Source organism: Rhinoraja longicauda, unplaced genomic scaffold (assembly GCF_053455715.1).
Source record: "Rhinoraja longicauda isolate Sanriku21f unplaced genomic scaffold, sRhiLon1.1 Scf000770, whole genome shotgun sequence".
NCBI lineage: Eukaryota > Metazoa > Chordata > Chondrichthyes > Rajiformes > Arhynchobatidae > Rhinoraja > Rhinoraja longicauda.
Window position 1 is genome coordinate 1 of NW_027601986.1, and position 56,625 is coordinate 56,625.

The following is a 56,625-nucleotide window of genomic DNA, read 5'->3' on the forward strand; positions in this document are numbered from 1 at the left end:
CCCTGACAGATGATCCTTGTTTCAGTTCAGTTTAGAGATACAGCGCGGAAAAAGACCCTTCGGCCCACTGAGTCCAGGCCGACCAGTGATCCCCGCACATTTACACTGTCTTAAACTAGGGATAATTTACACTTGTACCAAGCCAATTAACTTGCAAACCTGTACGTCTTTGGAGTGTGGGAGGAAACCGAAGCTCTCGGAGAAAACCCATGCAGGTCACAGGGAAAACGTACAAACTCCGTACAGACAGCACCCGTAGTCGGGATGGAACCCGGGTCTCCGGCACTGCGAGCGCTGTGAGGCAACAACTCTACCGCTGCGCCACCACTTCAGTTTTAGTTTATTGTCAGGTGTGCCAAGGTACAGTGAAAAGCTTTAGTTGCGCGCTATCCAGTCAGTGACTGGTGACTGGTCCCGCCCCACCCCCCCCCCCCATTGACGATTGGTTCTGACCCCCAACCCCCCCCCCCAGGTGATGATGGCTCTCTCGGCTCACCTGAACGCAGTGGAATCGGAGAAGCAGAAGCTGCGGGCGCAGGTGCGGCGGCTGTGCCAGGAGAACCAGTGGCTGCGGGACGAGCTGGCAGGGACGCAGCAGAAGCTGCAGCGCAGCGAGCAGGCAGTGGCGCAGCTGGACGAGGAGAAGAAGCACCTGGAGTTCATGAACCAGCTGAAGAAATATGACGACGACACCTCTCCCTCGGTGAGTCCGGGACCACTGGCCCCAGACACGGCCCCCCACACCCACCTCCCCCTCCCCTCGCCGCACTAACCCCCTCCCTCACCTCCCCCAGCCAACAACACCCTCACCAATCCCCCAACCCCTTTCCCTCGCCCCCTTCCCCTCACCGATCCCTCTCCTCTCCACCTGACCCTCCCACAACCTGCCATTTCTCCCGGCCAGCCCCCTTATCTCCTGCCCACCTCCCCCAACAATCACAGCCCTCCCCTTTCCTCGCCCCCAGCCCGTCCCTTGCTACCCAGCCCTCCCCAGGTCAATGCCCACCCCCGGTCGGTCGCCTCAGCCCCTGAACCAGCTCAGCCCACGTGAGCCCGCCCCACCCCTCGAGAGCCCACCTCCTGCCGTCATAATCCGAGCAAAAGGCATGTCTGCCCCAAACCCCTCCCAGCGCACGTCTGTGGACATTAAAGCTGACTCTTCCTCTGGCCCCTTGGCCCATATCCCTGCCCTAGCCCAGTAGCCATGACCCCACCACCCATGTCTCAGCTGGGCCCTGTCCAACGTCTGTCTCTGCTCTCACCCCCAGGACGAGAAGGAGGGAGAATCTGCCAGAGATTCACTGGATGACCTGTTCCCCGAGGAGGAGGAACACGGGGCTGGAGGTAAGTGAGGGGAGGGGGTAGTAAGTGGGTGAGGGGGAATGGAGGGGGGGGGAGAAGTGAGGTGAGGGGGTAGAGAGTGGGTGAGGTAGAGTGTGAGGGGGATGGCTTTAGGTGGGGTGGGATTGGGGGACAGATGGGGATTGTGGGGGGCGGGGGTCATTGCACTGGGAGTGGGGTTGTGGGATTTAGTGGGTGGGGTCGGTGGTCCCAGGAGCAGGGTCAGTGGGTGTGGAGTAGTGTGTCGGGTCAGTACCGGTGGGCAGGGGGTGGGGTGAATGTGTGGGGCAGGAGGTGGGGTGAATGTGTGGGGCAGGGGGTGGGGTGAATGTGTGGGGCAGGGGGTGGGGTGAATGTGTGGGGCAGGGGGTGGGTCAGTGGGAGGGGCATGGGTTGGGTCGGTGGGAGGGGCAGGGGGTCGGTCGGTGGGAGGGGCATGGGTTGGGTCGATGGGTGAGAGGGGATCCAGGCACTCACCGTCTCTCCCTCCCCTGCAGCAGTGTCGCACGCTCACGGCAGCAGTGCAGTGGCAGCGGCGCAGCAGTGCGGCTACGAGATCCCTGCGCGTCTGCGGACGCTGCACAACCTGGTGATCCAGTACGCCTCGCAGGGCCGCTACGAGGTGGCCGTGCCACTGTGCAAGCAGGCGCTGGAGGACCTGGAGAAAACCTCCGGCCATGACCACCCCGACGTGGCCACCATGCTCAATATCCTGGCACTGGTGTACAGGTGGGACGCGGGGGAGGCCGGCCCCTCCACAACCCCACCCCCCCTTAAACCTCCGCTTCCCCCCTCCACAACCCCCCCACCCTTAAACCTCCGCTTCCCCCCTCTGCAACCTTGCCCCGCAATCCACCCTCCCCTCCACAACCCGCTCTGCTCCACACCTACCCCACTAATCCCCAACCCTTCCCTCCACACTCCCCTCATGCACAGCCCCATCCTCCCCTCAAATCTCCCCTCCACCCTCTCACTCCCCTCCCTTCTCCACAACCCGCACTGCCCCACACCCACCCCTCCAAAATGCAACTTTCCCCTCCTCAACCCTCCCCTCCGACACCTTCCCCACATCTAACCCACTGCATCCCACTTTTCCGTGACTCTCCCTGTTCCGACCCCTCTCCTCCAATCCGCAAGCCCCACTCTGCAACCTTCCCCGCCCCAGTTGATGACTGTTCACTCCCTGCCCGCCCTGCATCCTTCCCCGGTCCGCTCTCCTCCCATCCCCGCCTGCTCCCCCGTCTCCCAGACCATGGTTTCACACTCTCTCTCCCCCTCTCTCTCTCTCTCTCCCCCACAGGGACCAGAATAAGTACAAGGAGGCTGCACACCTCCTCAACGATGCACTGAATATCCGGGAGAAGACCCTGGGCAAGGATCACCCAGCCGTGAGTGAGGGGCAGGAGAGGGGGAGGGGGACACCTGGAGCACTGGGAGGGGGTGGATGGGGTAAGCTGTGAGACCACCATGTTGTGGAGCAGGTCGAGCTCCACTGAGACCAGGTCAGTGTCTCCCAGGGCCAGCCCTGGCTCTGGCTGGGGCTTTGGGGTATCAGGGGTCTGACAGTGGCTGCCTGTGTTTGGTGTCCTTGTCCTGAGCAGAGGGAGGTGCTGCAGAGACATTGGAGAGGATATTATTGTCCCTGAGGGAATATGATTGCAATACAACCGCAGAAAGGTGAATGAAGGAAGGTCGGGTCTGGCTGCTCAATGTCCAAGATTGCGGATGTTTCAAGTGTGATTGGGGGTGGGGGGAGGGGGGGGGGAGAGGTTAAAGAGGAGGGAGCATTGCTATAATTGATATACATTTCTATACACTCACGAGCTGCCAGTGGAAGGGTAGAGGCAAATACAGTTGCAACATTTAAAAGGTATTTGGACAGGTTCATGAACTGGGGACATATCGTGCACCGGGGGACCTGGCACGGTGAGTGATGGGGAACTGACCCCGGCTCCTGTCCTGTCCACAGGTAGCAGCCACCCTGAACAACCTGGCCGTCCTGCACGGCAAGAGGGGCAAGTACAAGGAGGCTGAGCCCCTGTGTAAGAGGGCGTTGGAGATCCGTGAGAAGGTGGGTGTGTATGTGGTGGGGTGTGTTTGTACAAGTGAGCCTGTGTGTTTAGGTGCGTGTACGTGCGTGTAGGTGCGTGTATGCGGGAGGTGCGTGTATGTGGGAGGTGCATGAACGCGGGGGTTGTGTGAACGCGGGGGGTGCATGTACATGCGTGTACACACGGGTTGCGTGTACACGCGTTTAGGTACGTGTGCGTGTATAGGTGCGTGTACGTCCGGGGTGCGTGTGCTCGTGTATGTGCGGGGTGCACGTGTGGGTGTGTACGTGTGAGGATGTGTGTACGTATGTTGTGGGAGTGTGTGTGTGTGTGTACGTGTGGTGTGGGTGTGTGTGTACGTGTGGTGTGGGTGTGTACGTGTGGTGTGTGTACGTGTGGTGGAGTGTGTACGCGTGTGTGTACGTGTGGTGTGGGTGTGTGTACGTGTGGTGTGGGTGTGTGTACGTGTGGTGTGGGTGTGTGTATGTGTGGGTGTACGTGTGGTGTGTGTACGTGTGGGTGTGTGTGTACGTGTGGTGTGGGTGTGTGTGTACGTGTGGTGTGGGTGTGTGTGTGTACGTGTGGTGTGGGTGTGTGTGTGGTCGTTTCTGATCCTCTGACGGCCGGTGCTGCAGGTCCTGGGCCGAGACCACCCAGATGTGGCGAAGCAGCTGAACAACCTGGCGCTGCTTTGCCAGAACCAGGGCAAGTACGAGGAGGTGGAGTACTACTACCGGCGCGCCCTCGACATCTACCAGAGCCGCCTCGGCAATGACGACCCCAACGTGGCCAAGACCAAGAATAACCTGGTGAGGGGGGGAGAGGGGGGCAATGGAAGGTGGGGAGTGGAGAACAGGATAGGGGGAGGGAAAGGATGGGGGAAAGGTGGGGAAGCAAGGCATGAGGGGAGGGATGATCGGGGGGGGGGGAGAGGTTACCAAGGGGGTGAGGTGTTGGTGGGGAGAGAGCAGACAGTCTGTGCTGTGAGGGTGAGCTGAACAGTCATTGGTACTGATGTTGGTTATTAATGTCTTGTGTATCGAGATACAGGGAAAAGCTTTTGTTTTTGTGCCATCCAGTCAAATCAACTCCGACTATACACGAGTACAAGCAGCCCATACTCAAGTAGGACAGGCAGTGAAGTGTTGATGGTGGGGAGTCTGGTCTGTGTGATGGACTGGGTTACATCCACAAATCTCTGCAATGCCTTGCAGACTTGGGCTGAGCTGTTCCCAAAGCTGAAGTTGGTAAGAGTCGTTGGAGACTGAACCTCCTGACTTCTGAAGGTGTTAGTGTGGTTTCTTGCCCATAGCTTCCATGTGGTTGGTCCAGGACAAACTGTTGGTGATATTTATGTCGGGGAATGAGAACCTCATAACCATCTCCACTTCAGCACCATTGATGCTGACTGGGGCATGTCCTCCGCCAGGCTCCCTGAAATCAGTAACTAGCTCCTTCCTCTTGCAGACATTGAGGGAGAGGTTGTTGTCTTGACACCATGTTACCGTCTCCTTCCCCCACTCTGTTTCATAATTGTTTGGCATCCAGCCCACAAGAAGGGCCTGGACCCGAATCGTCACCCATTCCTTCTCTCTGGAGATGCTGCCTGTCCTGCTGAGTTACTCCAGCTTGTTGTGATGATCTTCAGTTTACACCAGCATCTGCAGTTCCTTCCACCACAATAGTGGCATCCTTTATGAACTTGTAAATGGAGCTGGAGCAGACGCCAGGCACACAGTCATGAGTGTGCAGGGAGGATAGCAAGGGGCTGAGAAGACATCCTTGAGGGACACTGGTGTTGAGAATGATCGTGGAGGGTGGACAAGGTCTGTGGGCCAGGAAGTCAAGGGTCCAGTGGCAGGGTGGGGTGCTGACCCCTAGGTCCAGGAGTTTGGGATTTTAGGGGTGGATGCAGGGGAGGGGAGAAGGGGTCAGTTTGGCGGGCAGCTGGGGTGGGGTCAGGGGTGGTGGAACAGTGGAGGTCAGTTTGGGGATTAGGGGAATGGAGTCTGTGGAGGATGGGGGCCAGTCTGGGGAGGGGTTAACCTTGGCCTCTCTCTCACAGGCCTCTTGCTACCTGAAGCAAGGCAAGTACAAGGAGGCAGAGACCTTGTACAAGGACATCCTGACCCGGGCCCACGAGAAGGAGTTTGGATCAGTCAACGGTAGGTCCAATACCGGGTGTGGTGGCATGTCAGCAGTTGGAGTATCCCTCTCACCGCCCCTCCCCCTGCAGTGTTTACACTGCCCATTGATGTCCTCCCAGCCCCATCACAAAGTCTCCAGATTCCCTGTCGCAGAAGCCGGTCTCCAGCCAAATCTATGGACTCCACACAGTCAACAAACAGCCTTGGTTATGAGACCAGCCGGTACGCTAGCACTCACTGGAGACCTGTGCTCCAGAGAGAGTTGCACTTCGAGCCAGGTTGTTCCAGTCACAACACAAGCATCTACAGGTGGCACAGTGGTGCAACGGTAGAGTTGCTGCCTCACAGCGCCGGAGATCCAGGTTCAATCCTGACTACGAGTACAGTCTGTACGGAGTTTGTACGTTCTCCCCACGACCCCGTAGGTTTTCTCCAGGTGCTCCGGTTTCCCCTCACACCAAAGACGTACAGATTTGTAAGTTAATTAGCTTGGTATAATTATAAATTGTCCCTAGTTTGTATGGGATAGTTAGAATGCAAGGATAGTTGGTCGGTGTGGACTCGGTGGGCCAAAGCGCCTGTTTCGGCGCTGTATCTCTAAACTAAACTAAGCTACTCCATGACAGAGAACATTGCATATGCGTGTTCTGTCCACAAAAAGCAGCACAAATCCAATCGGAGAATTTCCACCCTGTCTCATTTCACTCATCGACGAAGTGACAGATGGTGTTATTGACCCTGACCAACTATCTAGTCGGCGGCAGGTTGACCAGGGCCGCTCTTAAAATAGCTGGAGTGATACCTTGCACAAATGAATATGGTTCTTGGGGGTTGATCCTCCCAGCCCTAGGTGAATGACTGCAGGAGGTCATTAGTCCCCTTGGCCCAAGCCTCTGCAGCTGCCTCCTCATTGGCCTTGGTGCCAGGGTGAGGTGAGGGCTGGTGATGTTCACTGATGATCACAGTGCGTGTCCCGTTCGCTCAGTAAGTGACGCAGCCCCTGCTGAATGCAGCAGGACCGGGACACCCTTCAGGCACGAGCTGATAATGGGGCAAGTAGCGTTCACAGCACCAGGGGGGCGGGGATCGACCGTCTGCAGGTCTAACCATCTGCTGCTGACATTCAGTGACATCACCATCACCGAGTCCCCACCATTAACATCCTGGAGCAACCATTCACCAGACACTCACCAGGACCAACGACACAAACTCCACGGCTGCAAGAGCTGGGATCCTGTGGTGAGAGAAGCAACTCCTGACCCCCTCCCACCTCCACACGGCCTTTCCCCATCTCCACACGGCAGCACTGTGATGGAGCCCTCCCCACTTGCCTGGGTTAGTCCAATCCAACAACCAGCGAAATGCTCAACACCATCCAGGATGAAGCAGCCGCTCGATCTGCCTTCACTCACCCCCCAAAACCTCCCTTCTCTCCATCACCGTCCCTTAGGGTGCACCATCTACAAATGCACTGCAGTTACTGGCCCAGGCTACTTCGGCAGCACCTCCCAACCCCAAGCAAGGGCAGGGAACACCACCACCACAGGTTCCCCTCCCAGTCACTGGGTCGAGGTCCTGGAACATCCTCCGGGGCACCTTCACCAGACGGAGGGCAGCGGCTGAAGGGGGCAGTGATGTCTAAGGCCCTAGGCCTGTGAGTAAATCTCATCCCCGACCCAATCCTCCCACAGACAGCCCCAGCAGTATTGTGTTACTGTGTGGCCTTACAACCCAGTGATATGAATATTGATTTCTCTAACTTCAAGTAATCCTTGCATTCCCTCTCTCTGTCCCTCCCCCACCCTAGTCCTCTTGCTAATTTCACCATTATATTCCTTCGTTATCACCCTGTCCCCAGCCAATATTGAACAATTGTGGGCTCCACCTTTCCCGAGTCACCGATGCAGACTGCTTTGTTCTGAACTTTCTCTAGTTGCTCCATCCCTGACTCAGTCTGAAGAAGGGTCTCGACCATGAAACCTCACCCATTCCTTCTCTCCAGAGATGCTGGCCGACCCACTGAGTTACTCCAGCATGTTTTGTCTATCTTTGATGTAAAGTAGCATCTGCAGTTCCTTCCTGCACTGTGTTGTGTTACTGCTCATCTCCATGGCCAAGGCAGGGGTGATGAAAGGGGGAGGGGATGTATCGAGGAGTGGGCCGGTCCATCAGAGCTGGAGACATAGCTGCAATAGGGAGACTCAAAGTGCTGGAGTAACTCAGCAGGTCAGGCAGCATGGATAGGCCTCCAGTGCTGCTGCCTGACCCGCTGAGTTACTCCAGCACACTATGTCTGTCTTTGGTATAAACCAACATCTGCAGTTCCTCGTTTCTATGAAGTAGCTGGAATGTTGCTCTTGTTGTCCCAGGAGAGAATAAACCCATCTGGATGCACGCAGAGGAGCGGGAGGAGCTGAGCAAGGTGAGCCTGTCCCTGCCCACCCCCCAGCTGTGCTGGCTCAGTACACTGTACTCAGTACTCGGTGCACACGACCCTCCCCACACCACCACACGAACCAACCCCAACCCCACACCACCACACCAACCCCGAGCACTGTTGCTAGCCCAGTCTAGTCACCTAGATCCCCTCCCCAGCCATGCCGCCCCCCACCACAGGCCAGGCACGAGAGGCCGGCCTCTCGCCCATCCCATGTCCCATGCATGCGAGCCCCCCTCGCTCCATCCCCAGCAGCCAGACATGCAACTTTCCCCATCCCCGCAACCTCAACCACATCTGCCTCCCCTGTTCACCCCCCTTGAGATCCCCAACAGCACCCAGCACACAACAACCGTCTGCACCCTTCCAACCCCACCCACTGTTTGCAGCCAAGCCGAGGCCCCACCTCCAGTCCCACACACGAGGCCGCCCTCTCTCCACCCATCCCAAATGAGGCCGCCCTCTCTCAGCTCCACCCACACACGGCAATCCTCTCTCTCCCCTCCATCCCCACATCCCCCTACCTGTTCCGTGCAAGGCTGCCCTCTCTCATCCCCCCCCCCCCCCTCTCCTCCCACTCCATGCGCGTGAGGCGGTCTCTACCCAGCCCTGCGGATGGTGTAGTGTGGCCTGTGCTCACACCGTTGCTGTGTTTCAGGGCCGGCACAAGGACAGCGCGCCCTACGCCGAGTATGGAGGCTGGTACAAGGCCTGCAAGGTCAACAGGTGAGGCTGACCCATTGGGGGGAGCGCCCCTCCCATCCCCCTCCTCTTGTGCTGCCGGCCCCTCCCCACAGTGACCCTGCAGTCCGTCCCGATCCAGACAACGTCACTTGTCAGACCAGCCTGCGTCCGACCACGGGGGCCCAGGATATCCCTCCTGGGGGGGACGACTGGGTAAAGGACAACAGTGATGCCCCGGGGTGAACGCTAGGGTTTGGTGGGTTGAGCTGAACGTTTTGTGTTGGGGAGGGGGGGTCATGGCCATTTGTGGGGGGGGGGGGGGTCATGGCCATTTAGGGGGGGGGGGGTCATGGCCATTTGGGGGGCAGGTGCCCTGGGATTTGGGGTGTGAGCAGCGTCCATGGTGCATTAACCACACGGTGAATGGTCAGCATCAGACCGGGTCCTGATCCCTACCCCACAGTCGCGACCCCTCTGCCCCTTCCAGCAGCCGCTCGTCCCTGTCCCCGGTCCACACGGGACCAGAGACCCCGGAGCACCACTAACCCAGTCTCCCTCATAGCCCCACAGTGAACACCACGCTGAGGAACCTGGGGGCTCTGTACCGTCGCCAGGGCAAGCTGGAGGCTGCGGAGACCCTGGAGGAGTGTGCCACACGCTCTCGCAAACAGGTGGGTACTCACAGGCTGCTCCCCACCTCTGCACAGAGTTAGAGAGTGATTAGTGTCCCCACCAGGACTGCACCCTCGTGTTATACAGCTGCCATTTATTTCAAGGGGGTTTGTATACAAAAACAAGGATGTAATGCTGAGGCTCTATAAGGCGCTGGTAAGGCCACATTTGGAATATTGTGGGCAGCATATCTGAGGAAGGATGTGCTGGCTCTGGAGAGAGGGTCCACAGGAGGTTTACCAGAATGATCCCAGCAATGAGTAGGCTAACCTATGATGAGCGTTTGTCAGCACTGAGCCTGTACTCGCTGGAGTTTAGAAAAATGTGGGGGAACCTCATTGAAATGTACAGAATAGTGAAAGGCTTGGATAGATTGGATGTGGAGAGGATGCTTCCACTAGTGGGAGAGTCGAGGACTAGAGGTCATAGCGTCAGAATTAAAGGGCGTTCTTTTAGGAAGTAGATGAGGAGAAATTTCATTAGTCAGAGGGTGGTGAATCTGTGGAATTCTTTGCCACAGAAGGGTGTGGAGGCCATCAATGGATATTTTTAAGGCAGTGATAGGTAGATTCTTGATTAGTATGGGTGACAGGTTATGGGGAGAAGGCAGGAGAATGGGGTTAGGAGGGAGAGATAGAGCAGCCATGATTGAATGGCGGAGTAGACTTGATGGGCTGAATGGCCTAATTCTACTCCTGACCCATATGAACACGAGTCCCGTCCCCACCAGTACTGTACCCCAGTGTTATGCAGTGAGTCCTGTCCCCACCGGTACTGTACCTCGGTGTTATACAGTGACAGACCCGTCCCCAGGTGTGACTGGGGACAAGTGTGTTGGGCGTTTCCCTGTGGGTGCTGAGGGGTCCTCTGCTTGCTGTGTTGCTGTACTCTGTGTGATGCTGTGTTGCTGTACTCTGTGTGATGCTGTGTTGCTGTACTCTGTGTGATGCTGTGTTGCTGTACTCTCTGTGATGCTGTGTTGCAGTACTCTGTGTGATGCTGTACTCTGTGATGCTGTACTCTGTGTGATGCTGACCCTGTCTCTCTCTCTCTCTCTCTCTCTCTCTCCCTGTGCTTCCATGCCGCATTGCAGTCCACCACTGTAAGTCTCCAGCCTTCAGTTGTTTGATTGCAGACTTCACTGCTGCCTTAGTGAAGCGGGCTGCAGCCACTCACTCTCCCTCTCTCTCACTCTGTGTCGCAGGGTCTGGATCCCATCCACCAGACCCGTGTGGTGGAGATCCTGAAGGACGGTGAGGCGGTGGAGCGGCGACGCAGCCTGGCCGGCAACCCGGTGAAGTACGAGGGCGGCTCAGTGGGCAGTGAGGAGGTCAGCGTGGGAGTGGAGTGGACCGGGGTGAGTCTGTGTGGGGACCATTAGCCCTGGGGCTGCCTGCAGTGTCCCAGTGTGGGAGTGGAGTGGACTGGGGTGAGTCTGTGTGGGGACCATTAGCCCTGGGGCTGGGGCTGCCTGCAGTGTCCCAGTGTGAGGCTGGGGGGGAGAGAGGGGGCAGGGACTGACCCAGTACGCCCTCGGAGCCGAGCCGCGCACGCGGGTGGTTGTGGAGAGGGGACTGAGGGGTGGCGAGGGGAGGGGTGTTGTCAGATGTCGGGTGAGGGGGTTACTGATCTGGGTGTCAGGAGGTCAGAGCTCTGTCCGTCTGTGTGCTGCTGACCCACCTCCAACACCCCTCCCTCCCCTGCCTCTCCCCTCCCTGTGTCCTCACCCACTTTCTCCCCTTCCTCTGCTCCACGACCCACCCCTCCTCAGCCCATCCTTCTGCCACCCCCCTCTTCTGCTTCTCCCCTCCCCGTGGCCACACCCCGCACTCAACCCCGCCTCTGCTGCCCTCTCCACTATCCACCCTCTCTTCTACCCCTTCCATCCCAGAGCCACTCGCTCCTCTGCTCCCTTGCCTGGCCCGATCCACCTGACCCAACTCCTCCCTGCCCCCCTCCCTTCCACCTGAAACAGTATAGCACTGGGCTAACCCATTGGCGACCTTGCCTGCCCCCTCCCACGACCCCTCCGCCTGTCCATCCCATCCACAGTTCCCCCCCCTCCCCCTTCAATCAGTCTCCTTGTCCTCCCCGTACAGGGCTCCCTCCTATTTGCCCCTCCTCTGTTCCCCAAAGTGTCTGACATTCTGTCCTCGCTCCCCTGCCCTCCCCCTACGTGTCTGCCTCCCCCTCCTCTGCATGTCTGTCACTCTCCTCCTCTCCCCGCCACATATCTCCCCCTCCCTCCCTATATATCTGTTCCCCCCCCCGCCCCTCTTCCCCACATATCTGTTCCCCCCCGCCCGTCCTCCCCAGGCTCCTGTTTGATTTATTCACGTGCCTGTGTTTTCTCCCTCTCTTGCTATCTCTGTTTGTGTGCCAGGCCTAGTGAGCAGCCCCTGGCCCAGGGAGGATGTTGTGGTGCCCAGCGACCCGCTCCCCCATCGCCCCGCCTCTCTGCTGCTCCTCTCTCGCCGCCCGGACTCTGCGTCTCCCTGCAACCCAGCGAGGGCCACGGACAGGCCCGCTCTCCACATCCCCCCCTGCCTGGACCTCCGCTCATGCTCTGTGCTGCTCGGATCCCGGGGGCTCCTCCTGGCTGCTGCGTGTCAGGGGAGGGTGCCTGGGTCCGATGGGGGTAGGGGGCAGGTGGGTGGTGAGTGTTATGAGGGAGTGTGGGCTACCTCCCTGTGTTGGCAGTGTGATCACATGTGTCCCTCAGTGTATCAGATCCCTGATCAGCATTTAGTCCCATCCGAGTCCCCACCGCAGACCTGGAGCTATGGCTGTGTTCCTGACCGGAGTAACGGGGAGACCACTGCACTCCCACCCTCAGCCTCCTCCACCCCGGGGCCAGTGAGCAGTGACCACCAGCTCCCAATGTCATCCCCACCCCACACTGCCTACTCCATGTTGAACCCTGTTCTGGGAGTGTACGACAGGACGAAGTAGAGGGAACTTCACTCAGAGCTTAACCCCAGGAGAGTGTGATGAGACAGTGTAGAGGGAATGTTGCTCTGTATAATCCCGGGAGAGTGTGATGGGACAGTGTAGAGGGAATGTTGCTCTGTATAATCCCGGGAGAGTGCAGAGGGAGCTTTGCTGCTCCAGATTCCAGTATCTGCAGTCTCTTGTGTCTCCCAATATATAGAAAGAGTCAGTCCCCACAGTGGTGACCTCCCACAACCCCCCCCCCCCCCCCCCCCCCCCCCAAGCGCCTCGTTTTCTGTGGGTCGCTCTATACAGAGTTTGTACATTCTCCGTGTGACCGTGTGGGTTTTCTCCGCTGCTCTGGTTTCCTCCCACACTCCAAAGATGCGCGGGTTTGTAGGTTAATTGATTTCTGTAAATTGTCCCCAGTGTGTAGGATAGAACTAGTGTATGTGGCAATCGCTGGTCGGTGTGGACTCAGTGGGTCGAAGGGTCTGTTTCCACGCTGTATCTTTAAACTAAACTAAACTAAACCAGTCCCACAGCATGGAGCTCCCCAGCAGGTTTGTGCTCTGCCCCCAGGGCTGGCCTGGCCTGGCCACCGCCCCTGCTCGTGGTAGCGTTGGCTCCAGGTCCTGCCAGTTTGCTGGCCAGGCTTCCTTGTTGGGGCTGGGTGAGTGAACGACTGGAGAACTAAACCTTTAGACTTTACAGCGTGGAAACAGACCCTTCAGCCCACCAAGTCCACGCCGACCAGCGATTTAATTTAATTTTTTCTCTCACCCATACACTAGGGAACTGTCATTAGATAATAGACAATAGGTGCAGGAGGAGGCCATTCGGCCCTTCGAGCCAGAACCACCATTAAATGTGATCATGGCTGATCATTCTCAATCAGTACCCCGTTCCTGCCTTCTCCCCATACCCCCTGACTCCGCTATCCTTAAGAGCTCTATCAAGCTCTCTCTTCAATGCATTCAGAGAATTGGCCTCCACTGCCTTCTGAGGCAGAGAATTCCACAGATTTACAACTCTCTGACTGAAAATGTTTTTCCTCATCTCCGTTCTAAATGGTCTACCCCTTATTCTTAAACTGTGGCCCCTGGTTCTGGACTCCCCCAACATTGGGAACATGTTTCCTGCCTCGAACGTGTCCAACCCCTTAATAATCTTATATGTTTCGATAAGATCTCCTCTCATCCTTCTAAATTCCAGTGTATGCAAGCCTAGTCGCTCCAGTCTTTCAACATACGGCAGTCCCGCCCATTACAGGAATTAACCTAGTAAACCTATGCTGCACGTCCTCAATAGCAAGAATATCCTTCCTCAAATTTGGAGACCTAAACTGCACACAGTACTCCAGGTGCGGTCTCACTAGGGCCCTGTACAACTGCAGAAGGACCTCTTTGCTCCTATACTCAACTCTTGTTATGAAGGCCAACATTCCATTGGCTTTCTTCACTGCCTGCTGTACCTGCATGCTTCCTTTCAGTGACTGATGCACTAAGACACCCAGATCTCGTCGTACATCCCCTTTTCCTAACTTGACACCATTCAGATAATAATCTGCCTTCCTTTTCTTACCACCAAAGTGGATAACCTCACACTTGTCCACATTAAACTGCATCTGCCATGCATCCGCCCACTCACACAACCTGTCCAAGTCACCCTGCAGCCTCATAGCATCTTCCTCACTGTTCACACTACCACCCAGCTTTGTATCATCTGCAAATATGCTAATGGCACTTTTAATCCCTTCATCCAAGTCATTAATGTATATTGTAAATAGCTGCGGTCCCAGCACCGAGCCTTGCGATACCCCACTAGTCACTGCCTGCCATTCTGAAAGGGACCCATTTATCCCCACTCTTTGCTTTCTGTCTGCCAACCAATTTTCTATCCGTCAGTACCCTACCCCCAATACCATGTGCTCTAATTTTGCCCATTAATCTCCTATGTGGGACCTTGTCGAAGGCTTTCTGAAAGTCGAGGTACACCACATCCACCGGCTCTCCCCTGTCAATTTTCCTAGTTACATCCTCAAAAAATTCCCGAAGATTAGTCAAGCATGATTTCCCCTTCGTAAATCCACGCTGACTCGGAACGATCTTGTTACTGATATCCAAATGCTCCGCAATTTCGTCTTTTGTAATTGACTCCAGCATCTTCCCCACCACTGATGTCAGACGAACTGGTCTATAATTACCCGTTTTCTCTCTCCCTCCTTTCTTGTGTCCTACACACAAGGGAACATTTACAATTTGCAGAAGCCAATTAACTTACAAACCTGCACGTCTCTGAAATGGGGGAGGAAACCAGAGCAGTTGGAGAAAGCCCATGCGGTCACGGGGAGAACGTACAAACTCTATACCGACAGCACCTGCAGTCAGGATTGTACCCGGGTCTCTGGCATTGTAAGGCAGCAACTCCACTGCTGTGCCACCGCCCCACCTGGGTGAGAGTCCAAGTGGAGCATGTTAAGGACACCTCCTGCCCCTCTCCCCAGCACCCCTGCTGCTCTCAGCGATGACAGAACACTGGGCCCTGCACGGACAGGACCTTCCCCAGAGCCACAGCAAGGTGCTGCAGCTCCAGCCCCTCACCTCAGGATCTCCAGCAAGGAGAGACCACAGGGTTGGGTTGGTGTCCTGCAGTGAAGGCAGCTGAGGGGCGACCTTAAAAAGGTTTATAAAATTGTGAGGGGCATAGATAAAGTGTATGGTCACGGGTTTTTTTTCCCAGTGTAGGGGAGTCTAAAACTAGAGGCCATAAGTTTACGGTGAGAGTGGAGGATTTAAAGAGAACCCTTTGTGCCAATTCTTTCACATGGAGGGTGGTGCGTATATGGAACAAGCTGCCAGAGGAAATGTAGAGGCAGGTTTAAAAGACAGTTGGTCGGGTACATGGATAGGAAAGGATTGGAGGCATATGGGTGAGGTACAGGCAAATGAAACTAGCTCGGGTAGGCAGCTTGGTCAGCATGCATGAGTTGGGCCGACGGGCCAGTTTACGTGCTGTCTGACACTGGAGAGATGGCCACCCCACCAGAAGTGGGTCGGTTACCTGAGGAGAAACACTCTCCTCCCTCCCCAGGCGACTTAATTGGCTGTGGGTTCCCACAGGAATCTTGTCTCCCTTCCCTGAGACCCGAAGGGTTGGGAAACCTACGGAGAGTTCACAGTCACTGCTCCCCACCCCACTCCACCCAGTGATGCTGTCCGGGAGGGAGCGGGACTCCACTCCAAGGGACAGGGACAGCTTGAGGAAGGCCTGGAGCATGTGTGAGGAGGAAGGATGCTGGAGAGGCCGGAGACTCCGGCCCTTGCCCAGCCCGAGGGGTAATGGCTGTCACCCGGAGGCCGAGACCACCCCTACTGAAACCCAGCGAGGGGGGCAGGAGTGGGGTGGGCACGTTGCTGTGGAGCTCAGCCCAGCATGGTCCCAGGTATGGTCCCAGGTATGGGACAGGGCCACAGCCCAGAGTCCACACCAGTCAGTGCCAACCTGGAACCAGGACCCCAGCTCCTTCGAGCAGCTCCATTGTACGTGGGACATGCTCGTGCATGGAGGTCCAGCCCAGCAACACAGGCCCCACGACACTGCCCACCACTCCCATGGCGGTTCTCACTGCAACACTGACAAAACGGATGATGCCTTCTCCCTCTGCCACTATCACACTCTATCCGACTCTCACTCTCACTGCCTCCCTTTCCCTTCACCCTCTCCCGCTCTCTCTGACTCTCACTTTTTCTCTCTCTCTGCTTCCTCCCCCCTCCCTGTTTCTCCCCACCCTCAGACTCTCCTGCCCCTGTCATTCTCACCCTCTCCCTCAGTTTCTTGCACCACTCTCCCTCCCTCCACAATCTGTCTCCACTTTCTCCTCATCTGTCCTCTTGCCCTTCTCATCTGTCTCCCACGCTGTGTCCCTGCACTCTGCCCATGCCCATCTCCCAGCACTCTCCCCAGCGTACTCTCCCTGTCTCCTCGCACTCTCTCTCCCGCTCACACTACCAGAACTACATCGCGGTCTCGCCCCATCTCACCAGGCTCTCCGCAGCGCGCTCCCCTTGTCTCGTGATGCACTCTCCGAGTCCCTGTGCTCCCCCCACAATGCGCTCTCGTTGACTCCCCACCCGCTCTCCACATCTCACAGTGCACTCCCCACATCTCACAGTGCGCTCTCCACATCACAGTGCACTCTCCACATCTCACAGTGCGCTCTCCACATCTCAGTGCACTCCCCACATCTCACAGTGCACTCCCCACATCTCCCGGCACTTTCCCTGTCTCCTCTTGCACGCACTCCCTCCATCTCACCACGCTCTCCACAGCCTGCACCCAGTTTCCCTACACGCAATCCCCGTCTCACCACGCTCTCCCCCACACACTCTACCCATTGGCCCTGCGTTTTCTCCCTCTCTCCTCTACGGCCTCCACCTCTGTCTCTGGGGAAGGTTTGTGCCTATATGTGATTCTCTTCGGACTGCTCTGTTTTTGTGTGTTATTTTCACTGGCTGTAATGACCTGAATTGGAAATAAAGTGGCCTGCTGTCTGTGCTCCGCCTGCTCTCCTCTTTATTGCTGTCCTCCCAGCTTCCTGCTCATTCTGCAAACCCCCCCCCATCCTGTGAAGAACGAGTGTCTGGGACCGGAGCGGGGCCAAGAGGGTGGGACGGTTGGGGGGGGGGGGGGTTTACACTAGGACGCCTGGCCCCGGTGATACACCCCTCCCTGTGCCTCTCGCTGTCGCTGTCCCCCCTGGCCAGGGGCCGGGTGGAGGGGAGAGGATGAGGCTGCCAGTGCAGTTCCTTGGTTAGTACCACTCCTCGCTCGTGGCTGACACAGCCGCACCACTGGTCGGTGCAGTGATAAACACGGCGGGGGGCGCTGGAGGGGCAGTGAGTCAGGATCAGGAGTAGGGCAGCACAGTGGCGCAGCGGTAGAGTTGCTACCTTACATTTCCAGAGACCCGTGATCGATCCTGACTACAGGAGCAGTCTGTACAGTTTGTACATACTCCCCATGACCTTCGTGGGTTTTCTCTGGGTGCTCCGGTTTCCTCCCACACTCCAAAGACATTCAGATTTGTAGGTTAGTTGACTTTGGTAAAATCGTAGATTGTCCCCAGCGTTTAGGATAATGATAGCATGTGGGGTAATCGCTGCTCAGCATGGACTCGGTGGGCCAAAGGGTCTGTTTCCATGCTGTATCTCTAAAATCTAAAGTAAAGTCTAAAGCAGCAGCAGGAGGAGGCCTCCATTCAATGGGTCCTGGCTGCTGCCCCTGGCCTCCGCTCCTCCTCTGGGTCATTCCCCACAGCCCTCACACTGCCATCTTTCTCTTAAAATGAATCTCCCCTTTAATTTTCACCCACCCCCACCACGCCCCCTCTCGTGATCTGTCTATCACAACCCTCTGGGACTGGGAATGTCTGATTTGCCCCTCTCTGCGAGGTCATCTTGGTCGGCGTGGACAGGGTCTGTTTCCATGCTGCGCGACCGACTGTGTGACCGACATTCTGAGGCCGGTCTCGGACCCCGCGGTCAGCGTTTGTGTCACAAGGATCACTCCTCCAGAGAGAACAGATCCAACCACTTCAGCCGCTGCTGGCAGGGTGGGGAATGAGTGCTGCATCAGTAATGGGTGGTCAGCACAGACTCTCTGGCCGAAGGGCCTGCTTCTCTGCTGTATCTCTGCATGTCTCTGACACTATCTTCCCCTCACCACGGATCATCCCGGGATCAGCCTCTCTCGGAACGCTTCCATTACCAGTACATCATTTGTTACATAAAGGCACCAAAACTACCCAGATCCCCAGGTGTGGCGCAGCCAACATCCTGTGCATCTGGGACAATACTTGCCTATTTCCAACCTTCAATCCTCCTACGGTCATCGTGCGGTTTTGTTTCTGCAGCTGCCCGCTAACCTGTGATTTGTGCAGTCTCTGTATCACATGGCCACCTGCCCTCCCATCTACGTTCGGGTCACCCGCAAGGTTGGGATCCATGTACTCCAGGTTGTTCATGTGAACAGCCGAGAGTCGAGGACCCGTCCCGGACGCTCCGTTGCTTGCCCCTAGTCTCCCATGCAGGGTCCCAACCCAAAATGGTGACTGCCAGTATTCTTTCACAGAGGCTGCTTGAGCCGCTGAGTTCCTCCGGCAGATTGTTCGTGGCTCCAGATTCTGCATCTGCAGCCTCCTGTGTCTGTATTCCCACTCTTTTGTTAGTGTGACAGCCCAAGCAACACATTTCCTCCAAGGCTGTGAGCTCTTGTGCTCAAACCTGCTCTGTGGCATTTTGGTAAACGCCACCTGAAAACCCAAAAGCATCACCTCTCTAGCTCTCCCTCGATAGCCTCTGTGGGTCACTCAGTACTGCGTACAGTTCTGGTCTGCCGGCTACAGGAAGGATGGCATGAAGCTAGAAAGGTGGCAGAAAAGATTCACGGGGATAGTCATACAGTGTGGAAACAGGCCCTTCGGCCCAACTTGCCCACACTGACCAACATGTCCCATCTACACTAGTCCCACCTGCCTACATTTGGCCCATATCCCTGGAAATCTGTCCTATCCATGTACCTGTCTGATTGTTTCTTAAGCATTGCAATAGTCCCTGCCTCAACTACCTCCTCTGGCAGCTCATTTCATACACCCACTATCTTCTGTGGGGAAAAAATTACCCCTCAGATTCCTACCAAATCTTTTCCCTTCACCTTAAACCTATGTCCACTGGTTCACAATTCCCCTACTTTGGGCAAGAGACTGTGTGTCTACCCAATCTATTTGTCTCATGATTTTATACGCCGCTATAACATCGTATATATTGTCGGGACTGGAGGGTTTGAATTATAAGGAGAGGTAGGATAGGCTGAGGTTGTTTTCACTGGAGCATAGGAGACTGAGGGGTGATCTAATAAAATCATGAGGGAAGTGGATGAGACGATGGTTACAATATTTTTCCCATTCTAGGCTTAGGGACCCTAAGAAGGAGGGCACAGGTTTACAGTGAGAGGGGAAAGATTTTAAAGGGACATAAGGGGCAACTTTTTCACATAGGGTGGACGTTTCATAAAATGATCTGCCAGACGAAGCTGTAGAGACGGGAACAATCGCAATGTTTAAAAGATATTTAAACAGGTGCTTGAAAAGTATCTTGTAAGGGTATGGGATAACGGGGGCAAAGGGGTCTCGCATCCTGGTCGGCATGGATGATTTGGGCTGAAGGGCCTGTGATCATGTTTTTTGATCTATGACAGACAATAGACACAAAATGCTGGAATAACTCAGCGGGACAGGCAGTATCAGACTGAAGAAGGGTCTCCACTCAAAAAGTCACCCATTCCTTCTCTCCGGAGATGCTGCCTGTCCCGCTGAGTTAATCCAGCATTTTGTGTCTATCTTCGATGGAAACCAGCATCTGTAGTTCCTGACTACATATCTATGACGGACACTCTGGATGAATGGACTTACCGTTCAAAAAACCATTCTGACCTGAATTGATCATCTACATGTGCTGGATTGTAGATTCCAGCATCTTGCCAGTGGCACATGTTGGTCTGTGGGATACAAGGTTGTGGGAAAGATGGCGGCCCCTCTCCGTGTGACCCTTTGTGTGGGGCAGGGTAATGGTAGCGGAGGTTTAACTACACCGCATTTGACAGCAGCGCCTGCCTGTCTCTCTGCTCCCCACCAGGACGGCAACGGGTCCTTGCGGAGGAGTGGCTCCTTTGGGAAGATCCGGGATGTTCTGAAGCGCAGCAGTGAGATGCTGGTGAAGAAGCTGCAGGGAAACGGGCCACCTGAGCCCAAGAACCCCAGGTACAGGGAGCGGGGGCTGGGTTCCAAACATGGGGGGTGGGGGGGGGGGGCTGGGAACCGGGGTAACTGGAGGGGCTTCCCTCCTGAGGGGGTGCGGTGGTTTAACTAAAGCAGTCGAGTTACTGTAAATGAAGAACATCACTTCCCACACTGCAATGGGGTCACTGAGCTCTCTGTCTGTCTCTCTCTCTCCCTCATGCTCGCTCTCTCTCTCTCTCAATAGACAATAGACAATAGACAATAGGTGCAGGAGTAGGCCATTCAGCCCTTCGAGCCAGCACCGCCATTCAATGCGATCATGGCTGATCACTATCAATCAGTACCCCGTTCCTGCCTTCTCCCCATACCCCCTCACTCCGCTATCCTTAAGAGCTCTATCCAGCTCTCTCTTGAAAGCATCCAACGAACTGGCCTCCACTGCCTTCTGAGGCAGAGAATTCCACACCTTCACCACCCTCTGACTGAAAAAGTTCTTCCTCATCTCCGTTCTAAATGGCCTACCCCTTATTCTCAAACTGTGGCCCCTTGTTCTGGACTCCCCCAACATTGGGAACATGTTATCTGCCTCTAATGTGTCCAATCCCCTAATTATCTTATATGTTTCAATAAGATCCCCCCTCATCCTTCTAAATTCCAGTGTATACAAGCCCAATCGCTCCAGCCTTTCAACATACGACAGTCCCGCCATTCCGGGAATTAATCTAGTGAACCTACGCTGCACGCCCTCCATAGCAAGAATATCCTTCCTCAAATTTGGAGACCAAAACTGCACACAGTACTCCAGGTGCGGTCTCACCAGGGCCCGGTACAACTGTAGAAGGACCTCTTTGCTCCTATACTCAACTCCTCTTGTTACGAAGGCCAACATTCCATTGGCTTTCTTCACTGCCTGCTGAACCTGCATGCTTCCTTTCATTGACTGATGCACTAGGACACCCAGATCTCGTTGAACTCCCCCTCCTCCTAACTTGACACCATTCAGATAATAATCTGCCTTTCTATTCTTACTTCCAAAGTGAATAACCTCACACTTATCTACATTAAACTGCATCTGCCATGTATCCGCCCACTCACACAACCTGTCCAGGTCACCCTGCAGCCTTATTGCATCTTCCTCACAATTCACACTACCCCCCAACTTAGTATCATCTGCAAATTTGCTAATGGTACTTTTAATCCCTCCGTCTAAGTCATTAATGTATATCGTAAATAGCTGGGGTCCCAGCACCGAACCTTGCGGTACCCCACTGGTCACTGCCTGCCATTCCGAAAGGGACCCATTTATCCCCACTCTTTGCTTTCTGTCTGTTAACCAATTTTCTATCCATGTCAGTACCCTACCCCCAATACCATGTGCCCTAATTTTGCCCACTAATCTCCTATGTGGGACCTTGTCGAAGGCTTTCTGAAAGTCGAGGTACACCACATCCACTGACTCTCCCTTGTCAATTTTCCTAGTTACATCCTCAAAAAATTCCAGTAGATTTGTCAAGCATGATTTCCCCTTCGTAAATCCATGCTGACTCGGAACGATCCCGTTACTGCTATCCAAATGCTCAGCAATTTCGTCTTTTATAATTGACTCCAGCATTTTCCCCACCACTGATGTCAGACTAACTGGTCTATAATTACCCGTTTTCTCTCTCCCTCCTTTCTTAAAAAGTGGGATAACATTTGCTATCCTCCAATCCACAGGAACTGATCCTGAATCTATAGAACATTGAAAAATGATCTCCAATGCTTCCACTATTTCTAGAGCCACCTCCTTAAGTACTCTGGGATGCAGACCATCAGGCCCTGGGGATTTATCAGCCTTCAGTCCCATCAGTCTACCCAAAACCATTTCCTGCCTAATGTGGATTTCCTTCAGTTCCTCCATCACCCTAGGTTCTCCAGCCCCTAGAACATTTGGGAGATTGTGTGTATCTTCCTCAGTGAAGACAGATCCAAAGTAACGGTTTAACTCGTCTGCCATTTCTTTGTTCCCCATAATAAATTCCCCTGCTTCTGTCTTCAAGGGACCCACATTTGCCTTGACTATTTTTTTCCTCTTCACGTACCTAAAAAAACTTTTGCTATCCTCCTTTATATTATTGGCTAGTTTACCCTCGTACCTCATCTTTTCTCCTCGTATTGCCTTTTTAGTTAACTTTTGTTGCTCTTTAAAAGAGTCCCAATCCTCTGTCTTCCCACTCTTCTTTGCTATGTTATACTTCCTCTCCTTAATTTTTATGCTGTCCCTGACTTCCCTCGTCAGCCACAGGTGTCTCTTACTCCCCTTAGAGTCTTTCCACCTCTTTGGAATAAATTGATCCTGCAACCTCTGCATTATTCCCAGGAATACCTGCCATTGCTGTTCTACCGTCTTCCCTGCTAGGGCCTCCTTCCAATCAATTTTGGCCAGCTCCCGCCTCATGCCTCTGTAATCCCCTTTGCTATACTGTAATACCGACACTTCCGATTTTCCCTTCTGCCTTTCCATTTGCAGAGTAAAACTTATCATGTTGTGATCACTGCCTCCTAATGGCTCTTTTACCTCTAGTCCCCTTATCAGATCAGGATCATTACACAACACTAAATCCAGAATTGCCTTCTCCCTGGTAGGCTCCAGTACAAGCTGTTCTAAGAATCCATCTCGAAGGCACTCTACAAACTCTCTTTCCTGGGGTCCATTTCCAACCTGATTTTCCCAGTCTACCTGCATGTTGAAATCTCCCATAACCACCGTAGCATTACATTTTTGACACGCCAATTTTATCTCCTGATTTAACTTGCACCCTAAGTCGAGGCTACTGTTTGGGGGCCTATAGATAACTCCCATTAGGGTCTTTTTACCCTTACAATTTCTCATTTCTATCCATACTGATTCAACATCTCCTGATTCTATGTCACCCCTTGCAAGGGAATGAATATCATTCCTTACCATCAGAGCAACCCCACCCCCTCTGCCCACCTGTCTGTCTTTTCTATACGTTGTGTACCCCTGAATATTCAGTTCCCAGCCCTGGTCCTCTTGTAGCCATGTCTCAGTGATCCCTACAACATCATACTTGCCCATGACTAACTGAGCCTCAAGCTCATCCACTTTATTTTTTATACTACGCGCATTTAAGTACAACACTTTAACTTCTGTATTTACCTCCCCTCTCACATCGTTCACAATTGGCCCTGCCCTTAATTTCTTTTCCGCTCTAGAACTTCTGTTCCCATTCTTCCGAGAGTCTTTTGCAATATCTCCTGTATTCCCTTTTACCTCATCTTCATATTCACAATTTGTTAACCCCTCCCCCCCACTACTTAGTTTAAAGCCACAGGTGTCACACTAGCAAACCTGCCTGCCAGAATGTTTGTCCCCCTGCTGTTAAGATGCAACCCGTCCCTTTTGTACAAGTCACCCCTAGCCCAGAAGAGATCCCAGTGGTCCAGAAATCTAAATCCCTGCTCTCTGCACCAGTCCCTCAGCCATAAATTCATACCCTCTATCTCTCTGTTCCTGGCCTCACCAGCACGAGGTACCGGTAGCAGTCCAGAGATAACCACCTTCGACGTCCTACTTCTCAGCGTTTTTCCCAACTCTCTAAACTCCCGCTGTAGCACCTCCTTCCTCTTCCGCCCGACGTCATTCGTGCCCACGTGCACAACGACTTCAGGTTGATCGCCTTCCCTCGCTAGGATTTTCTGAAGCCGGTCTGTGATGTGTTGAACCCTGGCACCAGGGAGGCAACAGACCATCCTCAAGTCCCTCCTGCTGCCACAGAATCTTCTATCCGTCCCTCGGACTATGGAGTCACCGACCACTACGGCTCTTCCAGACTTCGGTCTCCCCTGTCGTGTATCCTTGCCAACAGGTCCGCCACTCGGACTGGAAACGTCTTCTGCCCCGACAGTTCCCAAGAGGGTATACCTATTTGCAATAGGCACAGCCACTGGGGTCTCCTGTAGTCCACGTCCACTCCCCCCGGAAACAGTCTCCCACCTTCGCTCGACCTGGACCCTTGGCGTGACACCGTTCTCTCTCTCTCTCTCTCTCTCTCTCTCTCTCTCTCCTCTGTCTTTTCTCCCTTCCCTTCTCTCTCCCTCAATCTTTCTTTCCCTATTCATTTTTCTCTCTCTCATTCTCTCCAACTTCCTCTTGCTCCTTGCTCGCTCTCTCCTCACCCCTCACCCTCACTGGGAATGCTACAGGGGATGTTATGACTGGGGTGGGGAGGGGTTTCTCACAGTCTGACCCTCCCTCCCTCCATGCCCACAGCATGAAGCGAGCATCCTCGCTGAACTACTTGAACCGGAGCGGAGACGACCTCTTTCAGGTACAGCTGGCGGTGGGTGAGCTGGGGTGGGGAGAGGAGCAGGGAGAACCACACGGGGAAGGGAGCAGCATGAGTGGACAGTGTGGGCAGGGACATGACTGTGTGAGAAGGGGATGGGGGACATGGTGGAAGTGAGAGGGCCAAGTGGGGAGGGTGGATGGGGTGGGGAGGGTGGATGGGATGGGGAGGGTGGATGGGATGGGGAGGGTGGATGGGGTGGGGAGGGTGGATGGGGTGGGGAGGGTGGATGGGGTGGGGAGGAGAGATGGACCTTGTGGCAGGGGAGCAGCATTCGGGACGGGGAGGGGATGATGGGGCATGTGGATTGGGGAGAGTGGTTTGGAGGATGGAACGGTGTGTAGGTGGTGTGGTTTGGGTTGGATGGGGTGGGGAGGGTGGTTTGGGGTGGGAGAGATGGTTTGGGGTGGGTTGGATTGGAAAAGAGGGGGACAGCGGACCCTATGGAGCGACTGTGTTCCCCGGTTCCTGCTATCTCCCAATGCCCCTTCCACCCCTTGGACAAGCCGGGCCCCTGGGTGCCGCCACTAACGGAGTCTCTCTGCTCCACAGGCTTCCCGGAGTAACCTGTCCGAGACGCGGGGTCTGAGTTCCAGCAACGTCGACCTGTCCCATCGGCACTCCCTCCTGGGACAGAACTAGGGACTATCCCCACACTGCAGGAATCCTCCCCCTCCCGACCCCCCCCCCCCCTCCCGACCCCCCCCCCCCCCCCCCTCCCCTGCCCTCCCCATTCACCTTTAGCCCCTCGAGTTCGTGCTGGCCACAATCCCCTCCCTCCCCAGGGCAAGTCCCCTGGTGCAGAACAGAGCCCTGAAGAGGGGGATAGTGGACAGGATAGGATGGGGAGGGAGGGCCAGAGAGGAGAGGGGGAAAAGGCATGGGGAGGTGCTGCTGTCTCACTCTCCAGAGACCCAGGTTCGCTCCTGACATCGACCGCTGTCTCTGTGGAGATTGCTTGTTCTCCCCGTGACAGATTGGGTTTCTCCCAGGAGCTCTGACTTCCTTACACATCCCAGAGGTTGTGTGGCTTGGGGTGGGTGGCTGTATATTACCCCTGGTTAACTGGCTGCTGTATATTACCCCTATTATGGTGAGAAGTAGAATATGTGGGAGAAAGGGTTAGAATGAGTGGGGACTGAGGGTGCTTATGAACCGGTATGTACTCAATGGGCTGAATGGCCTTTTCCTGTGCGGTAAGGCAATAATGACAGCCTGTAGCGGGGGGATGGTGGAAGAGTTGAGGGTGTCACAGAACATGTTAGACAGCAATGTGGGGACTGGGAGAGGGGGATTGCTCTGCGGGTTGGCAGAGAGTCGATGGGCTGAAGGGTGGATGAGCAGAGGGAGCAACTCCTTCACCCTCGGGAAGTTCCCTTGCTCCCGGGGTGGAGTTCCCTTGCTCCCGGGGGGACGCTCCCTCACCCGGGGTGAAGCTCCGTCACCCCAAGGGAAGAAAAGCTCCTTCACACCAGGGCTTCTTCACACCTCATCAACCAGTTCCTCGGTCTCCCCCGGAATGCCAGTATCGGGGTTAGTACCCTCTCCACCCCCATCTCCCTGCAGCCCATTCATCCCACTCCTTTCCGCTCTGTGCCTGCAGGATCCCTTCCCCTCCCTCCCCGTTCCTGCCACCAGCCCACTGAGCTCGGCCCTGGGTCTCTGTGGCTGGTGATGGGACAGGGCCCTGGGCCATGCCTTGCACCTCGCTGCCTGCTTCCTGCAGGAAGCAGTGAGTGGGGACAGGGTCTGCCCCGGCCTGGCCCCGCAATCACCAAACTGCTCCCGTCTGACTGCAGACACGTTTGACACTACAGGAAACTGCTCTTGTCCAAAACCTCGTAACAAAAGGCCAGCCCTTACAGCCGGCACTGGGTGCAGTCTTCCCTCAAACACTATGTACAGGAGAGTGGTTCTCTCGCCCAGCAAACCAAACCTTACCTGCGATTCTCCGTAGTTGTAGACATCTGAATGGACCTGATTTAAATATTCTGGACACAACCCACACTTGAAGCAGACTTGACCAAGTGGGTTCAAGTCATGGTGACGTGAACAGAGTGAGCTGAAAATATTCAGCCAGCAACCTGCCGTGAAGATGAAGTGAACATCTCTGGTTGATTGACTGGTCCACAGGGCTCACTGACCTGAACCATGAACCTGATTCCTCTCTTCACAGGCGCTGCTTGACCTGTTGAGTGTTTGCAGTGCTCTCCATTTTTATTTTGGACTTCCAGCCTCTGCAGAATTTTGCTCAGGGTCCCAGTGCTTCTTTGCTGCAATCTTCAATCGCTTTCCTTCAATAAAGTTTGATTTTAAAAGGAGAGCTGTGTGATATAACCAAGGCCTCCATCTGTCTGGGAAGGTCAGCGACTCAGACAGACATCTAGGTTCTCTCACTAACGTGCTTGAGTCAAGTCGACTGTGACTCAAGTCAGAAGAAGAAACGAGGAACTGCAGGTACTGGTTTACATAAGAAGACACAAAGTGCATCAATCTGAAGAAGAGTCCCAACCTGAAACGTCACCTATCTGTATTCTCCAGAGTGTCTGAAGAAGGGCCCCAACTCTAAACCGCGTTCTCCGCCAATGCTGTCTGAGCTGCTGAGCTACTCCAGCACTTTGTATCTTCACATGACTCAAGTTCGATTGTGTTGATCGTCATATGACCAGCAAGGTATCCTATGTTACAGTTAAGGCGTTGGTGAGGCTGCATTTGGAATATTGTATTCAGTTTTGGTCGCCCTATTATAGGAAACATGATGTTAAGATGGAAAGATTGTAGAGATTTACAAGGATATTACCAGGATTTGAGGGCCTGATTTATCATGAGGCTGGGCAGGCCAAGGCTTAATTCTGGGAGTGCAGGAGGCTGAGGAGTGACCTTATAGAGGTGTATTGGATCACAAGGGGAATAGATAGGAAGAATTTGCAGTCTTTTACCCAGAGTAAGGAAATCAAGAGCCAGAAGACATAGATTTCAAGTGAGAGGGTAAAGATTTAATAGCAACCCGAGGGGCAACGTTTTCCACACGGTGTGGCGACTATATAACAGAGCTTTATTTGTCGTTCGGTACCGAAGTACCGAACGAAACTACATAGCAGTCATAGAAAAAAAAAAGAACACAAGACACATAACCCCAACACAAACGTCCATCACAGTGACTCCAAACACCCCCTCACTGTGATGGAGGCAACAAAACTTCCACTCTCTTCCCCACGCCCACGGACAGACAGCTCGTCCCCGACCGACCCGCACAGTCCCCGCACCGGGCGCTGAAACGTCTCGCGGCCGAACCGGGCGATGAAAGGCCCGCGACCAAGCCTTGCGCAGCTAAGTCCCGTGGTCGAGCTGCACCGGGCGATGTCAAGTCCGCAGCCGAGCCGCACCAGCGATGAAAAGCCCCGCAGCCGAGCTGCACCGGGCGATGTTAAGCCCCGCGGCCGAGCCGCACCGGGCGATGTTAAGTCCCGCAGCCGAGCCGCACCAGCGGTGAAAAGTCCCGCAGCCGAGCTGCACCGGGCGATGTTAAGCCCCGCAGCCGAGCTGCACCGGGCGATGTTAAGTCCAGCGGCCAAGCCGCACCGGGATGTAAAGTCCAGCGGCCAAGCCGCACCGGGATGTAAAGTCCAGCGGCCAAGCTGCACCGGGATGTAAAGTCCAGCGGCCAAGCCGCACCGGGATGTAAAGTCCAGCGCCCAAGCCGCACCGGGTGATGTAAAGTCCAGCGGCCGAGCCGCAGCGGGCGATGTTAGGCCCCGCAGCCGAGCCGCACCCCGCGCCGTGAGGAAGAGAAAAGAGCCCAACCTCTTTCTTTCACTCAAGTCCTGGCAACATCCACAAAAATCTTTTTGCACTCTCTCCAGCTTTATGGCATCTTTCCTGTATCAAAATTGCAACTCTCAATCTCGCAAGAAGCATCAGTCCTCTGAGACATTGGCCTGCCAGCTCTGCCCCTCTCTACCCTCTTGGTATCACGTGGGGACGGGGAGATGCACATTCCCAGGTACTGCAGACCCAACACCCCTGCCTCAATGGGTAAAGGTGTCCCGAGCTATGCTTCATTTGTTCAAGGAATGGAGGGTTTGCCTCTCGCCTGCTTTCATGTCTCCCAATGGGATCTGACTGTTGGAGAATGCCCCTGTGAAGCAGTACATTGCCCTTGAAATGAAGTTATTATTAAAAAAATTAAAAATGTTGGAGGAACTCAGCTGGGGGAGAGGGCTGGAAGAGAGTTGGGGGCAGGACAAAGCCAGGCAAGTGATAGTCAGAGAGCGATACAGTGTGGAAACAGGCCCTTCGACCCAACTTACCCACACCGGCCAACATGACCGAGCTAGTCGTCCCACCTGCTTGCACTTGGTCCATATCCCTCCAAACCTGTCCTATCCATGTACCTGTCTAACTGTTTCTTAAATGTTGGCATAGTCCCAGCCTCAACTACCTCCTCTGGCAGCTTATTCCACACACCCACCATCCTTTGTGTGAAAAAGTTACCTCTCAGTTTCCTATTAAATCTTTTCCCCTTCACCTTGAACCCATGTCCTCTGGTCCTCAATTTTCTAACTCTGGGCAAGAGACTCTGTGGGTGCAGGTGAAGGGGTTAATTGTTCGGTGGGTGCAGTAAGTGATAAAGGCTAGGGGTGGAAAGGAAACAAAGGGTGTCAGATAAAGAGGGAAGAGGAGTGAAATGTAAAGCGGGACGGAGGAGTGTGGGTGGGAGGGATCGGAGGGAGATGGGACTCGGAGATGCGTGTACGGAGGGGGGAGAGGTACAGGGTGACTGGGGGTGAAGGGGAATAGTGGGGTTGGGGCACTTAAACATTCACACAGTGCTGGAGTAATTCAGCGGGTCTGGCAGCATCTGTAGTTTCGGTCTCCATGTCCCCAGGGTGACTCCTACAGCCGCAGTGACCCTACTGGACGCATGCGCGTGTGGGTGGGCAGGGAGGGTGACTGCGTCGGGTTCCGCGCATGCGCAGTGACGTATGTTTTGTCCGGGTCCACGCAGGCGCAGTGACGTGTGTTTTGTCCGGGTCCGCGCAGGCGCAGTGACATGCGTTTTGTCGCGGTCCGCGCAGGCGTAGTGACGTGTGTTTTGTCCGAGGGGAGGGGGGTCCACGCAGGCGCAGTGATGTGTGTTTTGGTGGGGTTGACGGCGGCGGCTGCGCAGGCGCAATGCTCGGCCGTTGGGCGACGGTTGGTGTTTGAGAGGCAGCGCGGGGCCTGTTGCCATGGAGCCGCGGATGAACGAGCTGTTTGGGGGTGTCGCGGGCCCCCGAGCAGGGGCAGGAAGCCCTACCCCCCCCACCCCGGGCCGCGGCTCAGCCTCAGTGCGGCCACCCTCGGCCACGGCCCGGCCACCGGCCGGACGCAGCCGCGGCGCCGGCCTGGCGAGAGTGTCCTCCGGCCGCAGCCTGACATCCGCCCCGACTCCTGGCTCCGGTTCCGCCGGCGCATCTCCGGCGCCCTGTCCATCTCAGAGGGGAAAAGGCAGCGCGGCGATCAAGGCCGGGCACAAGAAGGCAAAGAGTCGACCGCGGGGCCGCAACAACCCGCCCTTCCTCCCGCCCGAGGTGAGAGGGACCGAGGAGAGAGAGAGAGAGAGAGAGAGAGATGGGGGAAGAGGAACCCGGGGGGGAGGAATGGGAGAGAGAGAGGGAGGGAGGGGGGTGAAGAGGGACATGAGGGTTGTGGCGGTGGCCTGAGGGATAGATGGTGAGCAACAGTGCAGGTTACTGGTGCCTGCCTGTAGGATGTGTGTCTGGGTGGTGAAGGATGATGAAACCCCCATCCTATGATGGGCTGGGTTCATGTTCATAAGTTGGAGGAGCATTATTCGGCCCGTCGTTTACTCTGCCATTCAATCATTGGCCGATCTCTGTTTTCCACTCAACCCCATTCTCCTGCCTTCTCCCTATAACCTTTACCAATCAAGAATCTGCCAATCTCCGCCTTAAAAATATCCATTGACTTGGCCTCCACTGCCGTCCGTGGCAATGGATCCCACAGATTCACCCCCCTGGTGGCCGTGTCCACAGGTTGGGTGAGGGTCGTGGCTTTGCGTTGTGGTCTGGGGTGCAGCGATGGGTGGAGAACCCTTCAACAACTACAACAGTGAGGGAGGGCCTCGGGACTAGTTAAAGCAGCTCAGCTGAGGGATGGGAACCAGATAGTGGGTCAGTATGCCGAGAAACAAAACTAAGTAAGTGAAATTTAGAAATGTAATAAGCAAAATATTTATGCTGTGAAAATAAAGCAATCAACAGCCGGGATCAAGACAGGCTTAAGGGACAAATTCAAATGCATTGTGTCCAATGGATGTTGAATGAGCAACTCCGTTGAGGAATTAGTGATAAATGTGTATAATTTGATTTTTTTTATTGCTGCCGCGTTACCTGAGGGGGATCCAAATATTCGAGGGCATTTAGTATTTAGCAAAGACTGGTAAAAGGAAAAGGAAGTAGGGGTAATGCTGTTAACAAGGGAGTTGTGCAGATCTTGGCTCAACAGTGGGAGTTATGTGACTGAACGATAGAGGTGATGTGGCACACTCTGTAAGTAAGGGAATAAGAGATTCAAGTAATGTAGTAATGAAGGGGGATTTTAATGTTCCAGTGTACTGGACAATGCCAATTACTCCTGGAAATGTAGAGGTTAAACCCCTGGAATGTATGAGAGATTTCCAGATCAGTATGTTGAGGAGCTGACTAGGAAAAAGCTATTTCAGATCTAGCATTGTGTAACGTGAAAGGTTCCCTTTGAATGAGTGACTATTATATGACTTTTTTATGTTTGTGAAGTACAGCAGTTCAATCCCAAGTCTGGGTTTTCAATACTTGAAGGTGTGAGGGAGATGGCTGGGTTGCTTGGGAGGCATTTAAAAAAAATACAGTGAAATTCCCAAAATCCTGGACATTTGGGACTGCCGGATTAGCAGTTTTGCACACCCTTTAATTTTTTTTTCTTCCGATGATAAACTTTCCAGCAAACCTGTTTACAGGGAGAGCAGGAAGTGGAGCCCCATTCAAGTTAAGTGAGCAGTAAAGTTGAAGGGAGTTTGGAAAGGGGGGCCCACTGAGATTAATGGGAGTGCAAGGAGAGGGAGCCAGGGAGCTAAAGGGGCATGGGCTCAATACCGAATCATAAGGATTTCCAAATAATCATATAGTGGATTATCAAAGTTTTGCTTTACATGATTTGTAACAAAAAAAGCTCAAACTTGCAACGTTGGGAGTGGTTGAACTGTAGATTACAGTACAAATAAAGCTGATGCAACATCAAAAAGAAAGGGCAATATGTGCTGTCAATTTGTTTTCTAATATTTTCCCTGCCACTGACTGGATTCACCAGTTAGTAATCACTGAATATAGCAACCACATTTACTGTACTCTAGTTGTCTGTGACCAGAGATGAGTTGAAAATGTTTCTCAGAGCTTTGGCAAACTCCTATAGCACCCTGGAAAGCAATTTTTGGGGTCATGGGGTCATGGGGACTAAAGCCAACTAAGACATGTAGTACCCCTATTTTTATGATAATTTGTTCAAGAATGTCACCATTCCCACCTTGCATTCTCGAACGAGAAACTGCAGATGCTGCAATCTTGAGCAAAAAACAGTGCTGGAGGAACTCAACAGGTCAGGCAACATCCGTGGAGGGAATGGACAGACCAGGTAAAGTGTCAAGACTGACTGTCTGCAGACTGACAGTCTGATAATCAGTTGGAAGAAGGGTTTCGACTCAATATGTCATCTGTCCATTCCCTCCACATACGCTGCCTGACCTGCTGAGAAGTATTCATGTAAGACATCGCCCCATGTTCGCTGGCACCACATATAGATTGTCTCTTTGGTCAACAATCTCAGATGGCGGACACAAAATGCTGGAGTAACTCAGCGGGTCAGGCAGCATCTCTGGAGAGAGGGAATGGGTGACGTTTCAGGTCGAGACCCTTCTTCAGACTGCTGTCATGGGAGTTGGTGGGACAGAGATAGAATGTAGTCTGAGACAGTAAGACTGGTGGGATTTGAAGTTAGAGAAGCCAATGTTCATACCACTGGGATGTAAGCTACCCAAGCGAAATATGAGGTACTGTTCCTCCAATTTGCTCTGGGCCTCACTCTGACAATGGAGGAGACCCAGGACAGAAAGGTCAGATTGGGAATGGGAGGGGGGGTTAAAGTGTTGAGCAACCGGGAGATCAGGTCGGTTAAAGCAGACTGAGTGGAGGTTTTCAGCGAAATGATCGCCGAGCCTGCGATTGGTCTCGCCGATATACAGGAGTTGACAAACTGGAACAGCGGATACAGTAGATGAGGTTGGAGGAAGGTGCAAGTGAACCTCTGCCTCACCTGAAAAGACTGTTGGGGTCCTTGGATGGAGTCGAGGGGGGACGTAAAGGAACAGGTGTTGCATCTCCTGCAGTTGCAGGGGAAAGTACCTGAGGAGGGGGTGGTTTGGGAGGGAAGGGACGAGTGGACCAGGGAGTTGCGGAGGGAACGGTCTCTGCAGTAAGCAGAAAGGGGTGGAGATGGGAAGATGTGGCTAGTAGTGGGATCCCATTGGAGGTGGCGAAAATGATGGAGGAGTATATGTTGTATGCGAAGGCTGAAGCGGTGGAAGGTGAGGACAAGGGGGGCTCTGTCCTTGTTACGAATGGGGGAAGGGGGAGCAAGAGCGGAGCTGCAGAATATCACGGAGACCTGAGTGAGAGCTCATCTATAATGGAAGAGGGGAACCCCCGTCCCCCAAAGAATGAGGACATCTCCGATGCCCTGGTATGAAAAACCTCATCCTGGGCACAGATGCGTTGTAGACAGAGGAATTGGGAGTAGGGGATAGAGTCTTTACAGAAAGCAGGATGGGAAGAAGTGTAATTTAAGTAGCTATGGGAGTCAGTGGGTTTATAATAGAAGTCGGTCAATAGTCTGTCTCCTGTGATGGAGCCGGTGAGATCTAGAAACGGTAGGGAAATGTTGGAGAAGGTCCAAGTGAATTTGAGTGCACGGTGGAAATTAGTCAGATGCCATCCCTTTCTGTTTCACTTCTGTTGCTAACTGTTGGGATTTGAAGTATTTGTAACCTGGACACCCTATCACTGGTTTTTCTCCCTACACCAACGCTTATTCTCAAGTTTCCAGGGTCCTAAATGAAGGATCCTGAACTCAAGGCATTGTTTCTATCTCTCTCCACGGGTGCAACCTGGCATGTTTAATGCTTACAGCACTCGCAGTTTATTTTGGGTTTCTATCACCTGTAGTTTATTTGCTTGAGGTGACCTTTGTTCCGCTGCCTTGCTGTACAGCTGCTTCCGTCGTTTCTGAGTGTTTAGAACCTGTCGGCAAGGTGTCCCTGTGGAGGGGAGGGGGCAATGGACATGTGTGCACCCATGAGCAGTGTTTGTCATGGCCCTGTCCCCTGCCCTGCTCTGATCAGGCTCGATGATCTCATTCCGAAGTTGGCCATGGTATCCCGGCCTGTTGGTCACCACCTGAATCTCCGGGTGGAGGGAGACTAGGAAGAACATGCAGTCCAGCACTGTAAATCATCAACGTTTTGATCCCTGGCATCTTTGGAGTTAGTTGTTCACAGTCTGCTTCATGTGGGCACTGAAAGATGGCCCTCCCGGTAGGAACAAATCATCATCTTTGTTACAAAATTGGGAATAAATGTGTGCCGTTGAGTAATCAGCTTAGGTATAAAACTGGGAACTAATGTGTAACTTAAACTTCTAGCAACCACTCGTATTCCTTCACAACAGATGATAAGTAAGGTTTACCTTTGCTCATCCAGAAAGAAGTTGATTGTCCTCCAGCAATGACCGCTTCTCGAGCCATTGTGACTGTATTTGTCAGTCACTCCTTTCCTGTTGCCCTGGTGCCCACTCTCTTTCTCTTTGGCATTTGCTGCACAGGGAAAAGCCGTGCATCAATAACCCAGCTCCGTATACCGAGTTAGCTAAACCTGCCTAATGACCATCATCTTCTGCACAGCTCAATATCTGTGTCGTTGTTGCCTCTGTGGGCTGACCTCAGCCCTTTGAACATTCTACATTGAGCCTTTTAATTTACACACCCAGGTCAAATGAAGTCCCATTGCTGGCTGTGTAACAAATTCACCAGGGGCCTCTGATTGTTGCTCTGTGGAAGTGATTATTGTGGGAATGTCTACACATGGGGATTTTAGTTTTGGCGGAGATGTTCAGTGCTCACTGCTGGTGACCAATGAGAATCATGCTTTCCTTTTCTTTACAGGCAGAAGAAGGAAACATCGAGTATAAGGTAAGGTTATGTTCATCAGTTCTAGGAGCAGAATTAGGCCATACAGCCCATTGAGTCTACTCCGCCATTCAATCATGGCTGATCTATCTATCCTCTAAACCCATTCTCCTGCCTTTGTCCCATAATCCCTGACACCCTGACATGTGTCTCGCCATTTTAGCAGCTGAGATTAGGCACTGTGTTTGATGACCATGCAATGATCCTATTGAAATGCACATAATACTTGACAGGGTAGATGCAGAGTTGTTTTCCCAGCTTGGTCCAGAATCGGGCGCACATATAAAGGAGGAGTCAGCCATTCAGGACAGAGCTGAGAAGAAACTCCTTCACCTCGAGGCCGGTTAATTTTCCAAACTGTTTACCAGAAGGGCTGCAGTGGCTTGGAGATTGATGGAACGTCAGGTTCCAACCAAATCAAAGAAAGTGTAGACAGCACTGGAAACTGGTGCTGGGGTACAGGATTGGCAGCAGCCACCAGTGGAAGAGGTGCAGCTTGACAGGCAAACAGCTACCTGAAGAAAAATAAGTGTCAGAACGTGCTCACATTTGTTGACCTGATAACGCTCTTGAATTAATTACAAAAGTTCTGCAGGTTCTATATCCTTCCTACTGCTGCTACAAGTTTCTGCTGTGAGTGTTATGTGGTTATTTTCTCTCCTCTCTGAAATGAGCTGCTCTCCCTCCCTCTGATGCCTTTTGTAGCCGCCTCTATTTTGGTTTCTTGTTTCTACCCATGTAGCCTCATGAGGTTGGGCTGAGTGCTGAGGCAGAGGGAGGCTGTGTCGGGTGAGGAGAGAAAGGGGTGATGGGTGTCTGCGTACTGTGTTGGTATGGGTAGAGGTAGAGTGGAGGTGTGTTGGCACGGATGGTTTCTATTAGTAGATCATCTACAGCATGAGCTTGTACTCGTGGTGGAATTGTATACAGGGCTGTAGGAGTTTCGCTGCTGAATTGTGTTGCATGTTTGTGCTTCTCCGTATGTCTCTGGCTGCCCTAGTAATGGATGCTTTGCCTCCTCAGCTGAAGCTGGTCAATCCGTCGCAGTACCGCTTTGAACACCTGGTCACACAGATGAAGTGGCGCCTCCAGGAGGGCCGCGGCGAGGCCGTTTATCAGATCGGGGTGGAGGACAACGGTCTGTTGGTGGGGCTGTCCGAGGACGAGCTCAAGGCCTCACTCAAAACCCTGCGCAGGATGGCAGAGAAGTATGTGGGCTCAGACCCTCGTGACCTCCCCATTGGGGCAGTTGAATGGGCTGGGGTGGGGGAGGGAGGGGTGGGACTGGACCCCACCAAGGTCAGCGCCCAGTGCAGTGTGCCCTGGCCTGCTGTAACTGAGTGGTGTTTTGTGTGCAGGGTTGGAGCGGACATCACGATTCTGCGGGAGTGCAACGTGGCGTATGACATAGACTCCCCCAGGCGGATCGCTGAGGTTTTGATTCGGAAAGTTCCTGATGACCAACAGGTATGGCCCAGGGCCGCTTCCCTCGCTTGTTCTCCCCACTGAATCATGCCTGCTCTCCGCAGCGGGCACCAGAGTTGGTCAAAGGGGGAATGTGGGGCACATCGTCCTCTGCCTGTTGACCTTGCTGGTGGTTATCTTCTCCACCAGCAGGAGCGGGTCCCTCGCTGAAGGGTCCACTCTAAGGTGGAAGATCCCCCAGGAGCTAAATGCATCATGGATGCGACGGGCCAACTGATTGTCGAAGGCTTGAGTGGGATGTTTGCACAGTAACGCCGGGTGCTGGAGAGCAGGGCCTGACACGTTGCAAGGGACCCCATTCAAGGTCTAACGATGTCAGGCAGCAAGTGCTGGAAATCCGAGAATAATGGAAGCATTTAGCTGGTTGTCAATGATCACGTGAAAGAACCAATCTCATCTTGCAATGAGATTAATTGGCTTTCGAAGAGCTGGCACGGGCACGCTGGACTGAATGGCATGCCTGAAGATAGGAGGTTGCAGCTGGGTGTAGGGTGTGTGCTGTCCTGGCTCAGTGGGCAAGAATGCCTGGTGTGGCTGTGCTGAGTCGGGCTGTGATTGCCCACTGGGGGAGGTTGGTGCATGGTCTGTGGCGTTGGGCGGGTGTAACCTGTGCCCTGCCTTTCCCTGCAGTTCCTCGATCTGCGAGTGGCTGTCCTCGGGAACGTGGACTCCGGGAAGTCAACCCTGCTGGGGGTCCTGACGCAGGGCGAGCTGGATAACGGGCGCGGCAGGGCGCGGCTCAACCTCTTCAGGCACCTGCACGAGATCCAGTCAGGCCGCACATCCAGCATCAGCTTTGAGATCCTGGGATTCAACAGCAAAGGAGAGGTAGATCCTCCACCCCACCTCCCTGGCCTGTAGAGGCCCGCGCCTGGACCGGGACCCTGGTGGAAATGCTGCCATCCTTCCCGGCCCCGTGGTGAAGCATGGGGCTGGGGTGGGGCTGCAGGGATGGCCATTCCAACCCTTGCTGCCTGCCAGTGGGTTGGGGGCGGGGATTCAGGAGAGTCCTGTGAACATTTGCAGGGTGGAGAGTGGGAACATTAGGCAAGTGTTATCCCTCCCAACATCCAGCCTCAGCTTTAGAAGGAGAAGGGTAGTACAATGCATTGAATGGACTCTCAGTTCTATTGGCCTAGTCAGCACAGAAACATGCCCTTTGGCCCACCATATCTATGCTGACCAATAAGCACCCATTTACCCACTGACTCCATTTACAAGCAATTGGTCCATCGCCTTCTATGCATTGTTAATTCAAGTGTGTGTCCATATAATTGTTAACGGTTGCATCCACCCCTCGGGCAGTGTGTTCCATACTCTAACTGCCCTTGTTGTTTGCAAGCAGGTGGCAGTTAGTGGTGGTGAATGGAGATGGGATATTGCATCTCAGCTCACCTCACTGGATAGGAAATAGGATCCCATTCCCAGCTCTGAGTCCCAGTATTGGGAACTGGATAGACTGAACCTCAAATCAGTGAGGTTCCTCACATCTGTTAGGGTCGGGCTCAGGCTGGGGTCTCCGTGTTGTAACCAGCTGTTGTCCCTCCCTGAAGGTGGTAAATTACAGCGACTCGCGCACAGCAGAGGTCATCTGTGAAAGTGCCTCCAAAATGATCACTTTCATCGACTTGGCAGGACACCACAAGTACTTGAAGACCACCATCTTTGGCCTCACCAGCTACTGCCCGGACTTTGCCATGCTTGTTGTCAGTGCCAACACGGGCATAGGTATGTTTTGCCAAAATTGGGCTGTGGGGGTGGGAGTGGGGAGTGGAGGCAGTACTGGGCACCGAGTGACAGCTTCAACCTCGTCCATGCCGACCAAGATGCCCCATCCAAGATAACCATCTCAACCTTTCCTATCCATGCTCCTGTCCAAATGTTGTTTAAATGTGTTATTGTACCTGCCTCAAATACTTTCTGTGGCAGCTCATTCCATATACCCACCATCGTCTATGTGGAAAAAGTTTCCCCCTTGCGTTTCTACTAAATCTTTCCCCTCTCACTTCAACCAATGCCCTCTAGTTCTTGTCTAAGCAAGAACTGCAGATGCTGGTTTTAATCGAAGGTAGACACAAAATGCTGGAGTAACTCAGCGGGTCAGGCAGCATCTCTGGAGAGAAGGAATGGGTGACGTGTCGGGTCGAGACCCTTCTTTATCCCTCTAGTTCTTGATTGCCGACCCCCGGGAAAAAGACTGCATTCACCCTATCTAAACTCCCCATGATTTTATGCACCTCTATAAGATCAACACTCAGCCTCCTGAGCTTCAGGGAATAAAGTCCTAGTCTGCCTAACCTTTCCCTGTAGCTCACGCCCTCAAGTCCTGGCAACATCTTCATAAATCTACTCTGCACTCTTTCCAGCTTAATGGCACCTTTCCTCGAGGAGGGCGACTAAAACGGAGCAACACACCCCCAAGTGCAGCCCCACCAACAATTCATGTAATCACCGGCTCACTGATCCGCGCCCAGTGAGGCTGCAGAGATATGTTTAGTTGTGGGGATTGGATGCAACTCGTCGCAGTGACCCCAGCGGTGGAGCAATCTCTCTGGGTGGGGGGCTCTGCCTGTAGACAGTAACTGGGCCCTGCAAGCATGAATTTTCTCCGACTGGTGCTGGAGTGGCCTGATGGAGTGGCGGAGGAGCAGCTTCAAGCAAAGCCCTCCGACCCTGCTCTCCAGGGAGCACACCTGATCCTGCTTCCCAGGGGCTTCCCTACAGGGTGAGCGTTCGGATGAGAGGGTCATCCCCTCCCCCCACTGCAGCATGTGTGCTGGGACCGCTGGTTGTCCTGCACTGTGCCATGCTCGCTCTCGGGTGCATCCAGTGCTGCTGCTGCTGGCCTGCATCCAGTGAGTCTGAAGTGTAATCAGCAGAAAGTCCAGTCACTCCTGCCCCAAGAGCAGGTGGAGCCATGCACTCTGGCCACCATGTCCGTGCCAACCATGTTCCCTTGATCCGCAGCCTCCCCAGCCTTGGTCATTCAAGAGTTCATCCAGATTAATGGCCTGAGACTCCCTGCGCCCACCACCCTGCAGCCAGTGTGTTCTAGACTTTTAAGCATTCGCTGGAAGGAGATTCTTTCTTATTTCCCCATAAATCTCTTATTCCTTAACCTAAAACATCCATTTGTGCCAAGGGAAACTGTTTCCTGCTCCCTGCTCTATCTATGTCGCACATATTGTTCACCCCTCGCATCGTCTCCTCTGCCTCGCTACCGGCTTGATGATTAACAATCGTGATTCTGACTGAGGTTGTGTGAGCCCTGTCATCTCTCGTATCTGCAGCTGGCACCACCCGGGAGCACCTGGGCTTGGCCATGGCTCTCAAGGTGCCCTTCTTCATTGTGATCAGTAAAGTGGACCTGTGCACCAAGAGCACCATCGAGCGCACCGTCAGACAGCTGGAGATGGTCCTGAAGCAGCCCGGGTGCAACAAAGTGCCGCTGCTGGTGTCCAGCAGTGACGACGCCGTAACAGCTGCCCAGCAGTTTGCTCAGTCGCCCAGGTAAGGTGTCACCCTGTCCCTGCATTTCACGGGGCAGTATCGCAGCCTCTCTGACTTTATGCTCAGAGGTGGGAGTGGATGTCCTGCAACCTTGGGGTGCGGGTCAGTGTAGTCTCCTGGTGTGATACTGCAGGTCGGGCAGCAACTGGCTGGGAGATGGCAGCTGAGCGGGCCGCAGGAGGAGTTCAGTGGGGGGGGGTTCCGGCAGACCAGTCGCAAACTCAGGAGACTCTGACCTGATCAGCCATGATCATATTGAATGGCAGTGCTGGCTCGAGGGGCCAGATGGCCTCCTCCTGCTCCTATTTTCTGTGATTCTATGACCTGGGTGTGAGGAAGTGGAGACGGCTCCTGGGGAGGCCCGTGTGTTTACAGGGAAGCTGGATGAGCACAAGGAAAGGAAGGAGTGAGGCCACACTTCTGCAATGCTTCTCATGACCACTGCTTGTTCCAGGGCAGATTGGCCTGTAAACTCCACTTGGTGAAGTGGGGTAACGGCAGTGCCCCAGAGACTACAGGGCTAACCACAGCGGTTCCGTTTGGGGAATACAATAAAATCGGGAGTGGTGATGGTGAACACTGCCACTCGTTTCGATGTGTTGGTGGAGGTGAAATGCTATCCATGCCCAGCCTGGTGTACACGTGACTCCATGCCCGCCCCCCCTTGTGTCGGCCAAGCTTTGGCGATGGCTCAGCACTGGTTCATCACCCCGTGTGTGCATAACTGCTGTAAAGTGGGAGCTGAGGGACCCTGCTTGCTCTTCTGAATTGGGCCACCTATTCAACAATAAACAACCCTCTGCCTTTACCCTTGCTGTGCCATACCTCCTGTGTGCAGTGCCTGTTCTGTTCACTGGCACGAGGTAGCGTCGGCTTGTTTAGATCCAAGCCTGAAGATGGCGTGCCCCACCGTGGCCCTCTCTTCCCCAGGAGGCCTCTGCCCAGCTCGGCCCTTCAACCGAAGCGGGATGAGTAAACCTTGGTGAGGTCGCCCACAACAGCTCGGCAATGACTCCTTAGCTGCTGTGAGCTGTGACATCTTGAGAGGCCAAGGAGCATTGAGAGGAATGCAGCATGTGTTGGTAATGTCCATATCTGTTCTGTTTAGCATCACTCCAATCTTCACACTGTCCAGTGTGAACGGGGTAAACCTGGACCTGCTGAAGGTTTTCCTCAATGTGCTGCCTCCACTGACCAACAGTAAGGAGCAGGAGGAGCTGATGCAGCAGCTGACTGAGTTTCAGGTAAAAAGAGAGACCAGAGTTCATCACTTGGTTCTGTGCTTGTGGATTGTGTTTTTAGATCCTTCGGCAACTGAGGGAACGTTGTAGGTCAACATGCAGCAGCATCAAAATGGCCCTACCATTCCCAGTTAATGTTAATTGAAGCTTGAAATGTCAAAAGGTAAAGGCAGCTGTACCAGGCTTTGATGTTTCAGTCGAAAGATAGCACCTCCAGCAGTGCAGCCCTCTTTTAGTACCTCCTGCCTTTGGCCCTCTCCCCTGGTACGCAGCTGGAGTTGCAATCTGGGTTAAGGGCCTGTCCCACTTAGGCGATTTTTTTGGCGACTGCCGGCGACTGTCAAAGTCATAGCAGATCGCCAAACTTTTCTTTTACCCGACGACAATGACCACGACAATGCCGAGTCAGGTCGAGATTACAGCGTCTTCTGAAACATCGCAAAATTCCCACGCTGTCAATGCTTCTCCGGCGTCCTGGTTTGCGCTGAAATCACTGACAAGTCGGTAAGTACTTGAGAGTTTTGAACTATAACACCTTGTATGGGTTACTTAAAAACCAAGCTTCACTGTAACAAGGAATGAACTGGATTTACTTCCAGTTTACTAACAGCTGTATTAAAAAAAAAAATTAAGTGGTTAAGTGGATTTTTGTGAAAAGTGCGGGCATTCTTTGAAAATGTAAGGGAGGTGTATATCTGGTTTCTGGGTTGCATATCTGGGTTTGGAGCTCACTTTAAATGTAATGGCTGAGGCCAAAAACATCGTGAAAATTCCCACGCTGTCAATGCTTCTCCGGCGTCCTAATTTTCGCTGAAATCACCGACAAGTCGGTAAGTACTTGAGAGTTTTGAACTATAACACCTTGTATGGGTTACTTAAAAACCAAGCTTCACTGTAACAAGGAATAACCCGGATTTACTTCCAGTTTACTAACAGCTGTATTAAAAAAAAAAGTGGTTCAGTGGATTTTTGTGAAAAGTGTGTGGGCATTCTTTGAAAATGTAAGGGAGATGCATATCTGGTTTCTGGGTTGCATATCTGGGTTGGGAGCCCACTTTAAATGTAATGGCTGAGGCCAAAAACAATAGACAATAGACAATAGACAATAGGTGCAGGAGTAGGCCATTCAGCCCTTCGAGCCAGCACCGCCATTCAATGCGATCATGGCTGATCACTATCAATCAGTACCCCGTTCCTGCCTTCTCCCCATACCCCCTCACTCCGCTATCCTTAAGAGCTCTATCCAGCTCTCTCTTGAAAGCATCCAACGAACTGGCCTCCACTGCCTTCTGAGGCAGAGAATTCCACACCTTCACCACCCTCTGACTGAAAAAGTTCTTCCTCATCTCCGTTCTAAATGGCCTACCCCTTATTCTCAAACTGTGGCCCCTTGTTCTGGATTCCCCCAACATTGGGAACATGTTATCTGCCTCTAATGTGTCCAATCCCCTAATTATCTTATATGTTTCAATAAGATCCCCCCTCATCCTTCTAAATTCCAGTGTATACAAGCCCAATCGCTCCAGCCTTTCAACATACGACAGTCCCGCCATTCCGGGAATTAATCTAGTGAACCTACGCTGCACGCCCTCCATCGCAAAAATTCCCACGCTTACCTGACCGTCAAACTGTTGCCTCCAATTTACCTGTCAAATGTCCTGACGGTAAATAAATTGGTTAAACACAAGCATTTTATGGTATTTTGTAATGACTTTACTTATTTTAATATTATGTGCTTCTAAATGCATCTTAAGAGAACCTATCAAACCTGGGGACAGCAGGTGACAGCGCCCGCAATAAGCTACGATACCTGGTGACAAGCCAGCTGTCGCTGAGAGATTTCAAACCGTTTGATTTCTCGGCGACGCGCCGAGATCCACTACGATCTTTGGAAGACTCCTCACGATCATGCCCGCAACACCCCGGCGAACGTTCGGCGACAGCCGGCGCCGGCAGTCGCCTTAAAATCGCCTGTGGGACGAACCCTTTAGGGGCCCGCTGGGGTTTCTCTGCTGTGTTGTGAAATTGTGCCGCAGCCTGGGGTACGGCCCTCAACTCTGCTCTTGTGGACAAACCTCCCCTTGTCCTCTTTAAACACCAGCATAGATGAGTGTGCCTGATACTTCAGGGGGAGGGGTGGGGTGTGTGCAGGTGCCAGGCTTGCGGTTTAGGTGAGTAAGGAGGTGGTATGGCATTAAAGATGTACACAGGGTTGTGTGAAGGACTGGTAGGGGGATTGGCTTGTGTGAATTTTCTCCAATTATTTGTTGCTTCCCCATTTGTACAGGTGGATGAAATCTATTCAGTGCCTGATGTGGGGACAGTCGTTGGTGGGACCCTGTACAGGTAAGAATTAGTGTTCCCAGATGACGTCTCTCTGCTGTAACTGTTCTCAGTTTGTGTAAAGAACCATGAGCAGCACCATGCTGCAGTGATGGAATGGGTCAGTTCTTCGCTGTCTCGGGTGGAGTGGATGGTGGTGCAGTTGTCGCATACAAACAGATACAAAGCCTTCCCTCTTGCACCTTCTCACTAATCGCATATTCACTCCCCTATTTCTGTATCACTAGGTGGAACCAGGAATAATCTGGAAATTATCACTTCTAATGTAGTGCTTCTATTTAAAATCTGCCCGGAGAACCATGTCCCATTTACAGCCCTAGATAGACACAAAAAGCTGGAATAACTCAGCGGGATAGGCAGCATCTCTGGACAGAAGGAATGGGTGACGTTTTGGGTCAAGACCCTTCTTCAGACAGCCCTTGGCACTGGTACGGAAACACCCACCTTCTGGCTGTTGACCCGTCTCCATCTGCTGTTCTAAAGTTGGTCAGCAATGCCCGGCCCCAGGGGGACATTGTACCACCCAGTACCACCGTGGTGTGGCTGTGCTCATGGCTGCCTCCAGTGAGGCTGGAGGTGGTGGGGGCTGAGGAGACGAGCTGATGGGTTGCACTGCTAGGTGAGATCTGCCCTCTGCATCGCAGTGCATTGACTGGGTCTGGTTTTGCTTCCCCCCCCCCCTAGTGGCATTTGCAGAGAGGGCGAGCGGCTGGTGGTGGGTCCCACGGACAGCGGGCACTTCCTGCCACTGACGGTGTGCAGCATTCAGCGTAACCGCTCGGGCTGCCGCGTGCTGAGAGCGGGTCAGGCTGCCACCCTGGCCCTGGGCAACTTCGACAGGGCCCTGCTGCGGAAGGTGGGTGTCTGCCGCGGGCTTGCATCGGGGAGGTGGGCATGACCCCGGCTCACGGGCACTTGCAGGGGGACGCACACGGCTGGAACCAACCTGGAGCTGTACCCCGAGTGTGGGCAGACCACCTTGGCACACTGCATGTGGGAACTGAGACTGAGGAACGGTTCCCAAGAGAAACAATGGGGGGGGATTGGGCCAGCAGAGTGCGATCAGTCCGGAGTGGGGGTTACTCCATAGCTGGCCAGGATTGGTCCTCAGTGGGATGGGGCTGGGTGAAGGACAGACTGTTGTATCATGGTTGGGAGGGGGTGGGTCAGGGCAAGGAGGGGGGGATTCTCAGCATGGGGGGTGAAGGTTGGGGAGGGGGAACGGTGGGGATGAGAGGAAGGGTGGGGACAGGCTGCCGTGGGTGTGGGTAGTAACCCTGGCCTTCCACAGGGTATGGTGATGCTGAGCCTGGAGATGCAGCCGACCGTCAGCTCACTCTTCGAATCCGAGATCGTGCTGCTGTTTCACGCCAAGACCTTCCGCAGGGGCTTCCAGGTGACGGTGCACGTCGGCAATGTGCGGCAGACCGCTATCGTGGAGCTGATCCATGGCAAGGTGAGTGTCAGTCTGAGCCAACCCACTCCTGCTGCACTGCGCTTGCCTCACCCCTCCCCTGAACGTAAGGAGGACTGCAAAGGCCCTTTGGTCAAACATCATGCCAAGAAAATCTCATCTGTCCATTCGTATGCATGTTTCTATCTAAATGCCTCCTTAACATCACTATCCACCATCACCTTTGACAGAGCATTCCAGGCACCCACCACTGTGTGTAAAAAAGTAAACTTGCCCTGCACATCTGCTTTAAACATTTCCCCTCTGACCTTAAAGCGATTGCCCTCTTTGACATTTCCCCACAGGAAAAATGTTCTGACTGCTTACCTATCCACGCCATTATATACCTCGATCAGGTCACCCCTCAGCCCCTGACGCTCCAAAACAAACAATCCAGGTCTGTCCAGTGTCTCCTCGGATCTCTGACCTACACCGTTGTGTGTTTCAGGAGGAGCTGAGAACAGGAGAGAGGGCAGTCGTGCGTTTCCGCTTTATCAAGCACCCGGAGTACCTGAAGGTGGGTGCGAAGCTGCTGTTCCGCGAGGGAGTGACGAAGGGCATCGGCCATGTGACCAAGGTCATCATGGAGCAGAAGACCTGAAAGCAAGCGATCCCGGGATTGTCCCGGCATAAATGCTCTCCAGCCCGAGGTGCCAGTCCCACTCCAACTGCACTTGGCCCAAGATCATGGGGGATCACATCATCAGCCCCATTAAATGCCCAGACCTGAACGCCCTCAGCACGTGTCCTTGCAGGATGAGTCCACCCTATCCTTCTTCTCTGGCTGCTCTCCCAGCTCTCTGATTCTTTGGTTTTAAATCCAAACCCATCTCTTGGGATTGCCTGCCTGGTTGTGCAGTTCACGGAGCTTCCTTGTCCCATCAGACAGAGATGGGTAGCACAGGACCGGGTGAGATAAAACCACGTGCGGTGTCTGAATGCGAAAAGCTGCTGCGTAGATGATGGCAGGTTAAAGCAAGGAGTTAGTGCCTTCTTTTGATATGGCTTCTGAGGAGTTTCACTGTGTCTAACCCGTGCCCCTGGAGTGTGTGATGGGGCAATGTTGAAGGAGCTTCATTCTTGTGTCTGACCCTGGGGCGATGGGGCAGTGTGTTATAATTATACAGCAAGGAACCGGGTCCTTTGACCCAAAATATCAATTAAGATGCCTGTCGAAGTTAGTTCCATTTGCCTGTGTTTGGTGCACTGTGTGACAGGACAGTGAGGAAGGAGCTTCATTCTGTGACCAACTGGTTTCCGGGGGGTGTGTGACTGGACATATAGAGTGAGCTTCGCCCTGTCTAACCCTGGGGGCTGTGGTACATATATGGAAGGAGCTGACAGGAAGTGGTTGAGGCAAGTACATGGAAAGGTTTAAAGGGATGTGGGTCAAACACTGACAATTGTGACTAGTGTGCATGGGCAACTTGGCCTGGGTGAGTTGGGTCCTGTACTGTATAACTGAATCTGTGACAGAACAGTGTAGTGGGAGCTTCACCCCTGTGTCCTGGGAGTGGACGAGTTGGGCTGAAGGGGCTGTTTCCATGCTGTATATCTCCGTGACTATGAGTGTGTAGAGGGAACTTGCGTGTGCCTAACCTGATTGTTTTCTTAATTTCAAAATATTCTTTATATTGACACTTCTAAAATATATGTTCATGCCAACATTTTCCAGTAATTATTCCCATAAATCAACATTTGTACATGTTATTATTCACAGTGCTCTCCCTTCAAGGGTGTGTGGCAGGAGGGAGAGGGAATTTTAGTTGGGCTGGGGAGCGAATGAGCAGAAAAGTGCTTACAACAATATGTGTTCCATTGTGTGATATAGGTTGTTATGTACATTATTTCTGTATATAAAGATGTACAGAGATATTTGCTTTTAATAAATAATTTTAAGCGATGGCTTTTCTGACTTGCTAATTGAAAAGAAAACTAAGTGCATGAAAAGTATTGTGTAACAATGAAAAGGCAAGGTATTTGTTTTGTAAATGCATGAAGGAAAATAGTAAGCATAAGTGCTGAGCTTGTTGGGAGTGTGGGGAGAGGTGGGTATTTGTCCTTGTAGTCAGAGAAGGTCACCTGCTGCACTGATGGTGAGGTTAGTGCCTTGCTTTAATTGGGCCTGGAAGGAGTTTCACTGTGTCTAACCCGTGCCCCGGGAGTGCGGATATTTGTGTGTCTATCCTTGCAGCTAATGAAGGTAGAGGTAATGTAATAAATGATAGGGGGAGACTATTGCCAGACAGGCATCTTTAAAATGAGATGATACGTGGTGTTTGAGGAGGGGAGGTGTACTGAGTGGGTGATTGATCAGCCAAATCAAATAGTGGGAAAATTGAAGATGACATAACTCGGCCTTTAATCAGCAATGCTAATCAAGGGAGGACTTCAGCAAGTTCCAATAGCGGATAGATCGGAAAAATCATAAAATCATTGCTTGTCTGGGAGGGGGAGGCAGAGACTGTTTACTGAAAAACATCTGAGGCAGGAAGTGGAGATAAAAATAGGTGCAGGTATAGGCCATTCCGACCTTCCGGCACCGCCATTCAATATGATCATGGCTGATCATCGAAAATAAGCACCCCCTTTCCTGCTTTTTCGCCATGGGGTGAATAGATGATAGTGCTGCTGTCTGACAATTGGGCGGTTGATAGGCTGAGCTGAGCATGATGGGCTCCTAGAGATTCCCAAATCAGTGAGGTTTTGTGACAATCAAGAGTTGAATGATGACGAGGCAAGCATCTGGAATCTTGAGCAAAAATAAACAACGTGCTGGAGGAACTCAGTGAGCCAGGCAGCTTCTGTGGAGGGAAATGATAGAGCCACTACCCAGTGTGCTGTGGGCAAAGGGAAGAACCGGTTCAGCAGCTGATGCAACCTCCTGTCAGTGAAGGAGCTCTACTCCTCGCTCACTCTGGGCCGTGTCATGGAGCAACAGCAGTGGGGGCGGAGTTTGCAAAAAGCCTGCAGGACAAACGAGGAAAGCAGGCAGGGCTATGGCAAGTCAGCCCACTCTCCTCACCTGGAGCCCTGCTTCACTGAATAGAAAGTAAACTTACAATTCTCGCCCAATTGTCAGATTGTAGCACCATCATCTATTCACCATGGTGATGAACAGTGCACTTTAGAGATGCAGCGTGGAAACAGGCCCTTCGGCCAACCGAGTCTGTGCCGGCCAGCCATCCCTGCACACTAATATCACATACACACACACCAGGAACAATTTACAATTATACCAAGCCAATTAACCTACAAACCTCTCCGTCTTTGGAGTGTGGGAGAAAACCAGAGATCCCATAGAAACCCCACGCAGGTTACGGGGAAAATGTACAAACTCCGTCCACCCAATAGAAACCAGTTCTCTGGCTCTGTAAGGCAGTAATTCTGCCGCCCAGCAAAACCATGGGTTTTCCACATCACAGAATAGTACTCAAACAGACCCTTTGGCCCATCGTGTCTGCACTGCCATGCCTGGGACTGCAAGGATTAACTTCGAACAACCACAAAGATGTAAGAATAATCACTTTAACAGCAAGAGAGCAGCGGCATTCAGGAGCTCCGGTAAAACAAGCCAAGAAGCATCAAAGAGAAACTACAATAGTGACCGGTGTCACACTCGCACACTCCCCACTCTTCACTCCTGTGAATCACTGGACATCCCAGGAATTTATATCAAAAGTACAATACTTTATTTACATCCACATCTGATCTGATCCCATGCCAAAGTATCAGGAAATGGGGGGACATTGTGGAGTCCAGGTCAGTGGATATTTTTAAGGCAGAGGTTGACAGATTCTTGATTAATGCGGGTGTCGGGTTATGGGGAGAAGGCAGGAGAATGGGGTTGAGAGGGAGAGATAGAGCAGCCATGATTGAATGACAGAGTAGACTCGATGGGTTGAATGGCCTAATTCTGCTCCAATAACTTATGACCCGGGACCATGTGTCAAAACCCTGTCCCCTGCCTGTTCTAGGGAGGTGCTTTCTGAAAATACCAGTCTAGGGTCTTGCTGCCAGTCCGGGCCCGCTTGCCCGCAGCCCGCAGCTGGTCCACTGCCTTCTGCTTGGTCCGGGCTGGAGGACTGGGAGGTGGGAGGGTCGACAGGGACCTCTGGAGGTCCAGGGCGTAGTGGAAATCCTCGTGCTCCGCCACTTGCCTGGAGAGGGTGGACTCGCCACACCTCGCACAGCGCACCAGCACCTCAGTGGGGAGACCAGGGCTCAGGGGATGGTCCGGGGGCAGTCGGCCAGGAGATCGGGCAAGGGCCTTGTGTTTGAAGAACGATACGCCCTGGTGATCCATCTCTGCAGGTCCTGCACGGTCACTGTCCCTGCGGCCCAGGGGTGGTGTGTGGGAGGGGGAGGAGTGTGGAGTGGGGCTGGGGGGTGTCTCGGGGACAGGTGGTGGTGTGGCGGAGAGGGGTGGGGGGGAGATGAGTGGTGCAATAGAGAGTGAGGAGGGTCGTGCGGGGAAGGTGTGCGTTACAGGGTCAGGGGAGGGGCAGGTCTTGGAGGTGGGGACATGCACAAAGAAGGCCGTGATGGTGCCAGCCCTCTGGGCTCCCCCTGGGCCCTGTCCTCTCACCGGGCTCTGGGTTCCCCCAACTCTCCCGGGGTTCGTCGCTGCCCCCGCCCCAGGGGACGGGGGGGTGGAGCTGCCGGTCAGGAAGTCGGTGATGTCGCAGGCCGAGGCCGCCGAGGTCTCTAAGAAATGCCTGGCCGACAGAGAGAGGCCAATCACGGGGGGCGACCTGTGGAGTGACCGACGGAGACAGGGTCAGTGCAGTGGGGCAATGCCCCCATGACAGACCCCCCCCCCCCCCGCATCAAACCCTTCTCCCCCCCAGGCAAACTCCTGCAGCAATCCCTCCCCATGGACCTCCACAGTCCAAGACCCAGCTTCCCCGTCCCCCGCTCTTAGCCCGTTAACCTCCACCACCCCGTCCCACAGCCTGTCTCCCATCCCCACCTCCAGCCCGTTAACCTCCACCACCCCCCCCCCCCACAGCCTGTCTCCCATCCCCACCTCCAGCCCGTTAACCTCCCCCACCTCGTTCCCCTACTCACTCACCAGGCTGCCTGAGGAGGGTGGACCGTGTTGAAGGCCTGGATGAGGGTCCAGGCGCGCTGGGCCATGCGGGGGGCCTTGGGCCCAGCCAGGGGGCAGCAGCGGGAGAGGCTGCGCGATTGGTGCTCCTCCTGCAGTCGCAGCCCAACCGCCAGCTGCTGCGCAGTCCGCCCGTTCTGCAACAAGGCGCAGGGTGAGTGTTGTGGCCCCTCCCCAGGGCACCCACCCTCCAGGCAGGCTCAACCCATCTCCAAAACCCCCTCACCAGAGGTACCCACTAACCCACCCCCACTTCCAGGGCAGCCCCCTCCCATCCAAACCCCCACTCCCAGGGCAGGCTAAACCCTCCCCATCCCGCTAAACCCTCCCCATCCCCCACCCGAGGCCACGCATCCTCCAGCCTCCACCATCCCAGTTACCAACCCCCAAGCGCACACCACAGGGATACCCACAGCACCATCCCCACTCCCATGGCAGGTCCAACCCCCCACTGCACCCACCAACCGCTGCCCAAACCCACTCCACACCGGGAGGGAGGCGAGTGAGGTAACACTGAGGGGAAGAGGGGGTGGGGAGCGTGAAGGAGCACTGGGGTGGAGGGAGAGGGTCTTTGCGGAGGGAGCGTGGGTGGTACTCTGCCCGGCGGGCTACCATAGGTTGTGGGCATTAGCCACCCACCCACCTGCTGCTGATCCTGGAGCAGTCTCTCCTCCAGCTCCGTCGACAGCTGCAGCAGCCAATGCTTCACCTGCCACAGAATGGACAAGAGGTCAGCACCATCCCAACAAATGGACAGGTGACCCCTCCCCACCCCACACCCCCACCGCACTGCACACCACAAGCCCCCCACCCCACTGCCTACCACCACCATCACCCTCCTAACACCCACGCCCCTCCTCTCACACCCACTGACCACCATCTGTTTCCTGTGGAAATGGGGGATGAAAGTTAGACTGAGAGAGGGCGCACATTGGCACATATAACAGGTCGGAAAAGGGATGAGGTCCTGTGAAGCAAATATGCTAGTGTCAGCAGACGTTTAACAAGCAGGACCTCGAGGGTAGTGATCTCCGGGTCATTCCCAGTGCCACGTGCCAGTGAGGGTAGGAACAGGAAGACAGGACAGATAAATGCGTGACTGAGGAGTTGGTGCAGGGTGCAGGATTCAGATTTTTAGACCATTGAAATCTCTTCTTTGACCCACCCTTGCAGGGAGGTTTGTCAGTGCTACTTCGGAGGGTTTAAACTAGAGAGGCAGGGGGTGCAAACCAGAGTAAAAGGTCAGCAATTGGAAGGAGTCATTGGAAAGGTTGAGGTTAGGGACCAGTAAGTCTCAAATGAAGTACAGGCAGGGAGAGGGGAAGGAATATGGTGCCACGGATGGACTGCAGTGTGTTTATTTCAATGCATGGCGTTATGTGGAAAACACAGAGGAGCCTGGCCACTGGTGTTTCTGTGGAAGAGCATTTTGGGGATAGTGATCATAACTCAGTAAGTTTTAAGATTGTTTTGAAAAGGGAGGAGGCCGGACCTTGCAGGAAGTTACTAAATTGGAGTAAGACAAGTTACAATGCCATTAGGCAGGATCTCTGGCAGGTTTGCTGAGAGCAATTGTTAATGGGTAAGTCCACATCTGACATGTGGGAGTCGTTCTAAGGCCAGTTTATCGAAGTTCATAAACAACATGTTCCAGTAAGGAGGAGGGAGAAGGATGGTAAAGTAAGGGAACTTTGGATGATCAATAAGAAAAAGGAAGCACTTGCAATGTAGTCTGTAATCAGGCAGGAAATTTGAATGTAAAGAAAGGAGGATAGGACTCAAGCAGGCGATTTGTAGGGTCAAAAGGGGCTTTGTAGGACTAAAGAAAATCCCAAGGCTTTTTATATCTATATTAAAAACAAGAGTATAACCAAGGAGAAGGTAGGACCACTCAAGGATAAAGGAAGGAATTTGTGCTTGAAATCTGTGGATGTAGGTGAGGTACTAAACATACCTTGCATTTGTTTTCACCAAGGAGGAAACAAATTAGAGGACATTGAGATCAGTGTGGAGAATACTAATAGGCAAGGGCAGTTTGAGATTCAGAAGGTGGTTCAGCTGGTTTACAAAAAAGGACACCGTGCTGAAATAACTCAGCAGGACAGGCAGCATCTCTGGAGAACATGGAAAGATGACGTATGGGGTCAGCACCCTTCAGACTGATGGAGGGTCTCGACCCAAAACATCACCTATCCATGTTCTCCAGAGATGCTGCCTGACCCGCTGAGTTACTCCAGCACTCTGTGAAACATCACCTATACATGTTCTCCAGAGATGCTGCCTGACCCGCTGAGTTACTCCAGCACTCTGTGAAACATCATCTATCCATGTTCTCCAGAGATGCTGCCTGATCCGCTAAGTTACTCCAGCACTGTGTATCCTTTCATATTTGCCAGGATTTGGGGGTATTAGCAACAGGAAGAGGTTTTCTTCTCTGGAGTGCCAGATGTTGCAGGGAGACCAGGTAGAAGTGTATAATATTATGGGAGGCATTGATAGGGTGGACAATCAGAACCTTTTTCCCAGGATGGAAGTTAAATACTAGAAGGCATAAGTTTAGGGTGAGAGGGACAAAGTGTAAAGGTGATGTTTGGAGGTGATATTTACACACAGGGTGGTAAGTGCCAGGAATATGCTGCTGGGATGGTGGTTGTGGCCTACAGGAGACTTTTGGAAAGACATATGGAAATGTAGGAACTGGGGGGGGATGTGGATTGTGTGCAGGCAAATAAGTGTTGGTCTTGGCATCATATTCGCAGACATGGTGGGCCGAGGGTCCTGTTCTTGTGCTGTACTGTTGTGAGGGTGGCTGTGTAATGACCCACCTGCTCGCACGTGGTCAGGGCCTCTTTGCCCATGAAATTCTTGCTGCATCCAATGGACTTGGGGAGGTACCGGGGCCTCACTGGCTCAAAGTCCAGGCCCCGACAGAGGTCAAAGAGCCAGCTCCTGAAACCCAGACAGTTACCCTTCAGTCCAACACCTCCACGGTGACCAAGATGCCCCATCTAAGGTCGGCTCGTTGGCTGCTCTTTTAAAAGCTATTTGGGGTGGAGGGCGAGAGGGTGCAGGGAGGCCAGGAACGTAGGGGGGGCAGCGGCAGGAAGGGGGTGGGGAGGCAGGGTGGGGTCAGGTACAGAGGGGCTGGGGACAGGGTGCGGCAAGTTTCGGGGTGGAGGTTGGAGGCAGTGGGGGGTGGAGGCAGGGTAGGGACGGAAACAGGAGGGGCAGGATGCGGTGGGGGTGGGAATGTGGGAACGAGATGGAGGGGGATTGGTGAGTGGATACTGGCGGAGGGGGGGGGGTGCAACAGGGTCATACCCTGGGAAGGCTCCTCTATGCCCCCCACCCTGGGACAGTCGATGCCCCACCATGTCCTGGGACCCCTGGATGCCCCTTACCCTGAGATCACCGCTCGCTGTGCTCGCTCTTACCCGGTTTTGACCCCAAAGCTGGTGTGCAGCTGTGCCTGGGAGAAGGCTCGGAGCTGGCCCATGTGGTGCACCTGGAGGAGCTGTGAGATGGACTCCCCCAGCTTCCCGCCCAAGTTACGGCTGGTGGGGAACAGGCAGACAGGTCGTCAGTGCCGAACCACCCGCTGCCCCAGGGTGGACACCAACGGCAGGCTGCCCCCCACCCACCGCCCCCCACCCACCCACCGCCCCCCACCCTCTGCCCCCCACCCACCGCCCCCACCCTCCGCCCCCCACCCACCTCCCCCCACCCACCGCTCCCACCCTCTGCCCCCCACCCACCGCCCCCCACCCACCGCCCCCCCACCCACCGCCCCCCACCCACCGCCCCCCCCACCCACCGCCCCCCCACCCACCCACACTCCGCCCCCCACCCACCGCCCTCCGCCCCCACCCCTCTGCCCCCCACACTCCGCCCCCCCCACCCACCGACCTCCGCCCCCCACCCACCGTCCCGCACACTCCGCCCCCCCACCCACCGAGGAGTGCGTGCTGTGGGAGGGGACAGGCGATAGGGGTCAAGAGGATCAGAGGTGGAGACGGGCAATGGGGGAAGGACGTAGGGATGGGAGACCCGGACGGAGACTCACATGGTGCCGATGGGTAGGGTATCGAAGAGACGGTCCACAGACTCCATGGGCAGCAGGGTCTGGCGGTTCGGCTTGTTCAGACCACAGCTCAGCTTGGCCAGCACCTGTGGACACAGCAGAGTGGGGTCAGGCTCAGGGTCACCCTCCTCCCCGGCTATCACCCTCCCCTTAAATGAGCAAAAACCTGGAAGGTTGTGGTCCTAATGTGGGCAAATGGGATGCGTGTAGCTGGGCTGAAGGGTTGGTGTGTATGCAGTGGGCTGAGGGCCTGTCCGTGTGGTCTCCAGGCTGGGGTTGGACTGGCCCTGCCCTCCCCACCGACACGGGGCTCTCACAGTTCGCGTTTACCTTGTTGTGGGATATTCCAGCTGAACACCTGTAGCCGGTTTCTGCCTCCACGGCTGCCCGCATCTCCTCTACGATCAGTGCCCCGGCCATGAGCAGCAGCTCGGGGCTGCCCTGGTCCCTGTCCGTGGCCAGCGAGTCCAGCCATGCCTGTAGCCCCTCCCGCTGCGCCTCCTCTGGGGGGATACAGGGGGCACGGCTCACGAACAACGCCCACCCAACCTGGCCCGTACCTCTCTATCCCGGCCAATCTCCCCCCCGGCCCTCACCCCTCCACCCCGGCCCGTACCCCTCCACCCCGGCCCGTACCCCTCCACCCCGGCCAATCCCCCCTCCCCCCCGGCCCGTACCCCTCCACCTCGGCCAATCCCCCCTCCCCCCCGGCCCGTACCCCTCCACCCCGGCCAATCCCCCCTCCACCCCGGCCCGTACCCCTCCACCCCGGCCCGTACCCCTCCACCCCGGCCCGCACCGGTGCGCCCCACCTCTCGCCCTGCTGCACCTCCTCTGGGGGGGATACAGGGGGCGGGGGTCACTGACGGTGTCCACCCCCACCGTACCAGCCCATACCCCCCACCCTGGCTCAACCCCTCCTCTCGCCACAGCTCCATGGGGATATAGGAGGCACAGGTGACTGACGGTGTCATCCGCCTTGGACCCACTGTCCTAGCACCTTACCCCCTCACTCTCCAGCCCGTCCTTACCGGCCCCTCCCTCACTGCGCCTTCCCACACTGGCCTCTCCCTCCCTCTCCAGTCCCCTCCATCGCCCTTCCCTCACCGCCCTTCCCATGGCCGCACCCTACCCCCCTCACCTCTCTGCGGGGCCGAGGGCGGTGGGGCCCGGCTCTCCCTGTCCCGGGGGAATCCCTCCACGCAGGTGGTCCCAAGCAGGGTCGCCGCTCGCTGCAGGAGCCCCGGCTGCTCCAGGCGCTGGCCAGCCTCTGCCGTCAGGTCGGCGTAAACCTCATCGATGCTGGCCCTCTCGATCACCGCGAAGCGAGACAGCACTGCCAGCACTTCCACGCTCGCCTGCCGATACCTGCCGGGGGAGGGTCACCCGCTCAGCCTCGTCCATCCCCCCCCCCCCCCTCCCCCGGGGAGCAGCTGCGTGAGAGGGGATGAGGGGGCCAGGGTAGGGGTCAAGGGAGGGTAAGGTGGGGGGGGTGACATGGAGTGGACGGCCAGGGAGGGTGGGGCGAAGGAGGGCATGGTGGGCCGGGTAGTCCAGGGGCCGGTATGGGAAGTGGGGATGGGCGAGGTTAGGGGGCCAGGATGAGGGGTCGGAGGGAAGGGAAGGCATGGAGGGCAATGGGTCGGGGATGAGGGGTCGGGGAGGACAAGGGGCAATCGCCCCCTTACCTGCTGAGGTTGGCCTTGCCGTGCGCCTCGGGGATACGGGCCAACTGCAGGCCTGGGCACCTCCTCATGGCCTCCACCCCCCTCATGCCCCTCTTCACCCCCTGGGCACGAGCCTCGTAGCTGACAGCCACAATCCTGCAGAGAGGGAGGAGGGTCGTGAGCCGCGGAGACACGGGGACCAGACCACGGGGGGGGGGTGAAGACGGGGGGAAACTACAGGGAGGGGAAGCTTGAGTAAAAACAGATGGCTAGAGGGACCCAGCGGGTCAGGCAGCATCTGTGAAGGGAATGGACCCTTCATGATTGGAGTAGAGGAGAGACAGCTGGTAAAAAGAGGTGAGGGGGAGGGGTGGGTCAAGGAGAGGCGGGAAGGGTTATCTAAATGTGGAGAAATGTGGATACAGTTCCCCGTGTGGGCTGATCCAGAAGATTAAGAGGCACGGGATTCACAGTGACCTGATCATGGGGATTTATTATTGGCGGAGATAGATACGACAGTGGAGTTTAAGAGGCAGAGACGTGAAGTTGCAGGACCATAGACAATAGGTGCAGGAGTAGGCCATTCAGTCCTTCGAGCCAGCACCGCCATTCAATGCGATCATGCCTGATCATCCACCCGTTCCTGCCCTCTCCCCATACCCCCTGACTCCGCTATCATTAAGAGCTCTATCCAACTCTCTCTTGAAAGCATCTAGAGAATTGGCCTCCACTGCCTTCTGAGGCAGAAAATTCCACAGATTTGCGTGAAAAAGTTTTTCCTCATCTCCGTTCTAAATGGCCTACCCCTTATTCTTAAACTGTAGCCCCTGGTTCTGGACTCCCCCGACATTGGGAACATGTTTCCTGCCTCTAGCGTGTCCAATCCCTTAATAATCTTATATGTTTCAATAAGATCCCCTCTCATCCTTCTAAATTCCAGTATATACAAGCCCAGTAACTCCAGTCTTTAAACATAAGATAGTCCTGCCATTCCGGGAATTAACCTAATGAAACTGCGCTGCACTCCTTCAATAGCAAGAATGTCCTTCT

The 56,625-nt window shown here is 54.2% G+C and overlaps 3 protein-coding genes across 3 annotated transcripts; 2 read left to right on the plus strand and 1 right to left on the minus strand.

Annotated features, from left to right (window-relative positions):
• Positions 1-472: 472 nt before the first annotated feature.
• LOC144591262 (kinesin light chain 2-like) lies at positions 473-26,695 on the plus strand (the record flags this gene model as incomplete). Its single annotated transcript, XM_078395530.1, has 14 exons — positions 473-703; positions 1,269-1,344; positions 1,839-2,070; positions 2,642-2,729; positions 3,311-3,412; positions 4,028-4,201; positions 5,458-5,557; positions 7,909-7,961; positions 8,635-8,702; positions 9,223-9,331; positions 10,537-10,689; positions 19,958-20,082; positions 24,335-24,392; positions 24,963-26,695. Coding segments are annotated over 14 exons (1,659 nt in total), but the record flags the coding sequence as incomplete, so codon positions are not given.
• A 2,872-nt stretch (positions 26,696-29,567) lies between these two features.
• On the plus strand, positions 29,568-46,618 carry LOC144591261 (GTP-binding protein 2-like). Its single transcript, XM_078395529.1, has 12 exons — positions 29,568-29,983; positions 34,662-34,688; positions 35,709-35,893; positions 36,044-36,152; positions 36,801-36,998; positions 37,724-37,898; positions 39,461-39,680; positions 40,789-40,924; positions 43,209-43,267; positions 43,949-44,120; positions 44,556-44,720; positions 45,166-46,618. The coding sequence occupies exons 1-12, from the start codon at positions 29,642-29,644 to the stop codon at positions 45,316-45,318; spliced, it is 1,941 nt and encodes a 646-aa protein (XP_078251655.1). The 5' UTR covers positions 29,568-29,641; the 3' UTR covers positions 45,319-46,618.
• A 1,723-nt stretch (positions 46,619-48,341) lies between these two features.
• LOC144591263 (DNA polymerase eta-like) lies at positions 48,342-55,731 on the minus strand (the record flags this gene model as incomplete). Its single annotated transcript, XM_078395531.1, has 9 exons — positions 48,342-49,471; positions 49,792-49,964; positions 50,471-50,536; positions 52,653-52,776; positions 53,262-53,381; positions 53,891-53,994; positions 54,239-54,411; positions 55,050-55,276; positions 55,597-55,731. Coding segments are annotated over 9 exons (1,903 nt in total), but the record flags the coding sequence as incomplete, so codon positions are not given.
• Between the last annotated feature and the right edge of the window lie 894 nt (positions 55,732-56,625).

What these genes read in the sequence shown, in the direction of transcription:
- LOC144591261 (XM_078395529.1), top strand. Translation starts at nt 29,642, where the DNA reads ATGGAGCCGCGGATGAACGAGCTGTTTGGGGGTGTCGCGGGCCCCCGA. An exon ending in AAGTTCCTGATGACCAACAG is followed by an intron (nt 36,153 to 36,800) that starts GTATGGCCCAGG and finishes CTTTCCCTGCAG; the next exon opens with TTCCTCGATCTGCGAGTGGC. An exon ending in GTTGGTGGGACCCTGTACAG is followed by an intron (nt 43,268 to 43,948) that starts GTAAGAATTAGT and finishes CCCCCCCCCTAG; the next exon opens with TGGCATTTGCAGAGAGGGCG.